At 40.3% G+C, this 72,089-nt stretch overlaps 2 pseudogenes across 2 annotated transcripts; both read right to left on the reverse strand.

The window, feature by feature from the left end:
* Window positions 1-193: 193 nt before the first annotated feature.
* On the reverse strand, window positions 194-1,303 carry LOC308431440 (peptidyl-prolyl cis-trans isomerase D-like; annotated as a pseudogene). The gene has a single exon. The product of its transcript is annotated as a peptidyl-prolyl cis-trans isomerase D-like (transcript).
* A 26,877-nt stretch (window positions 1,304-28,180) lies between these two features.
* Window positions 28,181-29,485, reverse strand: LOC308431974 (alpha-enolase-like; annotated as a pseudogene). Its single transcript has one exon. The product of its transcript is annotated as an alpha-enolase-like (transcript).
* Window positions 29,486-72,089: the final 42,604 nt, after the last annotated feature.

Consider the following 72,089-nt stretch of genomic DNA (forward strand, 5'->3'; position numbering starts at 1 on the left):
TATTTCTTTTCATTAAATAATAACAGATTTTTTTTTTCATTTCGTAACACTTTATTTAAGGAGGAACCTATGTCTGCACTGCTATGGAAACAATGACAAGACCAAGGGAAATACGTCAGGGATCATGTAGACAGTGATATACATTGTCCAACATATAATCAATGTATAACAGTCAAGGAAAGTCTTGTCCTTATTAAGTCAACATTTTTGCATACATCGCCTTCACTTTATCTTTCTGTGCCTTTATCATTTGTTTGACTTTAAGCAATTCTGCCTGGATAGCCTTATCTCCTGGGGCTATCTCCTGCGCCTTCGTAAGATCAGTCAATGCTTGATCATATTCTTTTCATCCTTGCCATCCTTGTGCTTTTCGGTATAGTGCTTTCATATTTTAAGGGTCCATTTCAAGAGCCTCCAAGCAACTGACAATTGCCCCCTGCCAATTTGACATCTTCGATTTACAAGCACCAATATTTAGCACACAACTTAAGGCTATAGGTTGCAGCCTGGATATATCTGCTTTTCTCAATAATGACCTTTGAACTATCCACGTACCTTAAAACCTTCGCATATTTTTTAATAGCCATCTCCCAGTTCTGAGACTTGAAAAAAGTATTTCCAATGTTTTGTAAGTCTTCAGATATTAATAAAATTTTATCTACATCTTTTAGATCTCTATCTGCATCCTCGGGGAAATCTGGATGACTGTCACCAGAGCCATCTTTGGGGAATATGCCCCAGTCACCCCTTCTTTCAGTTCTCCACATCCTGCAATAACACAGTTCTGCAGGTTTTCCACATTCACTTCTATGTTCTCAAGCATCCTTGCCACACCTAGTCCTCTTATTACTTGACCAAATACCACATGTTTCCCATCCAAATGAGGAGTTGGCACTGTTGTGATAAAGAACTGAGAGCCATTTGTATTGGGGCCTGCATCTGCCATGCTCAGCAAACGCTCCCGGTCATGCTTATAATGAAAACTCTCATCTTCAATTTTTTCATCATAATTACTTTCTCCTCCTGTCCCATTCTGATTTGAGAAGTCTCCACCCTGAATCATAAATTTCTTAATAATTCGGTGAAAAGGACATCCTTTAAAATGGAGAGCTATCCCAGTTGTGGATCTAGTGCCTTTTTCTCCTGTATACAATGCACAAAAATATTCTGCAGTTTTGGGAATGATATCTGTAAACAATTCTAAAACAATTTGTTCAACTCGCTCCCTGCCGATGTCCACATCAAAGAAGACTCATGGGTTCTTGGAATTGGAGGGCTTGGTTGCTGGGGATGGGTGGGACATCTTCACTGCCAGCACTGGAAAGCGTGACACTGAGTGAGAAAGACCGGAACTCTACCGCACCTCTATGTTATAAGCTGGTGACCAAATAACAGATATTTTAATGACCAACTATATAAATTTAAATCCTTTGTATTTATATGGCTAGCAAAGGTGCATTTAGTTAATATGCTTTAGCATGTAAATCAAACATACACACACATCTATATTCATTTGTGTATTTTCAGATATAGAGTAAATACACTTTTAAACAGTTAGTGTCATATAACTTACTTGAACAACTCAGAAATTGAATACTATAGTAAACATGACCATGGCTTTACAGTTTCATACTTTGTTTTGTTCATCTTATCATACCATATGGCTGATGTGTCTGTCCAAATGCAGGGTATACATTTGGTTTAGTAAATGTGACATTTAGTGATGTCTCTTCAGGCTCTCCCAGGTCTCCAGTGACTTCAGTTCTGCAGGAAAAAAGGACCATGTCATGAGTCTCATTTTATTCAGTAACAGATGACAGAGAAATGAAAAGAAAACCATGTATCTAAGATGGAAACTGGAGGACCACAACTTTGCAATTATATAACTGGAATTTCTGAGAATCCTGGAACTGAAGGGTCTCCTAGTGTACGGAAGACCGTAGAAGACATGCTTGCTACCTTGGTGTTCAGATAATAACTGTAGCCTCATCTTTTCACACTCATGCTCTCTCAACTTCTTCTCTAAACACAAAGGAAGTCCACACTGGACTCACCATACCCACAGCTTCATGGGTAGGACTGACTGAAGCCTTCCCCAAGCCCTGCCTGCTTCCTCCTCTCATTCCCAAATCAGAGAATGAAGATCTTCATGTTCTAGGGATGCCACCTTTGTTATAAGTAGTTCACAGTTTGGTCTAACTAGATACAGTCCTCTGCTGTTTATTAGTGGGTGGTTTTCAATCGACTATCTTCCAGTATCTGTACATTGTGTATTATTACCACTATTGTTGTCATTATTAATAGTTGATGGCATCTCAATGTTCTGATGGGCCTCTTGTGATCATTCTTATCTAAGCCATAATATAAAAATCTTACAATATATTTCCTCTGTTTTTTTTTCTTTCTGGATTAGCACAAAATAGTCATAGCAAAGTTTTGAGTTTTGGACTTTGGTTTTCTGTAAAATCAAGGCAACCTGCTGAACTGTTTGTAAAGGCATTTTAAGTACACTCAAACGTCCAAGAGAATATCTACTCTTGGCTTCTCAGAAGATATTTTTTTACTCAGATGTAGGAGAAACACATTAAAATAGGCGGTGCCACTTTTTACAAAGAGAGAAATACAAATGGGACTGAGAACTGTTCCAGTCTTTAAACTTCTGACTGAGTGTTGAACACTGGTTGAAAGGCTGTTCCATTCAGAGAAGCATGGCAGAAACTAATACAATATTTAAAAAGTATAGTGCCTTCCTCTTTCAGAGTGTACAGTGGGGTACAGGGGGGAAAGAAAAGCTGGAACTACATGTCTGATTACTTGCCTACTGACATGTAAAATCACTTTGAACATATGTTATGATTACTCATAAAACAAAAGCCTAATTTACCTGGCAGTTGTTGAGCAAAGGTTAAAAAAATTCGAATATTTTTTTCTTTTAAGCAACTTTTGGCAGTATTTTCTTTTTAAAAAACAGATGAATTTTTAAAGCAATGATTGCATTTAGAATCTCCAGGAAGTCTTATTAGCCCTGAGTTTGATGAGTTGGATCTTGAGATCCAGACTGTGAGCTCACCTGGTGCACACACTGCAGAACCTACCCAGGGTTCCCCAGAGGGACAACACAGACAGCACAACATGTAGACAGACAGACAGACAGACAGACAGACAGACAGACATACAGGGCTTACAAGATCCAAGTAGTGAACCCCAGTTCATATCCACGGTGCCTGAAAGCCTAGCCTAGTTCTTCTGGACAGGTGAGCAATGACTTGGGTAGTAAACATAGTCCTTAGTTTTAATGGCCTTTTCACAGAACCTGTTTCCTGAGTGAGCAGGAACACCAATTCAAATATTTGCTATTCATTTCCTGTCACCGGCCAGTCTTTGTTTCCTTTCCCTCAGTTGTGTTCATCTGTCCCTGTAGCCTGTCTCCTGAGAGCTCTTGATGAGATTTTTTTTTCTCTTTATCAAGAAATTGATTTTCTTTCGTTTTTTTTTTTTTTTTTTTTTTTTTTTTTTTTTTTTTTTTTTTTTTTTTCTGAAATTACTAAATTGAGTCTCATAGTAGAACGACTCAATTCTTGGGGAAAAATTTTATCTAAGTTCAGAGTGTGGTAGTCATATGATCAAAATAAGTGCTGAAGGTTGGGAGCAGAGCCGAGTAGATGCCTTGTAGGCCACTTGGGTTTTTATCCTGCTGCTGAAGCCATGCTTCTCCAGGTATCATTTGTTGACACTGGACTTGATTGTCACACATTTCAACTCTAGGAGGCATCACATGCCCATGTAACTTTTTGCTGTAATTTCTTGGTCCTACATCTTCACTGGGTAGGACTTGCTTGCTCATGTTCTGTAAGCATTCCAGCAACTTCTTCCTAAACTGTCTATCCTTACGAGCATGCACCTTGGTATTTAAAATCAGATTGGTTGAGTTTCTACTCTTTACTGGTGATGGGTAGGTAGCATTGGCCTTAACTTGAGTTTAACAGCAACTGGGTTCTTGGGTTTGAGGCCGATGCTGCTGGGCATCCTTCTTTATCTTTTCATAGAAGATGCTCCAAGCAGTCTCATGGTATGATACAGTGCTTCTATGGGACCTTCACAAGGAATCATGCACACATTTACTGTCTACCTTGACATCTGATTAATGCTCACCAGCTATGCTGATGATAGCAATGGGTAATAGGAAACTCATCCTTGTCTTTGGTCTAGTCTGTCTACAACTGGTTCAGTGCAGCAATATGTGGAATTACTATACATGATTATGGAAGGAACACCCAATTTTCTGTAATTAAACTGTCTAATATTTTCAATTCACTGGATTTTGCCGGGTGAGCATTCCACCACTTCTGTGTTTGTGAAGAAACAGACTCCATTAAGTCTTTTCCAACATGCCTGTTGTTGGTCTTAAAAGTCTCCCCTTCCCCCTCTTTCCCCCCCCCTCTCCCTCTGTGTGTGTGTATGTGTGTGTGGGTCTGTCTGTCTGTCTTTTTATTGGTCCTTCTTTCTTTTTGCAAATTGCTTTTGGTGTTACTAGTATTTATTCCGAGACGTCAGTAGAGCTGTCTGTCAGACCAGATGCATGCAGAGGCTGGCCTGGGGTGGAAGACACTGTGTTGTTCAAATTCCAACAGTCTTAAGAAATGCCTAAAAAGAAATGTCAGAACTGTACTCTGAAAGTACTTTTCAGAGCTATGTCCTCAAGAAGTTAATGGCTACAGCCTTCTGAAGAGAGTGTGAAAGACTGTGGGAATCCCCACCCCCACCCCAACCCCCACACTGTGAGACTGCTAGTTACTTCTTAAAAAAACAAAATCCTCTCAAAACCAAGACATAAAATTTCAGATTATAAAAAGAGTGTGTCTGTATTCCTCTCTCTGGCTTTCTCCTGGGGTAGAAAAGAGAAAAGGACAGCTATTATAAATAATGAAATGATTCTTGCATTAAAAAAAGAAGAAGAAAAGAAAGCCCCGGGCACCCTTGGCAGAATGCCCCCGGGTCTTTTCCTGCAGGACTCCCCCTCTGCACTTTGAGAAACCTTCCTTCTCTCAGCCTCTAGCTGAAAGGCTGCACAGAAGGTCGAATGTGGATGCAGAACTCATTTTTATTCCTTTCTTCCCGGTTACTCTGAACAACTGAGCGAGACAGAGATGGGAGGTAGTAGGCTCAGTATCTCTGTGTTAGAGAATGATCAGCTCTTACTCTCTGGGCAGTGTGGACTGAAACCCAACCCTTTAATTCTCTTGTGCAATATTTCATTCATCTTTGTCGCCTTTGAAAGCGGCCATTAAGACTCTTTCAGCCTTAGCTTAGCTCTAGGCTGCTAGGAAAGCCAGGAGAGTGGAAAGGGCAAGGGATTGACAAGAACAGCCCTGGCTACCAGATCCCAGCCACTCACTTGCAGAAAGGCCTGTTCTAAGAAGTCTGTCAGTTGTAATGAGGGTAAAGATAAGTACGGATTTCTTTTAGAGTCAAGGTGTTTTGTTCTTTAAGTCTTTAAAATTTTTACATGCTGAATAGATGAAGTGATGGTAGGTATTTCTTTAGGGGTCATGGGACTGTTTAGATGGATTTTCTGATCCTGATTTAACTTTGGTACTTGGTATCAGTCTAGACAATTATCCATTTCATTCAGATTTTCCAGTTTTGTTGAGTATAGCCTCTTGGAGTAGGATCTGATGATTTTTTTGAATTTTCTCAGTTTCTGTTATTATGTCTCCTTTTTCATTTCTGATTTTGTTAATTTGAATACTGTCTCTGCGCCTTCTGGTTTAGTCTGGCTAAATTACCTATCTTGTTGATTTTCTCCAAGAATCAGCTCCTGGTTTTGTTGAATCTTTGTATAGTTCTTTTTATTTCTTCTTTGTTCTTTGTTGATTTTAACCCTGAATTTGATTATTTTCTGCCATCTACTCCTCTTGCATGCATTTGCTTCTTTTTGTTATAAAGCTTTTATGTGTTCTATCAGGCTTATAGTGTATGCTCTCTCCAGAATCTTTTTACAGGAACTCAGAGCTGTGAGTTTTCGTCTTAGCACTGCTTTCATTGTATCCCATAATTTTGGGCGTATTGTGCCTTCTTTTTCATTAAATTCTAAAGAGTCTATAATGTCTTTCTTTATATCTTCCTTGGCCAAGTTATCACTGAGTAGAGCATTGTTCAGCTTCCATGAGTATGTGGGCTTTCTCTTGTTTTTGTTGCTATTGAAGACCAGCCTTAGTCCATGGTAATCTGATAGGATGCATGAAATTATTTCAATCTTCTTGTATCTGTTGAGGTCTGTTTTGTGACCAATTATATGGTCAAGTTTGGAGAAGGTACCATGAGGTGCTGAGAAGAGGGTATATTCTTTTGTTTTAGGATGAAATGTTCTATAGATGTCTGTTAAATCCATATGGTTCATAACTTCTGTTAGTTTCACTGTGTCTCTGTTCAGTTTCTGCTTCCATGATCTGTCGGTTGGTAAGTGGGGTGTTGAAGTCTCACATTATTATTGCATGAGGTGCAATGTGTGCTTTGGGCTTTAGTAAGGTTTCTTTTATGAATGTAGGTGCCCTTGCATTTAGATTATAGATTTTTTTAGAATTGAGAGTTCATCTTGGTGGTTTTTTTTTTTTTCTTTGAAAAGTACAAAGTGTCCTTCCTTATCTTTCTTGATAACTTTTGGTTGAAAGTCGTCAGGTGCAAATCCATCAGAGGTAAAACTCAATTTTATGTCTCTTGAGTCCTGTCCTAAATTTACTGCCATTTAGGTCTAAATCAAATCCTAAAGGCTTTTTTTTTCCCCTCCCTTTACACCCTCCCACCTTTCCTCCCATTTGGAATCACCCACTTTTGGACTCTCATTAGGAAACAACAGATTTCTGTGGAATAATAATTAAATGAAATATTATATAATAAGATAAAAAATACATCAGGATAGGGAGAAAGAAACAAACAAACAAACAAACAAAAGAGCTCAAGAGAAGGCTCAAGAAACAGACCCACTAATTCACATCTTCCGGAAAGCCTAATATATACCCAAAGGACCTACAGAGTAGAAGAAAGAAGAAAAATGTGTATGGAAAATAAAATAAGACATTTTTTAAAGAAAGACAGAAAGCGGGGAATGCTGTAACCCACATACTGTGAAAGGAAGCTCTAAAGAAGCAGTTGAGTTCGTCTTCTGCTGGCCATCCATTGCAGGACATGCAGCTTACCCTTAAAAGAGTAGTCTGTTTCCCCAGGAATGCTCCCTTGGAGCAGACTAAATTTTCATTTACAAATGATTATCAGTTGCAGATTGCTTCTGGGCTTGGAAGGGGGCATGTGTCCCCTTCTTTCACACATAGGATTCCATCTGGTACAGTTATGGACAAGCTCGGTGCATGCGGCCTCAGGCTCTCAGGAGTTCATGTGTGCATCAGACCTGTTGGTTTAGAGGACCTTGTTATCCTGGAGTCCCTTCTGTACCCTGGCTCTTCTACTCCTTCTGTCTCCTCTTCTGCAGGTTCACTGGAACCCTGAGAAGAGAGATTTGATGAGCACATCCCATTTAGGGCTGAGTGTCCCACGGTCTTTAGACCTCTGCATAGTGTCTAGTGTTGAGTCGCGGTATTTGTTCCTTCCTGCTGCAGGAGAAAGCTTTTCTGATGGTGACTGAGCAAGGCACTGATCTATGAGAATAACAGACTGTCATTAGGAATCATTTTTGTTGCTACTTTCTTTTTTTTAAAAAAGCACCATTTGGTTTTGCCCTAGGTTTCTGGGCTATCTGGTTACATATTCTTTACTATCTCAGCACTGTGGGGTATGAGTTCTAGATTGTGAAGTGAGCCTTAGGTCAGTTCAGGTATTGACTGTTTGCTCCCAGACACTCTGTGGCACCATTCCACTAGCATAACTTGTAGGCAGGGCGTCGTTTTAGGTAAAATGTTTTGTGTCTGGGTTGGTGTTTGTGTTTTGCCTTTGGCAGTGTACAGAGTATTTTTCTGTACCAAAGAAAATAGAACATAAGGAACATAAGGGGGAAGGCTCTAAGAAGGCACCAGTCAACGTTTCCAAGTTCAATGACTTGTGTATGTGTTTTTCTAAGCAACAGGGCCTTGCAGTCAGTTTGTGGAGAGTGAGCTGTAGTTTGGCAACAGCCTGGGTGTTTTGAAGGTTCCCTGTGAGACCCCTTTGGCCAACAACTCAATTATGTATACCCTAATTCCACTACTGGAAGCTTCATTTTGTTTCAGGGGATGGCCAACTTGGTCTCCATCTTCAAGTTATTTGGTGATTTTATTTAGATCACCTTCATATATGTCTATATTTTAGGAAGCTTCTACTGTGCTCCGTTTTCAATCTACCCCACAATTAACCCTTAGTTTTAGCTGTCTCTTTCCTCATTTCACCCCTACTTCTCTCTCTTCTCCCTTTCTACTTCATCCTCCTGTTCCAGTCTCCACCCCTCCCATCCACTCTTATCTATTCTATTTCTCTTCCTCCTTGGGTTATCTATTTGTCCCCCCTTTTCCACCTTGCAGTCTCTTTATGCCTAACCTTTATGGTTTTACAGGCTGTACCTTGGTTGACTTAACAGCTTAAAATCCACCTTTATGTGAATAGATACCATGTTTGTCTTTCTGTGTATGAGATAACTCACCCTGGATAATTTTTTTTTTCCTTACGTCTATTTACCTAGGCATTTCTTGATTTCATTTTGTAAAATCACTGAGTAATACTCCATTGTGTAAATGGACCTTATTTCCTTTGTCCTTTCATTTGTTGAGGACATCAAAGTTGTTTCCAATTTCTGGCTACTCTGAAAAGACCAGTGATGACCAAAGTGTCTCTGTTGTAGGAGGAAGCATCTTTTGGATAAATGCCAAAGATGGGTGTAGTGGGATCTTGGGCTAGACTGAGTCCCATTTTCCTGAGGAGCCACCCCACTGATGTCCATAAATCTGTAGGAATTTGCACTTCCACAAGCAATGGAGGAGTGTTCCTCTTCACATTCTCGCCACCATGGGCTGTCACTTGTTTTATTGATCTTAGTCATTCTGACAGGTGTAAGATGGAATCTCAATGTAGTTTTGATTTGCATTTCCCTGATGGCTAAGGATGTTGAACATTTCTTTAAGTGTTTCTCGGCCATTTAGGTTCCCTCTCGAGGATTCTCTTTAGGCTTGTACCCTGTTTTTGAACTTGTATTATTTGTTTGCTTGGTATTTGGTTCTTTATATGATCTTTATCAGATGTTAGGTTGATAGAGTTCATTGTCTTCAGTGGGCTGCCTCTTTGTTCTTGCCATGCAGAAGCTTCCCCATTTCACGAGACACACTCATTAATTGTTGATCTTAGTGCCTGTAATAACAGCACTCTTTTGAAATCTTTCTGTGCCAATGAGTTCAAGGCTATCTCCCCTTCCCTTCTGTCTGTTTTAGTGTACCTGGTTTCACGATTGAGGTCTTTGATCCATTTGAAATTGAGTTTTGTGCAGGTGTTAAGGATCTATTTGGATTCCTTTAAGTTTGAACAGCATCATTTGTTGAAGGTGCTATAATTTTTTTTTCATCAAAGAACTTATATCTATCATTTGTGTGGATTTATGTCTGGGTCTTTAATTCCATTCAATTGATTAATGTGCCTGTTATGGCAACACCATGTTGGTTTTCTTACTATAGCCTTGTAGCACAACCTGAAGTCAGGGATGGTAATCCAGAAGTTTTGAAATTTTCTTTACTTTTATGTTTTAATGTGCATTTTAACTTATGTATGCAGGTATTTAATCTATATGTCATATGTGTGCCTGCTATATGAGGCTTCCAAAACCCATGTGGGTATGGGAATTGAACCAGGGTCACTGGTAAGAACAGCAATGACCCAACCCCTGAGCTATCTCTCCAGCCCAATCAGCAGGTTTATTATTCTTCAGCTATTTCAGTTTATTGTTGTTCTACCTAGCGTGTATGTATGTGTGTGTATGTGTGTGTATGTGTGTGTGTGTATGTGTGTGTATGTGTGTGTGTGTATGTGTGTATATGTGTGTATGTGTATATATGTATGTGTGTGTCTGTGTATGTGTGTTTATGTGTGTGTATGTGTGTGTATGTATGTGTATGCACATGCACCCTGTATGTATGTATGTATGTATCTATGTATCTATGTATGTATGTTTTTTGTTTGTTTAATTCTGTCTCCTGAATGTAGCAAAGGCATTTCTCTCAGGATTTTTGGCACTCATATCTGTTTCATTGTTAGCTGAAAGATTCACCAATCAAAGTCCTCTTTGCACAGGAAAGCCAGTGCTCTCCTACTGGTTCAAATGAGTCAGAATTTAGTCATGCTTTCTCTAGGGCAAATCTGTTGAATCATCCAGATGTCAATTTTCTGATTTAATCAACCGTTTTTGCTAATCTGTTAGAGGTGAAAGTCACACATCTGCTTTTCAGTTTAATTAAAAACTCAGGCTTCTGATCCAACCTCCCCCCTGCATCTGTCCACCTACCCATCCTTCCTTCCTGGATTGTTTCTCGGAAGTGTGGTGAAGGACACCACAGCAGCTACGGGCACTGCAGAGCTGCACATGTGCTCGTGCGGCAGGGACCATGACTTCAGTAAGGCATGGCAACGGTTAGAAATAACATGACTGTGCTATTACCCGCTTTGAATCCATGTTTGCTTTATTCCGGCCTAGCACATGGAAAATGAAAGCCAAAAACCCATGGCTATGAATGCAACAGATCCCGTCCAGAGGACCGCCCTGCCTTTTGCATTTTAGTGTTCATTGGCACCTGTGTGGGCGAGTCAGAAATATGAAACAAAAGGGATACCACCTGGAAAACAATTTCTGTGCAGGAACATATTTTAGACTGGTGTGAAGGTGAAAACAAAAAGCAAGTCTATTGTTTTAACAGGGATTTCTTCGGAGATGTACACTGTAACCCAGGGAATGTGCTCAGGTATGAGCTGTGCGGTGGAAAAACACACTTTCCTCTGAGGACGTGCTTGCTCTGCCATAAATACCCACACAATTCAGGAGTGTTTTCCATATGAATATGTTTTAACACCTGCATCCCTTTAAGGCTCCTGTTCAGACAGCAGAATTGGCAGGCACATGGCCGGGTGGGAAAGGAGAGAGGCAAGTGGATTTCGGAAAGTCATCTTTACATTTTTTGTCTATGAAAAGAAAATGGCTGCAATTATAATGCGGCCCTTCCATCCTTCCCCCAAAATGAGCCCATTTTGAGAGTTCCTTTCCATTTTTAAAGTGAATCACCAGAGAGGAGGTATTTTGTACTTTGGTTTTTGCTTTCTGCTGGTTTTCAAGGGCACACACAAATCAGCGACTTCCTGTTGCCAGCCAGTTTGCTGAATAGATCACCACTGGTGACAGACAGGAGAATGCCAAGTCAGCTGCTCTCAAAAGAACAAATAATATATTTAAAATTATATGTTTATGTTGGAAATATTTAGACTCTAAAGGTACAAGATGTACCTGTCACTTCCCGATTGTTTTACAGAGCAGACACTTCCATTCCAGCCACCTCTTTTTCTTCACTTTTATTTCCTGCATATGAATCTGGAAGCTTTCTTTTATTCCACTGTCCTCTGGTGAATAAGACAGATCTAATCAATTATTGCCATTTTTCATATGATATATTACTTTGCCCCCTCTCAGTGTGGCCTGTGACATCCAATTTATGTCTACCAAACATATTTCTAAAGGGATCAAAGTATAGTTATAAAATGTCACCCTGTTTTGGATAAAATGGTAACGTCTCAAAGATTTCATCTATTTTAGTCATGAAACACTGAATCCACCTCTACTTTATTTGAGACATTGCCCTGGGTGCCGAGGGCTCAATGGTGATTTGTTGGTCACCTCCTCTCAGGCAGCGGTGGGCAGTTTTGAACAAGTGGAGGTATGTGAGCATCCATTGTGAAGAGTGTTTGGCAGGTGAGACATTGGTGAGACAGGGCGCTAAGGCTGTGAGCAAAGTCTCCTTTCCGTGGAAATAAGTTTGCAATAAATGCAAGAATTTTGGTGGATGAGATGAAGACAGTTCCATGTTAAGAGGGAACCTGGCAGGGATTGGAAGTATAAGAGGCTTCCAGCTTCTAGAAAAGGAGGTGTCTTAAGGGGCTGCAGCCCAAGTTAGTGAATGCATCTAGGATGAGTTTACTGAGTTTCAAGGTGCTAAGCATTGTCAAGGTGTGTTGGCGGGTGTGATGAGACCTTTGTCTTTTCCGTTGAAATTTAGTGTTCTGTATGGGTGAAGCAACGTGATCTGATTTATAGTCTAACGGAATCGCTTTTAAAGTGGAGCTGTTAACAAGAACAGCAGTGTTGGGAGCCATGAGAAGTGGGAAATGAGCCAAGCCTTCCAGGGGGTGGGAACACGGGGAGGAGCCTTCAGATCCCAGCCAGCTTCTAGCCTCCTGAGTCCTCTTGTGTGTCTTCCTGAAAGCTATTTATGACTTTTAAAGCTTAGTTTAATGTATAAGGAGGGGAAAGGTTTTGGGTTTTTTTTTGGGTTTTTTTTTTTTTTTAATTTTTCCTTCTCACTGGGAATGTATACTGTTATCTAAATATCAACAAAGGGGAAGAAGTTAAAAATACCAGAAGCATTTAGGACAGCTTGCAGCGTGAGCCTACCTGCCGGAAAGAACTGTTTGATACAAAGTTAGAAGAGGTTCTGAAGTTCCCACTGGTGCCACTATAGAACTGAAGTGAAGCCACCGGGGCGTAACATCCATCCTGAACCCCTCCCAGGGGCTGCATTGCTCCGGGCACAGAGGCTGGCGATGGTGGAGGGTGGCTCTATCTGCTTTGCCTGCTTTCAGCAGGCTGAAGCTCTGGTAAGAGTTCAGGGATGGTTGCAGTGTTCAGTCTGGGCTTTTACCCCCAGCGCAGGGTTTTCTTCCTGCTCTCATCCCTGGCCGATGGTCTGGGCTCTACTCTGCACCTTTCTGTCTTTCCTTCTCTTCCTCCTTGTGAAGAGAATGATGGGGGCAACATGAACATCAGCTCATGTTGATTTCTGTGTTGCAGACACTGTGCTGTGTTCCTGTAAAATCTCGGTTGAACCTCGGAATGGCAGCAGCGGTGTCCAGAGTTATCATTTCTAGCTTTAGCTTCAAATTGGCCAGTCAGCCCATGGCAGGCTCAAAGCTGTGTTGGGTCAGCAGAAAAGGTTACAGAGACAAAGAAGGACCAAAAGTAATGGGGAAGATGGTAGAGATGGAGGCTGGGGTGCCAGGTGAGCTCGGGAATCAGGCTTGCTGCCATGACACTTAGCAAAGTGTCTCTGGTTCTTATAGAACATGCAGGCTGGACACATGGTGGTTCTACCCAATTATTCCATGTGTCCCGCTTCCCCATGTGGGGTGACTTCAAATAACCAGATTGCAATATAGCTCCTCATGCAGCTTGGAAGAACTTCAATTATTTGCCAGCTTCTAGCCTACTTAATAAGCCAAATCTCCCTCCCAGCACATAACATTTGAAGATTGTTTTTACTCAAACTAAAGCACCAGTGTTTTCACTCAGCATATTTTTGGATCCCTTTGGGGTATTTACCTTTGGCAAGAGGGAGTAAGTCTATCTGCTCTGGCCAGTAAACAGTAGTTGGTCCAATCAGGACTCTAGGGAGGCTTTCAGCTGCACAAAAAAAAAAAAAAAAAAAAAAAAAAAGGAAAAATAAAATAAATAAATGTAGCACACATGGAATTCCTCCAAATTTGGATCTGATGAGGAAATAATTAATGAGCTTAACATAAATCAAAATATTTGTATTGTTGCAGATGACAAACTACCCAGGATGTGATATGTTAAATACATTTGAATAAACTGCATCCGTCACAGCTGTCCCTTGTGCAGTGACTGTCCACTAGAAGACAGCTAAGGATATTAAACCTGTAGATGCTGGATAGACAATTCCAGGCACATACGTGTACGGGCTACAAACAACTCGGACTGAGTATGGGGCTTCAGCGGTGCCACGTCCATCCCTTCTCGGTGAAGAAGCCCTTAGCAGGCCTGCAGAGGAGCCACCTTCCTCAACTCATGGCTGCAGATGTAACATGAGCAGATTAGCAAGTGTTTGTCCTTGATGTAGCTATTAAATGGGCGTTAGGGAGCCTTGGGAGACTTGGAAATTCTGATTAATCTGAGAAAACTTGGAGATTAATTGGATCAGCAGATCATGCAGCTCGGCTCTCTCTCGATCCAAACCCCAGCCGCTTGGTGGCTCATAGGCAGTGCTAGCCTGCTGCTAGCTCAGAGGTCGCCCCCTCAGCAAGCCATTCTGATGCCTGCTTTTCCAGTCTTTAGGGCATTTCATTCTGGCTGATTACTCTCTCGTAAAGTCTGTACTGCTAAGTGAACCGGGTGCACTTGAAAAATAAGGAGAAAGGGAAGCTGAGAGATTTCATTTTATTTTACTTGAGTACAGATAAGTATATTCAAGTTAAAACATTCATAGAGGGCTGGCACTGTGAGGCACAGGGCTGATTCCCAGGGCGGTGCAGGAGCGGGTGGTGACGTCTAGAAACGACAACAAAAACAGGAACAGCACCAGATCACCGAGGCCAGTTTCATGTACATGGATTCATATCCTACAGCTATTCCTCCTTCCCTTCCACAGCAAGGCGGTACTTTCGAAGCACAGGTAGGTTCTCCGTGGTGAATCTTTCCCTTTCCAGCTCCCATTCTGATACCTGTACATTTGGTTTGGGGTGAGAGACATTTTTCATCTTTTTTTTTTTTTTTTTTTTTTTTGGGAAAGGTCCTCAAAGTCTAGGATTAGATTAACATAGCTTCGTAGAGAATGTAGGTGCAAGCTCAGTCCATGGACGTGGAGAAACCAAGGCTCAGAGTGAATAATTAATTTGTTCCAATTTACACATTATTAAAACACACTAAGGAGGTGGTGGTTGACCTCTTTATAATTTGTGTTGCTTTTATTATCCCGTAATCCTGTGTTGCAATTTTAGGGTAATGCTGATTCAGAAAATAGCTTCTGTTACAGTATCTCCCCTATGTATAGAGCCTTTGTGTTCTTTGCTGGTTTTACATGACTAAAGCAGGCTTTGCTTTTAGATCATATTCTAAAAAAATGGAAAACTGGGAAAGAGAAGGCCATGTCCATTGTAGTAATGGCCCCTACCTACCTCTACTACATCCACATCTTAAACTATAGAAACTGTAAGCAAATTGTCTTCGTGTGAAAAGTGACAAGGCAACTGTGATTAAATTGGGATTTAGGAGATTAGGGGCTATGTGTATTCAGAAAGGCCCTTAAAAGACAAAAATGAAGAGAAAGAAGATGATCAAGAGCTGGCAAAGATGTGACTATGGGTCAATGTGGGGGTGCTACAGTGAGAAAGACTCAGCCTCTGCTAGCTGTGGAGATGGAAGGCAAGGACCATTAATGAAGGAATGGTGTCTGACCTCCAGACAGGGGAATAGTCAAAGGCATTGTGCCCAGAGCACATAGGAAGGAAAGTAGCCATTCTGATAGAGTAAGGAGTTAGAATGGAGACTTCCTAGACTTCCGACCTACTTCAAGTATTTGAGACACTTGTGCTATTTAGAACCACCAAATGCCTGGTAACTTGTCACCCACCTATAGAATGCTACAGCATAATGCGTTCCTGTTTACTAGAAGTGTTCTTGGTAAGGATGCATACAGCACCCACTCCAAAAATGAAGCTGGTCCTAGGTCTGAGCTATTTTATAACTGTACACCCCAGACTGTCTGTAAGCTTATTTACTCAGGGACACAGCTATCTATTTGATGCCATTATTGGAAAGCTATAGTTCTTCTTCAGAGAGAGGTTTACTCATTGTTTTAACCATAGTCCAAGGTGTAGCATTCTGTGAGCATACATTTCTGTTAAAATCGGATGGTTGTTTGTATTTATCTTTTACTTAAATATGGCATATCTAGATTATTCTACTCAGTCTAAAGGGACATATTTCTTCATAAAATTAACACACACACACACACACACACACACACACACACACACACACACACAAGCATAAAGCTCATTAGAATGCTGATTTAGGCAAAAGTGCCCAAGGTTTGTATGGACTATTCACTCTCTTACTACATTTTAAAATTCCTGTTCAACTATTTCTACATAATTCAATATTTCCTACTCACCCATTATGTAAGAATCTTACACTATTGTGTATTCTCTTGATCTGAGGATGAATATTTGTTTCCTTTCCTTAGTTGTATTTAGTTGACAATGTGAACTGTACCCTTAGCTGAGCAAACACCCCACACTCATCACCCCTGGGAACATCTGCACTATTTAGAGTGTCATTGGCTCAGGTTGGCCTGATAATGAAAATGTGGCAGAAAAAATATCTATAAGTCCTGCCAAGTTAGCAATCACTCAAATATATTTAACATCAATATTCAGTCTGGATGAATTATCAATGAGTCAGGGTGAAAAGACCCTGGCAGTGTCTATTCACACTTAGATGATAATTTCTAGCAAAATGAAAATATACTGAGTCTATTTACTATAGCATTGTTTTTTTTTTTATTTATGTCTGTGACCAAGACTAAAATGAATCACCTGGAATTTTTATTATACATATGAATCCAAAAGCCTCTCTTTCTAGACCAGTGATTCCTAGCCTGTGGATCATGGCCCCTTTGGGAATTGGATATTGATATCCTGCATATCAGATATTTACATTCCAGTTTAACCAGCAAAAATTTACAGCTATGAAGTAGCAACAGAAGAATTTTGTGGTTCAGAATCACCACAACATGAGGAACTGTATTAAAGGAAGGTTCAGGGCCATTGCTTTAGACAAACAGAACCTAATTCTCTCACAGTGGAGCCTAGAGACTTTCTAGTACTGTAAAACGTGGCCAAATGGTTGAGCATGTAGGTTAAGCCTCTCTTTGTACTCAGCCTTGTTGAGTTGGTAACCAGCCAGTAAATGGATTTTTGTGGCATTGCTAAGTACCTGCCATTTGTATGGCCCATCACACAACCTGGTGATCGCAAAACTGTATATCTTACTTTTCTATCACTGTGACAAAACACCACGACGAAGGCAGTTTATAAAAGGAAAGTGTTTATTGTGGCTTACTGTTTCAGAGGGATAGAATCCATGATAGCAGAGAAAATGGCATGGCATTGTGAGCCGCTGAGGGCTGACAATTCATAATCAGGAGGCAAAGAAGACATTAGGAATGGAATTAATCTTTTGAAACTTCCAACCCTCTCCCCAGTGGCTTATCTCCTGCCACTTCCCTCAATCTTTCCCAGACTAATCTGACTGGGGTCCAAGGACTCAAACATAAACTGGAGGGCCCTGTTCTCATTCACACTGCCACAGCACAGAAACATCTGTGGAGCAATGTGACCTCAGCTGCCGAGCTGTCCTTAGAGTGCTTCTGTGCTCCCTGCAGAGGAGCCCTGATATTGCTGTGTGGTTATTGCCCAAGAGTATGACATCTGATAGAAGAGAGAAAGAAGACAATTTGTCTCTTGACTCTCAGATTCTGCTAAGAGTGGAACATCTTTGCTTTGGAGAATAGTATCATTCTCAAAGCAAGTACAAATCTACTTGCTTTGCCTTTCTGAGCTGTTTTCTCCCATTTTTACTTAAATTAAAAAATATCTTTTATTAATATTTTGAGAATGCCATTCATTATATTTAATTATATTTGCATCCTTTCCCCATAAAATCAAAGGTAAGCTACATACTTGCAGACAACACAATGGCAGAGATTATGTATTACCCTTTATCCCTAAGTGGAAGAATTGGGACATAGAAAGGAAACACTAAACAAGCAAAAGACACCAGCAGTTTGTCATATATAGGAGAGATTCTGTTGATTAAATAATTTGAAGTGAGAGCACTCACCCTAATCCTCTTCTTCCTTCTTCCACATTCTTTTAAGTGGGCTCATACTATAAGGTATGGCCCATAATTAAGATGGGTCTTCCCATTATTTAATCAACCAGATCTCTTATCGGTATGCCCAACTGTTGGGGCTTTAGTTGATTACAGATGTAGTCAAGTTGACATAAAGAGTATCCATCACAATAACCAAGAACAATGGCAGTGGCCTGCAATATTTGGGTCTATTGGACCTCCTGGACAACTCCAAAAGAATTAACTAACCCACCTCTGAAACTGGTGTTTTTTATTTATTAGGCATCTGTGTTGCTAGCATGTGGTATCCAGTAGGAGAATTGTTTCCCTGCTATAGGATAACTCTATTTAAACTCCTTTTATACATGCATATGCTTATTGTTTAAAAACCATCTGAGTTCCTATTTTTTAATCTCATACTATAGTCAGCTAAATAGAATTCAATTAAGGCCTTTAACATCTCTACGAAGAGCATGCTAGTGAAGAATGTTTCACGCTTTCTAATTCTGCTGTCATCAGCATCCCTTCTGCTCTGAGGAAACACTCCAGGTTCTCTGGATTTCCCGGACACACAGCAGCTCTAGACTATGGACCAGCAGGAGGCTGTCATGAAGGCAGTGAGAACAGTGTCTCAGAAGTAAAATTGTCCCCATACAGACCCCAGATTCTGCCCAGGACATTCATTTGTGTCTAATGTCCACTGTGTGAGCATTTGCTATCAGTTTCCTCTCTTGCAAGTGTTACATGTCATAATAAATTAACTGCCCGCAGATGGAAGAATGCAAGGTGCTTCAGTCTACAAGGAGCTATGCAAATGAAATAGGTGTATGCTATTTCATTTAGAAGAGAGTCCAGGTTTCACAGGAACTCATCTCCTAGCTGGCTCTGCTATTAGAGGGCTCCGCTAGTAATTCTTTTATATTTCCCTGCTTTAATTATACAAGTGGCATATTCATTGTGAAGAAACAGAAACATAGCTAATATAGCATATGTGATATAAACACATAGAAATAGAAATTAATTATAATCCCACCGTGAAGAGGCATCACTGACATTTCCTTTTCTAACATATTAACTTCAGTAACTCTCCAACTAAATATAAGGACACAGAGCATCTCTTTCATCAGCCATTGTATTTTTGATAAAATGATTTATACATAAGCAAAGTCCACTTTATGGGTGGCAGTGTATTATTGTCTTTATGAATGTAGGTACTTGCACTTAACTGCTTGGATGAGCTTTTATTCTGCATATGAACATGCATCCATGTGCTTCTATTCCTTCTACTCTATAAAGGAGCATACCCCGTATATGCCCTATTGATCCACTGTGACAAATCATAAGATGACTTTATGTTAAATATGAGGTAGTGGTAAACAGATAGAGAAAAGCCAAAAATGCTATCTTGTTATGACTCTTTTTGCACAGTAGAGATTAAATGAACATAACTACAAATATATGATATATTTTTTCACAGAAGTTAGTCTATTTATTCCTATGAGCTAATGCCTATTATGTAAAAATATAAATGATTTGAAAAGAAAGGGGTGGGCCTTGGTGGAACTATCAATTTTTTTTGAGACTTTTTCTGGAAAGTTCTCCGTAAACCAAGGACTAAGAAAATTGCTATAAAATTCTTCAGTCCAATCATGAGAAGACATTTTCTTAGGCTATGTAGAAAATTGACAGGTATAAAGAACTAAGAAAAGAAAGAAAATGGTGATAATTTAGAGTATAATACATGAATTTAGTGACCATGACCACTGTTCACTTGAGGCCATCTGTGCCCCTTACAATGAGTAGATGCAAAGAGAATGTGTAAAAAGCAGAGAAGTATGCTAATTGTTTGTGTCAGAACCTTGCTTTTATCTCCAAAATATCTTTTTGTTCTCTTCTGAGGAAGATTACTATAACTTCTGTTCCTTGCAAAATAGTGGTTGTAGAAATTACATATCACCATTCAAAACTGAATTCTTCAAATTGTTTACAATGTTGCATGAGGCTTTCTGCTTCTGTGGATGTACTGGTGTAATGAAAGCTCATTTTGTTTAGCAAATTAGTCAAGAACCTTGTGGTGTGGAGAAAGGTTCCTTAGTCTTTTGGGATATTTACTCTCTACAAAATCATGTCCAAGTCTGATCTGGTGATTTTTTAAAAGAACATGAAATTTAGACCTTATCACAATACATACATTTCAGGGAACCTTTGAGATAACCTAAGAATCTAGAGGATCCATCTTCTAATCTTTATGAACTGGTCTTTCTCCACCCTTTTCTCCCTGCCCTATGCTTACTATAAAGGTCTTCTGCTCAAAGCCCAACTCTGCTGCATGGTTCCAATAGGCTATTGAATAAATTACCATTCTGTCTAGGCCCCAGCTACCTCACATATCAAATTGGATTGTGCCATTTTAGGTGGAATAGGAAAAGTGCTTACACAGTTGGCATAATTTCTGATGTGTGGTAGATAAGCCCCATTAAGATACTGTTCTTCCTCCTTGCAGAAGGAGTATTAAATTAATATCATTTTCCTATAATTTTCAAAATAAGCAAAGATTTCAAGAAACCCATTTCATAAGCAATTCTAAACAAAGCTTTAGAATAAAGGAAAGTAAAAGTCAATAAACACACCCGAGTCACCTATGTCCTGAGGTTCCTTGCTATGAGTTTCTCAATCATTTTTAGAGTAGTTTCAGGATAGATGACTCAGGACTCTAACAGAGTAGAAGATGGGCCATGGCCTGGAAACATGTTGGTTTGGGCTTTTTATGAATTGCTCCAAAAACGGCAGTGTTTACCTACTGAAAGTGAATTCTGCTTGTCTTTACACCCTGGGGGAAGAATACTCATAGAGAAGTCCTCTTTCACAAAACTATGCAGGATTGGAACTGAAATCATGTAGTTAAAAGTTTCTCATCACTTAAAAGTTTCCCAATAAACATGTCAAAATACTCTTGTGTTCTTTGCTGTCATTTGTAGGCTTGGCATGGTATGGAGTAGCTGTAGATAAAATACCATCCAGTATCTTCAAGCATATGACATAGGTTGTCCCCAGCATGACTTCACCATAGATTTGCTTTTAGAGATACAATTTAAAAAATGACAAAGTTCCATAATAAATCCAGGTACTGTTAATGGACTTAGTGATAGAAGGGTTGCAAGATTGACTTACATATCAAGTTGCACATCGTGTTGATTACAAACTATGTAGATAGGAGAGATGATGTTCATTGCAATGAGAACTGGAGAAGGACAAAGCTGTGATGAGATGTGGGGAGAAATGGAGATGTATAGAGAAATAGAACTATAATGAGGTATGGGGGTGTGCTGTAGTATTAGGAATGAGCAGTGATAGGTTTTCTGGAGGAACAGTGTGAGCCTGTGTCCTGGACGCCTCACACAGATATCTCTGCTCTGGCTAGGTGCAAGGGTTTAGGCAAAGGGGAGAGGATTTGAGCAGGGAGGGAAAACCACTGTTGCCACCTCTGCCAGGCCAAACCAGGAGACTGGCTAGGTGGCAAGGAGTGCAGGAGAACTTCCAGCAGTGATTTTGGGAGAGCAGATCTCTTCCCAAGCAGCAGTGTTACAGCTCTTATGACAGAAGCTCTCAGATGATGGAGTGATTCTTGCACACCTTCAATTTCAGACAGGTCTCATATAATACAGTTTTGGAATGGTTCAGAATCTGACAACAGGTTCTTCCTATTGGCTTGGCCTGAGCACTTGAGAATACCTTATCTACATAATTGGGGGTTCTTCAGTCTTGAGCCTTTTAGATGTGTGGTCACATCCTCACCTGGAAGAAGGACTTGGGATGTGACCTACACAACACAAACCTTTCTACAGGGGAGTGTGGGGGGCTGTAGCTATGTAGCCTGATTTCCTGGAGACTAGGAAGGTGTCTGCCAGTTTTTAGGGTACACAGGGCTTCAACTTATCACAACCAGGAGTTTGGGTACCCTTCACCACCATGGCTACATAGGACAGGGTTATGAGGAGGTGTGAGGTGGGATGGGTCTATAATGGGGAGTATGAAGGTATGAAGGTATGTGGACTGATAGGGCAGTAATGTGGCATGGAAATGTGTGTTATGATAGGACTGGAAAAGGGGTTAGACTATGGATGCTTATGTGAGAAAGATGTCAAATTTCTGATGTAGAGTGTTATTAGGTCTGTGCTCATCTGAGCAGATTTGACTGGTTTTACTATAATCATTATTTATTTCAAATGGTTCAATAGTTCCTTCAAACTTGTCTCCATGTTCAATCATAGATTATTTCTCAGGAGTTTCCAAGAAGGAAGTTTTAAAGGAATTCCATTGGAGGAAAACATAATCTTTTGAACTCATGTAAATGTTGGTAGTGATCTGTAACATAAAGTATGTACTCTCTAGACAGTGAGTGTGCACATGTGTGTGTACTTGAGAGCTGGAAGAGACCACCACTTGTCATCAAGCCCTTAGCATCTAGCCATCTTAACTTTTGAGATCGGTCTTCCCCTAACCCTGGCTCTGATTTAGTTAGACTAGCTGGGTAGCAAACCCCAGAGATCCTCTTATCTCTGTATACCCCATGCTGAGGCTTCCTTACATAAAGCCCACCTGGCTTTTGCATCACTGGTGCTAGGGCTTGAACTGCGGTCCTCACACTTGTGTAAGGTTGATAGCAATGAGCCTACTCCCCATCCCCAATCATGAGAGTGATTCTTATGAAGATCTACTGTCTACCAAAATGCTTTTTCTCGCTTATCATAACTTCACTCTAGTCTTTTGGGGAATAAAACTATCTGAATAATATAAGGAATCAAAAGCCCACACATACCATAATAAATCACATCACTTGTCTTTAGAGTTCAAAATAAGGATGTAGGTATCTAGTTGGATTTCATTTGCAGAACTTAAAAGCAAACTAGTAACTGCTAGTTCCTCTGTTGACACTTTTTCTATCAGAATATCACAGAAGTATCTCTTCCGGTGACCATGGGTACAGTTGAACACATGACTTGTTACTCGATCAGTGTTGGTTGTCTCACTCGCTCCTCAGTTCCTTGGCTAACACTCTGAGAAGAGTAGCAACAGTTCAGTTCAAACTTGCAAATCTTCAAAGTGGCCCAGTGCCTTGATTGGAGTTTCAGGGTGTTAGCCAAATCATTAGGAACCCCCCTCTTCTGCTTCAGCCTATTCCAGGTTCCTACCAGCAGAGTAGAGAAGTGACCCCCTAGAACTTGACTTTTAGTGAATCTTCTAAATTGTTTCCTGGTCATGCTGTAATCTGCCCTCTTGTTTTGGAAGTGGCAAGAATGTGCATTGTGTTCTATTCTGAGAGTTTATGGAGGAAGTAAGAATTAGTTGCACCTGCACTCTGACAGCCTGTGTGAGGGCAAACATGTTTTGAAGAATTTGGGAGAAATTAATTGATGACTGCCCAAGACACAGAGCATCCATTTGAATACCCTTATCCTGTCAGTGTTCACCCCTGGATTCTCCAGTACCACTTGGGACCAATGGGGCATCATGGGACAACATTGAATGCAAATCTAACAGGAGGGACTCATGAAATGTTTTGATTCATTCAGCTCCAGAATCACGTCATTTTGCAGATCCGCATGGGGATATTTACCCTGAAGTGAAAAGAAAAATAAATTTCCATTGCTTTACAAATAAACACTATTTAAATCTTTATACTTTGACTTTGGGTCTCATTAAATTTACAGAAAGAGGAGTGAAAAAAAATCTATATATAGCCTTTTCTTTCACACAGCAGTTAACAAAAGCCATGAAGTACCCCAGGCTGTTCACACTTATCCCTTGCCTATAGGAGATCTCTTCCATAAGTTCTATCCTCAGCATGAAGCAAACCAAATGCCTCTAGCTGCCAAAGCCACAGGAGGTGGCTCCTGGCAATGGCCCTTAATTATGGGACTACTGTCAATGATTCTGCCACTTTCTAGGGCTCTCTTTGAGGAGATAGTTCACTTTGTCAAAGTACAGCAGGCTTTTATCCAAAAAGGCACCTTACTGGGAGCTGCTAATCAGGAGGCCTGGGACTATCTCCCATCATCTGTACTCTCAGAGCTCTAAATATGATGCTATCCTAACCATCTTGTGTTGGGCTGAAGGTATAGCTTTAAATGCAGCCGGCAAAATTCACTGTTGCTGAGGATTCTCTGCTAGGTTTCCATTCCCAACATTATTATCCTCAGACAAAATTATATCATTTCACAGGTGAACAACAGATTTGTTCCCTGTGACTTTTTGTCTTTAGCTGTAGGTATATGTGTGAAGCTGAACATGTATGTATGGTGTGGAGGTCAGAGATCTACTTTGGATGTTGTTGCTCTGCTACTGATTTCTTGTTTTAGAGAGGGAATCTCTCTCTTGACCTGAACCTTGCCAGCTAGTATCTGCTGCTCTAAATACCTGTGTTGGGCAGAGCATGTAGAAGTGTTGCCTCTAGACCAGATGACCTGACTTGTCCCCAGGTCTTACACAGTAGAAGGAGAGAACTGATTCCCAAATGGTATCTTCTGAATTCTCCATCCCATATCATGATACACACACACACACACACACACACACACAAATATGTAAACTCTGTATTTTTTTATCTGGTTGTCTTGTTCCTGATTCCCAACACTCAGAAAAACAATGAGATGGTTTTTGGTTTTTGTTTGTTTTGTCTGTCTCCAGAAGTTTGCTTTTGCCACAATGTTACACAGCTGGAGTTATGCAATAGGAGGCTGTTCACTAAATGCACAGATAAAGTCTATAAGAAATCATATTTTGACTACCTGTAATTATAAATTCTCTTTCTTCAGTGATGTTCATCAGAGTTTTATAGACTATCTAATAAACATCTTACTAATATTTTCTTAGACTTTTACCTTAATTCAATACTAGGGTTATTGGGAAATAAAGGATATTTTTCTCATTGTTAATATGCAGGAGAGTTTGATTTTATTACCCATGAATTCTATAACCTAACTACAATCATTTATTTGGCTCAAGTGGTTTTGTTTGCTCAGTTCTTTTAGAATTTTTACATAGTGAAACCTGTCATCTGTAAATCATGGGGACATTACTCTCTGCTTACAAAGCACTATACCACTGGTTTCCTTTTTCCTTATTGTATGTATTTGTACAAGATACAGGTAAGTGGTGAGAATATACTCTGGTCTTATTTCTGGTGTTAACAGAGAAACCTATAGTTTCCTACCATAAATCATATTTTTATAAGGGTTTGGGAGGTAAATTTAAGCTGCAGGAGGTCTCTTCTCTTCCCAATTTACTTAGAACTTCTTTATTTATAGATGGTTATTAGACTTTTGTCAGGTATTTTTTTCTGCATTTACTGATATGGTCACATACTTTTTTCCTTTTTAGACTGTTCATATATGGGATTAGTTGACAAATTTTCAAATGTTGAAGCAGCCTTGCATACTTTGAATACATCCTCCTTTGCTTGTTTACAACTCTTTTTGTAACAATGCTAGACTTGACTTGCTAATTTACCACTGAGAACCTTTTATATTTATGTCTGTGCATGATACCCGTCTCTGTTTCCCTCATGACCTCTCTATTTGGTATGGTGTTCAATATGCAGGTATCACAGTGTGGTAGGAAGGTAGGAAGAGCTTTCCATGTTTGTTCACTGACACAGAAAGAGAAGTATATTTTCTTTCCTTAACTACTTGGTGTAATTACTCATTAGCAAATCATTTGGATCTGGTGCTTTCCATAGTTTATTATTTGTTGATCTGATTTTTTAAAATAGCTCCCAGGCTCCTAAAATGATCTGCTTCTTCCTAGAAGTTTTGGCAGGTTCTATCTGGAAGGATTTGTTCCATTTCATTTTGGTTGCCAAACCCATGAGTGAGGAACATTCACTTCCTGCATTTGGTATGTTCCTGGATTTTGAAGCTTGTTCCTTTCCCAGTTTTATTTTTTGTTTAAATAGTAGTAGCAGGTCACTTTTTTTCTTCTTAATTCACCTGGCTAGAATTTTATCAATATTATTGATCTTTTCAGAGATCTAGCTTCTGCTTTTATTTTCAGATCTGTTAGATCAATTAAGAACAAGAAGAATGAAAGATTATATTTCACCTTTAGTTATTTCTTCTCTGATGCCTTCCCTTCTTTCAGTGAATCCTGGTATGGGCCTATATAATTTTATTTCTCCAAAGAACTTACGATAAGGCATGACCCTTTTTAACAAAGTCAATATCTGTGTGGAAAAGTTTTAACTTAGAATAATTCATGCCAATGAATTTTAACCTGGCCAAGAGCTTACTTTTTGGTGAAGGTTTTAAATGCATTCATTATTCCATCCTTGCTTTCATTGATTTCTGAGGCAAGGCTGATGTAATGGTTTATCCTCTGGGGAAGATCCCCTGGCTTCTTTCAGAATTTGTCCTTTACATTTGATTTATTACAGTTCAAATTGATATACATGTGTGTTGGTTTTTTATTTATTTTTTATTTTTGTTAACTCAACACAAGATAAAGTTATTTGGGAATAGGCACTCTCAATCATAAAATACCTTTATAACTTGGACTACAGGCAAGTCTATGTGCATTTTTATGATTAATAATTGACAAATCCTAGCCTACTATAAGTGGTTCCCTCTCGGAGCAAGTATCTGAATAGTAGAAGAATGTTGTCTAAGCAAGCCACAAGGCACAAATCAATAAGAAGTGACCCTTTGTGGCTTCTGATTCAGTTCCTGCCTCTACATTCTTACCAAGTTTTTGAGATTCTACACTGACTTCCGTTGGCTGGACTGCTACCTGGAAGGATAAGCTGAAATGAGCCTCCTCTCCCTATATTCCTCCTCTGTTTTGACAATTGACTCTTACACACTGGAAATACGCTAAAGGCATTACTTCTGGGTTCTAGTTTAGGCTTATCATGTATTGCCCATAAGTTCTTCCTGAATCTAAATTATATTTTTCATATTTTTAAATTGCTAGCCCAGTAATTCCAGCAGTTTGGCTAAGTCTGGCTTGATGATCTCCGTCTCTTTGTGTGATAATAATAATACTTTGTTCATAAGAGAGTAACGAGGGGTGGGGAAAGGCTTGTCCATTCATATTGTGTGTTGGTTCTGATGCATAGGTCTTTGCACTTTACAACATCACGGATGGCTTACTGGTTCAAGACCTAGGGGCTGGGTGTGCATTTCATTTCTCTTACATAGGATGCTCAGCTGAGTGAACATGAGGTATAGGTAGGGACATAGATGTTTGTAGACGATTTTCTAGATGACTAGTTTCTTAAGAAAAACAGAAAATTTTTATGCTTCCAAAATGGTTCCTTCCCTGCTCTTTTCTCCAGAAGCATGGAATATTTTTCAATAGTCCTTAATGAGGCACCTAATTGAAATTTTGGAAATATCTATATTTATATACACTAGGTCTTCAATAGTTCATCCAACATAGCTCAGGTTTCCAACATGGTTCCTGCTTCCATGGCTATGCCCCTTTCTGCTCCTGTACACCATGACTCCCTGCTTTTCCCCCATCTTTTTCCTCTTGGCAGTAGCAGTTTGCCCCATCACTTCTCTATAACACCTGATCTTTTTTCTTCTTTTGTTATTAGAGCAATGTGGCATCTTCATACTCTGTGTGTGGGAACAAAGAACCCTGAGTTCTTATAGCTCTGTGTGCTATCCCTCTGCCTTTCTTTGGAAACCTTTCTGAAATTTTGTTCCTTCAGTTTTCTCAGCCTGTCACAGCCTGGAGGTCTTGGTGAGCTTCCCTTCAGCATTCATCACTGAGCCTCACCTGCTCCATGCCCATTCTTGAAATCCTTCTGCATCAACTCCAAGAAACTGTTAATAATTATTGTAAGGGTCTGGTTTCCTTCCCCTATTGTCCATTGCATAGATTAATTTTATATCAGTAAATAGTCTGTCACCTAATTTCCCCAAATATGAAATGATTAATTATTAATAATAATTAAGTTAGCCAGTTAAACAATTTTTTTTGGCAGAGGAGGCTTCTTTGGCTTTTATTTTTGAATGTAAACCACTGGATAAACCACTGGGGGAAGTCTTGACGGTGGGTACCCTAGAGATTACACTGGAGATCTGAGGGCTCTAGACATTAGCTGGGAAGTCAGGTGACAGACAATGATTCAGACTGATCACATGATTATAAAGCTGGGTTCCAGCAGGGCTCCAGGTGCCTAGGTGTGGACATCTAAAGGAGCAGTGAAATGGGAGGGGCCAGCACTGGACTGGCCTTAAGCCGCCTGGATTACATCAGGGACAGAGCTGGTGGCTGCAGGGATCTCCAGTCCATGCTTTACTTAGCCAGTACGTTCCTGAAGGATCTGCCAGCAAACTTGGTTTTGCTGCCCAGCTCTTCCTCAATTCTAAGAATTGTACTTGCCCAGGCACTCAGATAAGCAAGAAGTACCAGTCTTGATCTGTCCAGTACAGAGCCCCACCACCAAGTCAGCCATAAAACTGTCCTTAGTCCCCCCCCCCAGATCGATGGGATACCATGACACCCCAACCATTGGACTGTTCCAGCTTACATGCCTGCAGACACTCAGTCAAGAGCTGATCTGGTTCACTTTGAGCAGGAGGAATTGCAGGACTTCTTGCCTGCAGCCTTGGCAATCCACTTAGGGTTGTCACTGTGAGGTTATCACCTACTGCCTGGATGCCCCCACTAGCTGTGAACTTCTTGCCAACCATCCCAGTCATCCTGGTCAAAGGGGTCCTTAATAGACACCACTGGGTAGTTCTGGATAAAGTACTTGTACACGTCAGCCAGCTGGTAGGGTGTGTGATGTACAAGTTGGGGTTACCCAGATGCTTGAAGTCCAGGTCATACCTGCCAGCCCTGTAGAACTCAGAGGCAGCCACATTTATGCCAGTGACAACCTGGTCGGTGTAGCCAGCCTTTGCAATTGAAGATGTGAGCAGCTCCAGTGCTTCTTTGTTCTCCAGGATCTTAGGTTCAAATCTACCCTTATCATCCACATTGGTGGTGTCTTTTCCATACTTCTCCTTAGTGACATTCTTCAGGTTGTGGTAAACTTCTGCTCCAATGCACATGACTTCCAGGAAACTGGATGCCCATAGGCAGGATCATGAACTCTTGCATGGCCAGCTTGTTGCCAGCATGAGAACCACTGTTGATCATACCAAAAGCTGAGACTGGCAGAATAACTTCAGGGTTGCCAGCTAAGTCAACAATGTGATGGTAAAGGGGGACCCCCCCCCCTTTTCCACAGCACCAGATTTGCAGACAGCCAGGGACACTGCCAGGATGGCATTTGCACAAAATTTAGATTTATTCTCGGTGCCATCCGCCTCGATCATCAGCTGGTCAATCTTTTCTTGCTCCACAACATTCAGTTTCTTGCTAACCAGAGTAGGTACAATAGTGTTATTGGTGTGCTAACAGCCTTCGAGACACCCTTCCCCATGAAGCGGGTCTTATCACTGTCTCGGAGTTCTAGGGTTTCGTAGATGCCAGTGGACACACCGCTGGACACTGCAACTTGGAAGAGACCTTCGCAGTGTAGAGATCCACCTCAACAATGGGATTCCCACAGGAATCAAAGGTCTGTCTGGCATGGATCCTGACCATAGACATGGTGAATTTCTGCAGTCGGATCGCTGCAAAGGAAGGAAAGAGGGTTCGGCAGACACTGATGAGAGTTCACTTAAACAATCTTAAACACTAACCCCATCCCTCACATAATAAAATCCCTCATGATCTGGTCCCACATGCCAGTATTGTCAAGGCTTCTTCTTACTTTCTGCCCTGTTGAGCTACAGAGTTAGTAACTTCTCAGTTCTCAGTGCTTTCACAGTTTCCTAACCACACATCTACCACTCATGCCTACTTTACCCACCCAATGCCCCTTGACCCACTGAGCTCTTCTGAAAGTCCCCCGTCATCCATTGAGTCTTGGCTCCTCTCCCCTCTTCCCTGTTGCATAGGAGAATATGGCTTCCGTCTGTTACAAAGAGCTCACTACTGGGTTGCTCTTTGGTTTTGGTTTCTATTGGTTGTTCTAACTCCTTCCACCTGTGAGTGTCTAGTGAACAGAGAAAACGTGACTATTGTTTTCTTCTGTATGTTGAATCATAAGTGACTTGGCGTAAGGGTTCTTGCTCTTAAGAATCACACAGATGTAGCTGATAAATTACTCTGAAATATTTATGTACCAATCAAGTCTCATCTGCAAGGCCTAACCCCTAAAGCCACTTCTGCTAGTGAAGAGCCTACAGTGTGAGGGTTTCCCATCTGTGTATACTCTGTCTTTCACTGTATCAAATAGGGTAGAAGTAACTATTTTCCAACCTACAGATTCTGGACTTGTCACAGAAATGGATCTACAGACTAATTCCAGGAACTAGATGTAGGGATAGAATATATTATTTCAACAGTAATCATTTAAAAGTATTTTGCAAGCACATACTGTGGGGAAAATACAGCTAATAAGCATGGCCTCTGAATAAAAATTAAAGGTATGTGTGTATTTGGAGTGTTTTACTGTGGATAAAAATTGCTCGGTGCCATTTTCCTACCATTATATTGATCTTGTACGAATAAGAATATTCTGCACAGCAAATGCTCTATTGTATAATAAAAACACACTTGGAGAAATGTAAATTCTTTATGGAGAAAGCATTTTACCCATGAGTATAAGGAACTAACAGCAGAGAGTTGTTTCATGTTCTTTAAACACCAGCCTACTCACCTGTATGTCAAACATGTGATTAAGTAACGGCCATTTTGATCATCCTTGAGGTTACAGAGGGTGAGTAGACCTTCTTACCCAATTCTGCTGCTCTCTAAGGATCAGGAAAGCCCATTCTGGCTGAAGGCATTTGTAAAACAGCAGGATGTACTAGTTTATCAATATAACTTACTGATTAAGAAGTCCTGTGGAAGTACAGCAGAAACTACTTGGAGAAACTTCAGATTACCTCTAACATCTACAGAACAAGATCAAAAGCAAAAGGTAAGCAGAGGACAATTTTCTGCTAATTAGAAAAGAAAAAAAAAACCACCACTTTATTTTTAAATAATTCTATAATTACCGAAAAGTTACAAAAATACCAGAGCAGCTCCTAATTATTCCCTTCATACATCTTCCCTAGTCTAGAAAAATAGTAAAACAATAGTATTTGAAAATACCCTATTACCAATAGGGCAAATTCCAGGTCACATTAAAATTCACCAGTGTTTGCCTTTTCCACTATGTAATTTTATTTTTTTTCTGTTCTAGTATTCCATCCAAGCCCCTCAGATTGTGTTCAGTTTTCATGTCCTGTTAGCTTTTTCCAGATTGAGGCATTCCCTAATCCCCCCCTTTATGATTTGGGCAATTTTTAATGGGTCTTGTACATTTTTTCTACAAAATACCATTCAGTTTACATGTTTTAGATGTACCCTGGTAAGGGGACTGAGGTCATACATTTGTGAAGAATAGCAGAGAAATAATTCTGCTGTTCCCTGGGAATCATATGAAAGGTGCATAAGGGCCTCACTGCTGCGGAAATTAGCCTCCAACACTCCTTTAAGAGCATGGCTAAAGGGCCTATTCTCGCTTAATTGATGTATCTGGAGACATCTATTTGGAATTAATCTTATACTGCATTTCATATCTAACATTTGCACAGTGATTTTAGAGCACAGTGGTGGATGTCTCCTACATTGGCAGCATTTACCTAATGGTAGTTTTGTCTTGTCCTAAGGTGACAATTATTCTCTCCTCATGGAAAATACCATTTAACAAGCTGAGTAAAATTCTATTTAATATTATTTAACAACTTAGTCAAACGCAAGAAATTTCACTAGCATATGGCATATGCATATGTCTTTAGAGGTGTGTGTTTATATGTAAATTTTTAGACTGTATACAGATTATGATGTTAATACTTATGTCATATGTTAGTATACATCTATATAATAAATACAAACCATCTGGGCATATTGTTCATGGGTATAACATGCAGACATAGTGTGTATATGATATACCATTGTGGGATCTATGTTTACTTGTTTGTTTAGAAATACATTATAAGCATCCTTCCACACAAATAAATGTGCTTCTTCTCATCCTAAAGGATGCCACTGCCCCATTGTAATGAGTATCATTAATTTGTTTGACTCTCTTTATTGGCATTTTACTTTAGCTTCTGTATTAGTGATTGCAGACAGTCTTTATGCATCTTTATGTAGCTCTCCAGCTAAGGATACATCCATTTTTTATGCAGATTTCCTGTCCTACAAGGTTGGTACCAATTCATTCTCTTGCCAGCAGCATATGCGCATGCCAGATGCACTGTGCCTTCTTCTAAGAGTGGCTACCATTGCTCTTATAAATCCCTGTTTATTATCTCTTTTCTGGCATGTTAAAGTATTTCCCTCTTTCCCTGTCGTCTTTGTATATACAATGCTGACTTTTTTTGCTCTACTTAACATGATGGTTTTTTTTTTTATTCCTGAGAGCCATCTGTATCATAATATCTGTGACACTTAATACTGCAGGAGTCCTCAAATTGTTTTACTTAGAACTGGTGACACTGGATTATGTATCTTCCTTAACTCTTAGGTGTTATGGTCTTAGGGTGAAAGATATTAGATCAGGGTGGGTCAGGGTTGTCCCCTCTTACATATTCTAATTAACTGTGACAGTTGTCTACCTTTTAGAACCAGTTACCAAGCTGTGTCTTGATGCCAAAGGTGAAAACATCCTTGTGCCCTCTTTTCCGTTGACATCACCTTCTTGTTGCTCTCCCTGGTTCTGGAGCTTCTAACCCCTGGAATCTGTATTCCATTCTAGTTTATTTTCCCCATGTCTCCTTCATGCCTAGGGCTGCCAAGTCATTAGTGAAAGTGCTGATTTGCATATCAATGTTTCAACTGCATTTATGATTATTTCTTTGGGGTTTCTTCAAAATAAACCCCAAAATTTGCTCATAAAATGCCAATGAATTTGCTGCCTTAGTCAGTTGCTCAGATACCAGGAACAAAAGGAAGAATGAAAAATGGAAACGAAAAAAAGGAAAGAAAAATACTCACTGTCAGTTATTAGAGACTCCACAGGTAATTGGATTTGGTTTGTAGGGAATTCAGAAGGCTGCCCAGAAAAGTGGCTGTGATTAAATTACCCTGAACACTAGGGGTCCAAACCAAAGCGTCTGTCCACTCTTGCTGGTGAAAATCTGCCCAGCCATGCTGAACTGGAGAATAACCACATGAAGACCATTATGGAATCAGACTCTAATGTAGTTTCCTCTAATTCCTTTGCTGCTGGGCATGAAATAACAGGAAGTGAGTTCTTTCCCAATCATGCCTAAAATCTCAAATCAGAGCAATTGTAAGGGACTCACAAATGTGATAATAAACGTGACTTCATTTGACTTATAGCAGGAGTGGCTGAGCTTTTAACCAGTGCAGCACTCATAGAAATCTCTATCAGGAAGAAAGGGGGCCCTTTCACTGCACCTGGCCTGCCCTGCTAAAAGCATTTGCTATGCACACTCTCCTTCAGAGTTGTTGCTTTTCTAATGTATTCGCTCACTGTGTGAAGGGCAGAATTGCAGGCAGGTCAGATAGGAAGACTATCTTTCTCTGCCCTGCTTCTCAGAACTAGCTTCCTAGCTTCGATCAAGCTCCAACCTGGTTTGCATTTTGGTTCCTAAGGGCTGAGTTGTTTACATTCACTATTATTATATAAACCTTGAAACCAAATCTGACAGTGCATTTTGAAAGTGCCAAGCTGAAAGTCGGGTGTGGTACAGTTGAGGTTAATCATAGGAGGCAGAGGCTGTGGGCCTATTCTGTGCATGTCTTGGTTTCCACTGGACCAGCATCATGGCTTCCCACTTACTGGGCAAGTGGCCTCATATATGGTGTTATTCTCTTTGAAGTTTCCTTATTGGTAAAATACTAATAACTGTGTATAAGGAAAGAGTGTATGGTTAAATCAGACACTACATATAAACCTCTCTACATGTTTTCCAACGTCAGATATATGATAATATACAACAAATTGTTACTTTTATTTTATTAATTCCATTTTTGCTAATATTTATAAATGAGGAATCCACTAGACATACTTAATTGTGAATAAATGCAAATTGTTTGAAATGATGACTGCGGTAAAATAGTTTATATTTTTATATTTAAAATTTTTTAAAAAAGATTTATTACTAAAATTTTCTCTTTGTATTTACATATATGCCTTTAAAACACTACTGTTATTTCTCTGCTTTTATTGTAGAAGTATAAAATATTTTCCAAGTAAATATTAGATAGTACATAAACAACAAAATGCTCCTCTTACTTATTTGGGAACATTTTCTTCTCTGGAGGGGAAGAGGCCATGAGGTGACCCTGCTGCATGGGAAAGGGTAAGAAACCAAGCTCTTTGCTATGAATCTAATGGGAGAATGCAAACAATATTTATTAAATATGTACTAAATACCCATCATAAGATGCCTTTCAACTTGAATTATTTAATTGTCTCTGCGACATATCTGCACTACTTGAGGCCATTAATCTCTGTTTTACAGATTCAGAAAATGAGCTCATTCATTTATTCATGTGAATAAATATCACTACTAACATTTGAATCCAGTTATGTTAGCTTTTGAGCCTATGAACATTTGATAGTCAAAGTCTTGGCTCATGGATATATAGAAAAACTACAGAATATTCAGGCAAAAAACAAAAACTAATTTTGATTCTTGATCCAAATACTCTTAGTGGAATTTGGGGCTCTTTCTAATCACCAGATGAAGTTGGAATTCCTTCTTGGGATTCATAGTCTTATTCTTAGTCTTCCTCGTGTTGTGGTAATCTATGTTCATACAATTATTTTGCTTCTCTTCCATAATGGCAATTTGCTACTGTTATGACTTGCAGTACAAATATTTAATATGTAGGATTGTCTGATATGTGGCTCAAAGGGGGTCAAGACCCACAGGTTGAGAGCCATTGACCTAACTGTGAGTCAAGATGGAGAATGTGATAGAATTTGTAGCAAATGCTATGGATACAGGCAACATATGTCCATCCTTACTCTGTCTTCTTAGTGATCACACTATACAATGTCCTACACACTGGAACATGGCCTTTGACTCAGCTCAGCTCTGCTATAAGAGGGCCAGTATTGGCTCTGTTGGCTAGCCTCTGCCCCTGTGATCTTGTACCCTGGTGTCCTCTGACACCTGGAAAACTTTTGACATGATGGACAGCACACTGCTGGGAAAGTAGTTCAAAAGAAGATAACAGTGAATTCTAGAGTCAGAAAAGCAGTGTTATATATGTTATAATGTCTCCATCTTTTTCAACTTATCATTGAATTGTTCTCTCTTCAGTAGGGTCGTTGAAGCGGGTGGAATCAGTAAAGCTGAAACTCTTCTTGTAAGAAACAAGAAAGCTCATTTTTCCTTCCTTCTTTCTCTCTTCATAGACCTGAGACAGTAGTGACAAACAGTGGGAACTTACCTTACACTGGGAAACAGGAAGGAAAACTATGAGCACTTCATGGGCATGACACAATGAGGGGTGGGTGAGTAAGCTCTGTGCAAGATGTGTTGAAAATTGGTCGCAATCCCATTTTCCCTCAGATTCCTGACTTCTTCACAAATCTGCCATTCATCTCATACCCCGAATTTAAGAGGAAGGCACCATCATCTTGTGGTGGCCATCGTCCAGACTGTAATTCGTCAATAGATGAAGATGTAGCACTTGTGCAAATTGAGAGATTTGTCTGTTTCTGGGCTCATTATCTCAAACCAACAAAGTAATATTAATGACTTTAGCTAAATAAGAAAATCACGGTGATTTACTCTAATATTTGATGTTTGCCAAATGTATTTTATTTGGGAAACTTTATATAATTGAATTCACTTTCCTCTTCCCTGCCTTGGTGTCTTTTTTCACTTCCTTTGAAATTGGTGTTTCTTAGAATACAGACACCCCCGAGAATCTAGTTGTGTAAGTGTTTGTGTGTGTGTGTGTGTGTGTGTGTGTGTGTGTGTGTGTTAAAAATGTATAATCTTGGCCTCTAACACACACTTAACAAAGACAACATATATTTAGGATTTGGGTAGTGTGCATTTTGGTGATAAACCAAGGCACATCTCCTAGTCCCTATAGTTTGGGCAGCAATGCTTGGTACTCATGCCTTTCTCCCACATTATCAACATTCCCATCCTTACCTGAAATAGCTGGTAGGGATGCTGGTTACCCACACACTGCATTTGTGATTGGATTCCTGACTCCCCCCACCCCCACACACAACTTGTAAGGAAACATTAGCATAGCACCAAGATGCTCCTTCATGATACCTTTCTTTACACTCATCATCTGGTGGCCTCACCACTGATCTTACATGGATTCCCCTCTCAGTCACCCTGGAATCATTTCTTACACCCAGGACATGATCATTTGTTTTGTTCTTGTCATCTTAGTGTTTTTCCCTTTCTCAATTTTATTCTTGCCTAAGATTCCATGTGTACGTTTAAATGAGAATGCAGAATTCAGTGACACCTCTATATGTGTGGTGTGTCAGTGTGTGTGTGTGTGTGTGTGTGTACAGAATAGATGAATCATAGGAAAACAGAGTACTTCTCTTTTTTACCTAGAATAAAGCATTCTTGGGAGATATTTTCTAATAAAGGAGAAGCAGGTCATAACTTCTATGAGGTTGGCCAGACTTTCTGATGGATGAGTGGGCTGTTATAAACCAAAAGTCAGGAAGTAAGCTGACAATCTCAGTTCAAAAATGATGAAGTATCCTGCCGTGGTATATGGGCAAGTGAGCCAAACTCTTGATATCAGTCCCAGTGACTACTGATGTAGCCAACATTTATTGATTCCCTGTGAACATAGAGGTTCCTACCTAAGGATACAATCTTCATTCTCCAGATGTACTTTTCACAGGCAATGTGGACACACTGATGAAAACTATTTCTCATATCAAAAGCATTTGGATTTGGGAGGGAATATTAGGAAATAACTTCCATGCTTAGTTTTAGCAGACATATTATAAACCCCCTGGCAGATAACAGAGACAGAAAGATTCAAATGATCAGACTTGAGATGTGGGCATGATTCAGAGGCAGAGCACACCTTAAAGGTACCATCATCTACAGATGCATGAGCTGTATGCTATGCAGTCTGACCGCCTCATCTTGCACTATGCTGCCTTGAAACCCTGATGCAGTTCTCAGTTGGAGCAACAGTTTCAGCCACAGTGGTCCAAGCCATGGATTTAATTACTAATCTGATCCCAACTCCCTGAAAAATCTACTTTCCTTTATTCTACCACATGCCAGGCCACAGGGAGAGAGACTCGGTACAGGAAAATCTGGATAGATATTTCTGAGCGCAGTCCAACACTTAGGGATCCCAGTTTTTAAAACATAATTTTTCTTGACCTGATATATCTATAGATGTACAGAAAGATGTTCAGTGTGCCATTATTTATAAGTGTGAAAATTATATATATATATATAATTTTGGATATATATGTATATGTGTATGCATATACACATATACATATATATGCCAAACAATTTAGTAAAGTGAATACTATGTAATATGATAAAGCATATTCCAACAGTTAATGATGTTCTAATTCTCATTATATGAAAACATATAACATGTATACTTTGACAAAAAGGCTAAAAAACTAAATAGTCTTCACTATTTTTTGGAATGATATGAAATGACTGGCCATACTTATAAGCACGAGTTTAAAGAACAAAGGAACATAAGGAAGTGCCACAAAACAAAAAAAAAAAAAAAATGGCATTCCCATCTCTATTATTGCTATTATATGATCTCTATTTCTTTTACTATGTCAAAGATTATCTAATAGATATATTGTATAGAAATAAAATGAAGCCTGAGCAGGAAATGAAAACAGAAACCAAAAATAGATGTGTGGTAAATGTCCCTGTCCCCAGCCATTATGAGAGGAGACAGGGAAGGAAGACAACCAGACAGTAATAGCCCTTGCTTTCAGTCACTTAGTGCAATTACACAGTACTCCCACTGCACAACAGCAGCCTGGGGTGGTGAGGACCAAGTCAGCTACATGCTTCCAAATGAAGAATTCAGTACAACTTCGCTCAACTCTGGCAGAAAAGTCACTTCTCTTACCCCTTACTATTCTTCCAGCGGCTGGAGCTTTGAGTAAGTGAAGTCTGGCTCCTTAGCTTACTATTTGAAGAATGGCTGTGAATGGCATTAGTGCACATTAAAAACACATCCTTGAAATCACACCCCCACCCCTATTATTCCCCAGCAATAGTATGGGCTGTAATAAAACAGCAACAACAAACAAGGCCCCCTGGTTTGCATAATGTCGAATCTTTAATTGGTTTGTACATATTTATGGTACCAGGGATGGAAATTTTTTTAAAAAACAAGTGCTTGCAAGATTGAAGACTTGAGTATCCCCATCCTTGGATGTGCCAGCGAAACTTCTGCTGAAATAAACGTGTTGGAATAGAGAGTCCATGAAGGAAATTGGTCTTGTCCCTGACAGCTTATCTTTAAGCCCAAGGTTTTCCTCTAATTGTCTGCTGTTGATGCTGCTGTTGTGGTTAAATATGACCCAAAGGAACTTGGGAACATGCCCTTGGGTGGCCTGGCAAGAGGATAATGGCAGCTTTCTGCTTACCATCCAGGCTGTTCGCTTCTCCCTGGAAAGCAGCGATAAATGATTTTCTAAGTCCACTTAAGCTTTAAATCAAGAACTACACTCTCCCTCTAGAGCCTGGCTGAGCCTGTGAGGTCCTTCATTCTTAAGGAATGATAGAGGTGAGAGCGATGCCTGGTCACAATTTTAAAAGTGCTGGTCTGCCAAGTTAGGCTACAGTGGAGTCAACCAAAAGCATATGGATAAAGTACTGTGGAAATAGATTAGGAGAATGGTCCCCAAGCCACAAAAGTGATCTGCTCACGTGAGCAGCATCCAATACCATGCATGGAGCATATAAGTACTACTCAGCCTTATGGACTCTGTATACATTGGTACAGCTCCAGCACTCAGTGTCCACTTAGCTGTGTCTCCAGGACAGCCAGAATCAGAGCTCCACACAGCCAATCAAATACTAACTGTAAACTAAGATACCTAGAAGGTGCCCTGTTGTAGCTACTGACTTTTTTGTGTGTGTTGTGTGTGTGTTGTAGGGGGAGCTCTGGGTTTGGTAACATTTCATTACTCCCGTGTTTCTAAGAAGTCTTTCTGCATAAGTGCTATTCAAGCCTAAGAATAGATCATAATCAATTAAATAGGATTCAAGGAGTACATATTTATGGAATGCAGATTATAATGGAAAGTAATATAATCAATTAAGCCTACAGACAGACTGACAAGAAAAATGTGTTTGTGGGGGGGGGGGAGCCACAAGAGGACGTCAAGCATCCTGCTTTATCATACCTTACCCTGTTGCCTTGGGAGAAGATTTCTAGCTGAGGAAGGTTTGCGGCAAGCAAGCCTCGTATACCTTCTATGCTCCACAGTGATCCACAGTGCTGGGGTGTCAGATGACGTGCAGCGATCGTTCCCCACGCTCTTACTTACATGCTCAGAGCTGAACTCAGGTCTTTTGGCTTGTATGGCAAGCATTATTACCCACAGAAGCATCTCTCCAGACTTCCAGTGAAAACATTTAAGAAAAAAATATATATATATAGGCTGGACCGGGAAGCAGAGGCCTGTTATCCCAGCTCCCATGGAGGCTAGAGGTAGGAAAGTCAAAGCAACTTCATGAAAGCTTGTATTAAAATGAGAAATTACAAAACGTGCAGGAACACTTGGCTGGCATGGATGGGGCTTTCGATGGAATTGAAAAGTCAAAGTAATATCCATGAGGCCAGGCACAGCTGGGAGACTGTTGTGTTGTACTGATTCCTCTTAAGGAGGATGTCACATTTGTGTGTGTGTGTGTGTGTGTGTGTGTGTGTGTGTGTCTGTGTGTGTGTGTGTAAGATAATTTTTTTTCTAGAAAAATACCCCTTTTCAGGGGTCATTTGTGGGAACTCCTGTGTTGTTTGTACCTGATAGGGGAATGGATACCTGAATCCATTGGTAGGACCACAGGCCTAGGCAAAAATGACTGAGGTGAGCAAATGAGAAGTGGAACAATTGGAAAACCAATGGTTCGATTAGGGCTGGAAACAGTGTTCTGGCCTCTCATAGGCTCCTGATGTCTGCTGATAGAATCACCAGCATCCTGTCATGCTAATGGAATGGAAGGAACTGTTGGTATCAGCTCATCTGTACACACTCTGGCCTGTAGGAGACTCTGACACTATCCATGCTCACAGCATAGTTAACTATGTTTGTAACCTTACCTGTAGATCAAACAATGGAAGAATGAGGGTTTGGGGTGGGTGAAGGCTCAGAAGTTCAAAGCACATGTTGCTCGTGCAGAAGACCCAGTTTTAGTTCCCATCACCTACATGGTGGCTTACAACCCTCTATAGCTCCAGTGCCAGGAGATCTGATGCTTTCTTCTGACATCCACATGCAACAGGAACACACAAGGTACACATATGCAGGCAAACTATATATGCATAAAATAAATGTAAACCTATTTTTATAGTAGAAGAATAAGATATAGCTTCTTTCTAGTGCAGATAGGTTTTGTTCTAAGTTTTACTGATTGACAAATGATGTGGGGCAAAATATAATCTTCCCAAACCATTTATAATATAGCTATGGCTTTCTTTAATTTTTAGTATGAAAATCACTTGACTATAATGAACTCACAGATAAAAACATCAAGAAACTACGTTAAGATTGGTTAATCAAATGCTCACCTACTTTCTAAGTACTAAAGTTGAGTTAAGATGCAATCAAGTGCTTTAATACCTGTGAAAGTTATAAACAAATAACTTGCATAATTAAGCAGCTCTGCAGGACTGGAAATCTCTCTCTAGAGACAGTCGTAGACACAGCCGACAGTGGCATTTCTTATTTCAGGAAATGTGACACAAATTCAGTGTCTGGCAGTAGGTCTCAACCTGCTTAGCCTATAGGCTCATGCTATTGTCTGTGGATTGTCGGAGCTCAGGATGCAGTATGTGAAGCCTCCATTTGCTTTTCTTCTCCATTCCTTCTACACACAGACCGGAGAGATACCGTGCTTTGAACTACCCCGGCCAGGAGCCTTGAGGTGCAATGAGTTTGCTTTGCATCAACTCTAACATGTCACCTCTTTAAAAGCCTCAGCTTAGTTTTGTGGCCTTAGGTTCCTATGTAAAGTGTATTGAAGCCCAGCAGGAAAAGAATAGGAAACTAGAGACTTCACCAGTAAGAAACCACCATCTGAACCCAGACTTTTCCCACCGCTTCAAACAGGTACATTTTGTTGTTGTTGTTGTGCTTTATGTATACTGCCACACACTCTTCTGATTATAGAAACAACGAGGCTTAGAAGTCATTTGCTCAAATTCATTATTAAATACATTTTCAAACTTGTTCTTTTAACTCCCCTTAATCATCCCAAAGGTAATAAACAATACAACATACTTTTTTTTCTACACTTTCAGAAACCCTATTAAGTTGTTGACAGTGAATACATTCTGTGAATCTCTAAGTATTTTCTCCCTAAGCATGGCAGTTAAACAAATGTTTATTGTTCATAAAATGATGAATGATCATTCACTGTAGCATAGGGCTCTGAACACGATTTAACATCTTAAAAAATAACTAATATTCAAAACTAAGTGAAACTATGAAAAGCTCAGCCCAAATGGCCAAAACCCTCAAAGTAACACCAAAGAAAAATTCAAAAATTTGTGCTGAATCTGAGTTGGGTGAGTTGGTATAAGGAGGGTGGTACCCAATGGAGAGGAACTTAAAACCCAGTCCATATTGTATTCAGTGGGGTATTTTTGCAGATACTGCAGATATTGACAGACAGAAGCTAACATTTGTGTGGAAATACATGTGGCATAAAGCATCAAGGAGACTCTGAGGAAATGAACTTCTGGAACTAATCATACCAGGCTGGGAAACTTAACCGGCATGTAGTGAGGACGGTGTGGGGCTGCAGCAAAGATGTGTGAGAGCATCAGCACCATGGCATGGAAGGCTAGGAGGTGGAGCCCCGGAGTGAAGCCCCGGAGTGAGCAACTCCTGCCCTTTGATGTGCATACCCGTTCAAGGAAAGATGGAGCTTTGCAAGGGTGCTTTGACTCCTATCTTGTGTCCAACAAGAACATTGACTCAGAACTTTGCGTCCATAAAAGATAAGACTAGAAAACGAGGTCAAGACATAGATGAAGTTCTGTCAACAGCATATATCCAGGACTGGGGAAATAGCTAATGAAACCACAGATCATTTAAACAGACAATTCATCAGACAAATATGTACGGTGACAAATACGGACACAAAAATGCTTGATAGCATTAATCACCAGAGGGACATTAATGAAAATTACAAGATGCCAATTACAAGATGCCTGGGCAGATATCTAAAGTTCAAAGAATGACCGTGTGAAATAAAGACAAGCTTTGGTGAAATCTCCATACTCTCTTGGAGTGGGAGCTGTGGGGTGGGGGGATAGGAGACACCATAATCACATGGGAAACAATTTATCAATTTAAGAAAAATTAATTGAATAGCCATTACATTAATAGATATTCACACAAAATAAAAATAGCGCATGTTGCTATGAAATAATTCCCCTGAGAGCTATCTTCATTGTAATTTCAGATAGAAATGACTCAATGCTCATCTACAAACAAGTGTCTAAGCAAGTTGTTACGGGTCTGCACAATGGGAACTTCAAAACGAGCCGTTGGCCTGTGATTATGGTGCTTCTCTGTACCTCTACTCACAGGAGACTAAGGTGGAAGGACTGTGGGTTCGAGGCCAGCTTGACCTACACAGACTCCTAAAATAAGGTTTTAAATTAACTTAAAAGCAGCAACTTCACAAAAACTGTCATAAAGCTGAATGAAATAGGTCAAGCTGAACACATACCATGTTGCATGATATGCATTTGTTAAAAATTCCAAGGGACTTTATAGTCCTTGTCTGTGGTAGGTAGAAAGCAAACCGGTCATGCCTGTTAGTGGATGGGCTGAAGGCCCACAGGATGTATAAGGACAACATGGGATCGAAATCTGAGAGTGTTCATATCCAGAACAAGGTCCTTTTAAAGTTATACGTACACAGGACTAGACTCATTAGAATGCATATTTTAACTGTGACATAATAATGTCAGTGATATCACAGGACAATGAATAAGTACTCATAAACAGGTATTAAAACTACTATTTAACTATCATCTGGTATAATGTCATAAGAAAGCACTGCTGCTAGTAGTTGCAGAATACAAGTTTCCTAGAGGATAAGTCAAAGGCTTGACTTAATCAATCCCATTCCGCCATGCATATGATGTCACTGTATTTGGGTTGCAGGCCTACCTGTCTTGCCCATGAAGTTTAAGAATTCTCCGGTACTGGATTTTTCATTTTGTTCAAGGATCTTCCCTTAAAATGGGAGAATTTTAAAGTAGGAAACAGAATCATGAGACAAAGGCTTTTACCTTAACTGGACATGGTTTTTTGTCATTTCTTCTGTGTCTGAAAGTCACTTAGCATTGTCTCTAGGCAAAGTGAAAAGCAAGGAGTTTGACTTCATTGCTAAAGTTCTTCCTGACGCCTTGTTCAGGTGGGAGAGTTATCTGAGTGGATGTGACTAGGGATCAGCCAGCAGACATTAACACAGGAAGTGGGAGAAGAACCGCATAGGTTTAAATAAAAGTCAAGTAAAGCCCATTCAAATTTAGAAACAGAATAATTACAGTGACATTCTATAGTGACACAGGGAGAGCTGAATCCAAGATTTGCGGAGCTTGTCTTCAATTTTAGACTATGTGGTTGGAAAAAGCACAGCCACAGCCCCAGCCTCTCATCTAGGTATAGGACCAGGTTTCTGCTTTGAGTGAATTTTCAGTTTTTACCCCCTTAAAACACTTTTTAAAAGTCAATGCTTTCAGGTGCTCCTCCCCCCATGTCTGGCAGAAGTGACGCACGTGGAACTGTTGACAACCTGCAATTGCTGCACAGCCTTTGTAATTCCACTGAAATCTATTTCTTAGCACAGAGCCAATTTGCCTTACAATGTCAAGAACAGCTTCAGAGCAACGGGTAAAAATTAAAGTTTAAATTAAAGCCCAAACCCAACATATCTGATAACGTTTCTCCTAGTAAAGGAGACCTGTGGGAAAATTAAATGAGGTTGTAATACAGTGCTGTCTTAGTCCTTCAAGGAAGGGTTAAACGTATTGATACATCTTTCTGGTCTTTCAAACTATGTCATTTATCCCCATGAGCAGCTGGGCATCTGTAATCTCTGAGCCTGCTTCTGTTAGCTTTAACTGGCTTGGCCATCGTCACAAGTCATGGAATGAACAGTGTCCCATTAACGATGCTTTCCTTTATGCTTCCCCACTCCGGAAATCTAGTGAGACTCTCTCTGTTCTTTCTCATGGAAGACTGATTACAAGCCAACTCTTAAGAGCCTCATAGGAGATAAGGACTCTCTCCTGCCCTGCCACACCCTTCACAGTACTCTGCCCATTACTAAATTCATCCTTGGACTAGGAAGCAAAAGGGGTCCGTCCTATCTAGTACCTTAATACCATTGGTGTGGACAAACGCAGTGTGTTATTTATGGACATCAGCTCTGCTTCTTTGCTGGGACAATTGTGATCTTATCATTTCTCAAAACAACTATAAAATATCAAAAAGAGACCAGAATGTTGGACTTTGAAATTGATGGTAATGGTTACCCAAAGCATGGCCTTTTGGACCCAAACACACACACACACACACACACACACACACACACACACACACACACACACACACACACATGAAGATACAGGGCATTTCCAAGGAGAAGATGCCCAGCCTCTGTCTTAAAGGAAGAGGGAAAAGGAGACGGAGTTGTTGGAAGAAACAAGATTTCCTAGAGCAAGTACTGGATGCCAGCCTTGCTTTTGGGTAGTGAGGTACAGCAACAAGTTCCCTTCTAGAACTTGCCCTTGAGGGAGAGCTATAAAAAAGGGCCAGGCTTTCTAACACTGAGCATCTTTTGCCCGATATTTGCCAGAGCAAAGGCCCGTGAAGCATGTGTCTGTTGTTCTTCAAGGTTTCAGCACAGAGAGGCTCATCCACAGCCTGCTGTCTGAGCCTGCTTCTCCCACACAGATGGGAGCCGTGTTCATTAGGAACAGAATGGCTAGGCATACTGAGAGCAATGTTCTCCTAAATGCAGGAGGCACTTCTGTGGGTTTGATTTGATTTCATCGACAGTGTTGTTTGTGCTTCTGCAGGTGTGGGCTCATGTCTCTGGGAGGCAAAGTGCTTTGGTTTGGTTTGCTCACCCTTCACGACTCTACAGGGCCCATTGCTGCATCTGGTGAAGCCCAGAGAAGAGCCACTCTCTGAATCAGACCTACCACCATGTCAGTGTGCCAAGATATTCTGAATATGAAGATAGGAAAATATTGTCTAGGGGTTCCACTCTTTGAAAGAGCTTTGTCTGTGTGTTTTTAAATGTGAATGCTATTTTTATAGACAATATTATGTGATTATATAGTATAAAAAAGTGCTACAATGAATTCAAGCTGCATTTAAGCTAGCATCGATGCTACCGAAAGATGAAGGAGAGAAAGTGGAATTGAAATCATTATGAAAAAATACGCATCTGGAGATAAGGCCTAATATACAAACAGATTTTGGTAACTGCCTGGAGGAGTAAATTGAATTTTGGTCTTGCTGATAATGTTGCTGACTTTATTGAAGGAAAAAAAAATACTGTCTTAATCTTAGTTATTGCTACATGTTATCTCTTCATCCATGAAAGTTGAAATAGCCTTTGAAGTGTCACAGAGTTCCTGAATAGTAGCCAGCAGTAGCAGAAATGGCACAACAAATTAAAATGCTCCACTGATGGATAAGACTCAGAGACATTCATCACTTCAATATACTACAAGCCTATTTCTCAACATCCTAAGGAAAATTACTCTGTGTGCATGTCTATGTATTCATATGCATGCACATATATGTGCTCCCATTATAACTCAGTCATATTCCTGAAATACAGGCATATGTGTGTGACTTCATTGTAACACAAATGTGTCTCTTAAATCTAAGTCATTTTGCTAATTGAAAAAAATCATACAGTCTTATTGGTCAGGTGCCGAAGACAATATCTGGAGACTAGTAGACTCTTAATTTAAAAATTCTTTCCTATAAAATCCATGGTTTGCCTGAATTGCAGGGGCACTGGGCACCTGAGCATATAACATGGCCTTGCTCCATCTCCTCATCCCTACTGATCCATGACTCCACATGTGTAGCAGCACTGGGCTGTACATTTTTGTCTGTTGTGTGTTACTAGTGTTCTGTACTCTTCCCATGCCTGACCAACAAACAGACTTATCAGCCTCATATGCCCATCAAATTTGATGACATTTTGTTCCCTTCTCTTCACGTGCACCCATTCCTTTTGATGAAAGCACTTTTTCTACCCACTAACAGGGGCTTATATTTCATTTGTCATTAAAAGTACAATCTGAACATCCCATTTCTTTGGTGAACTCCCTGCTCCCTCAGTATGGCATTATATTTTGCCATTTCTTTTATAGACAGGTGCTACTATGTCTAGAAAGTACATCCACTGTGCTCTAAAGACTGTTGGATCATAGGCCGCACTTCAGAGCAGAAACCCATTTTTGATGCTTTGTCATTTTTTATTTTGATTCTTTTCTTCTCTGACATAGTTATGTCACTGTTCTATGAAATGTTCATAATGTGTATGATCCCATTTAATCTTGTAAACAGCCCATAAGTCAGGTGACATGCTTCTTTCTAACTCACCTATGAAGATATTCTTTCAGAGGGCATGATACTCATCCAAGTCAAGCTGCTAGTTTCAGACTTTCCCTTAGTCAGTAAAACAGAGAATCTCTCAGAACCACAGCTGCCTTTCTGTGCCTTACCACTTTGTACTTTGTTGTGGAATTACCAATGAATAAATTATTGTACTTGGTGCTTCTTGAAGCTAAATTTTATGCTCATTTCCTCTTGGTATTCTAGCTCAACATCTCTTCCAAGTAAAGGTTTCAATCTTGCACAATAAAGATCCAAAACAATTACATTCTTTTACACATTTCTTCTTTAAAGTTTTTCATTTAATTATTTTTATATATTTTAATCATCTTTCCTTCCCTGAACTCCTTCAAGACCTCTCTTCTCTCAGCCATCATACTATCAAGAAAAACAGCAACAAAAATGAAAACAAACTTAAGAAAAAGAGAGGAAGAAAGAAAAAGAGAGAGGGAGAGGGAGAGGAGGGAGAGAAGAAGAAGAGAAAGAAGAAAGAAAGAAAAGAAAACATACTTATATACACAAAAAGTTTGGACATAGAAAACATGGAGTCTACTTTATGTTGCCCAACTGCTCCTTAGCGTGAGGCCTTCCCTGGAGGGTGATTGATACACTCACTGACATTCCATTGGAGAAAACAACTGTCCCTTTCCCAGTAGTCATCAATTACAGACTGCTTCTTGGTTAGAGCTGGAACTTTGTGTGTTTTCCCCCTTCTCAGTGCTGGACTTTTGTCTGGTTGGACTTGTGCAAGTCTTGTGAGTGCTGCCACAGTTCCTAAGAGTTCATAGGGTCATAAGTTCTGTTGTGCTGGTGGATGTGGTCTCCTTGTTGCTATCTGTCACCTCTGACTCTTAGAGTATTTCTGCCTCTTCATTCTCATAGATCTCTGAAACTTGAGGGTAGAGATTTGATAAAGACACTCCATTTGTAGCCCTGACTACAGACTATGTTTGACTGTTATCCAGGTAAAAATGGAAAATACATCATTGGTCAAATGAAGTGATACACTTGAAGAGTAAAATTAAAACAGCATCTTAGAAGCTATTATTCTGTGCACCTGAAAATAAGTGTTCACTGTCTACTGACTGAAAGAGCAAAAGCCTTTGAACTTCCATGGTGTTCGTGTAGTCTATAGAAAGTTGGAATCAGGAAGTCCATTTCCTAATGAAATAGATTGTCCCTGACTTAAAATAGTATGGGTGATGCAGTGGTCTGTGCTAACAGTATTTTAATAATTTACACAAAGGAAATAACTGCGCTTTCTTCTCATTTATACTCCCTTTGTTTATATCTATAAAACACCAGGCAGGTTCATAACTGACTGATTTCCATCCACATGCTAATATTTGGATTAAGGAGCCTTGCTATTGAAGAGAAGGTGCTGAAGATAAGAAGTCTCATCAGGAGACTAATAAACACGTTTATCTTTAACAAGCTGCCTTCTCTTTACCACTCTGCCTTAGAAACCACGAGAGTGACAGCGCTGAAATCACACTACACTTTACACACTTTGTATTGAGCTAGAGCTGAGAAGGATAATATATTGTGGTTCATATATGAAGGAGGTAGGCCAGGGAGAAGCTCACTATAAAGTGGGGGGAATCTACAGTCCTGGATAATTTATCTCACTTACCATACTTCCATCACTACATGTATCTTGGATGCTGAAAAGAGTTAAGAATTTGTCAACGTGGAATACAAAAGATGGGAAGAAAAATTTAGTTGACTAACAGATTTTTATTATATTCTCTCAATCCCATTTGAATATTTTTCTTATGAAAGCCTCCTGGTCACTAAGTAAAATTTCCAGTATCTCAAAGACTGCCCAAAGCTCTGTCACTCAGGAAGGTTCATTAGGCCTATTTTAAACACACATGTAATTAGTGTCAAATAAATACAACCAGCCTCAAAGAATTCCATACTGTCTATTGGTTATGTTTTAATTGGTGATCTACTATATATTTACTTAATTCAATATAAATGCCACAATAAGTACTGTTACAATCTTCATTTGATGCTTCAATGCTTGAATGTCTGATGTGTGTGTGTGTATGTGTGTGTGTGTGTGTGTGTGTGTGTGTGTGTGTGTGTGTGTGTGTATGTAAACTGTGTTTGCTCCAACAAATTACCTCTGTAAAGGAACTTAAAGGTTAGAAGGTTTATGATGAATGCTACTTCACAAGTCCAAGTCTTGGATAATTCCATGTTCTTGGGTCTGTTGTGTGTGGTTCAAGAGCACAGTGAGAGGCATGTGTTCAAGAGGCTTCATCAGAAGGTGTCCAGGAGCCAGAGAGGGAAGACAACAGATAGACACAGCCCCCCTGGGACGTTTAGTTATACACCCTTGATAACTAAGTACTCCTGAAAAGGATTCTATCTAGTAACAGCTCATTGATTATGGTCACCTTGGCGAATTAACCTACTAATAAAATTTGCCCCTTCATAATTCAGCCATCAGTGATTAGATGCACCAACTGGGGAACAAAGCTTCACACATGAGCTTTTGGGGGGTATGCCATATTTAAACCATAACAGTACCATTTCCATTCAAGTTATGCTCATAATGAGATCTTCATGATTAACCTTTATCAGCTACCCCTAGGGCCCCACAAAAGACACCAAGTTTTATACTGGTGAATTACTCTGACATTTCCTAAGAGCTATGTGTCCTACCTTGTAACGGGTGCCTTAGATTTCTACAGAGCTATGCCTCATTTAAGAGTCTCCTAACTCTAATTAAAGAGTTCAAGTGTTTCCTAGAGCCAACAAAATGAACATTGAATTCCTTTTCTCTTTATTAATAGTAGAGCCTTACTTTCTTTCCACTTCTCCCAGCATTAAGAAGGTACATTTCAGATCATTCCACATTCAAACCTTCATACAACTGTTCTCACTGGTAATTTGTCATAACCAGAGTCATGATTTACCTTCTCTATGATAGTCCCCTGACATGGTCTGTCAGAATTGACCTCTATGTGCTCCAAATACAAATACTATGCTGTCTCTCTCTCTTAAAGTCTTTATCAAACGATTTTTAATTTTGCTAAACATCAGATCTTTCCTGATTTAGGATAAATAAGTTAAAGCTAAGACCATATCCTATCTTTGAGTTTAGTACGGCTCATAGGGAAAACTCAGACTATGGATAAGAATAAACAGTTGTTGAATTGTCCATTCCTCAAATTCAGCAAAGCTGTGTGTACCATTTGGTTTGCATAAACACTGGGTACGATTATCTGGCTTACAGAATTTTTCCTATATTTTGTTGAGGGAATTAAGTTAGAGATGGGAGACACAGCCAATGATGAATCATATGTGCTAAGGTAAATGGCTGAAAGAACTTAAAAAAAATTACTTCAAAATATATTTTTACCAAAATTCAGAATTCAAGATGTTAAGTTCCGGCTCTATAGATTAACATGCTGTCTGTCCCACTCCCCTGTACTCAATCTCTAATGTGACGCTGGCTGGCACAGTTGGTATGCTAGCACTTTCTCAGCATCTACTTGAAGACTGCTCCTTTTGGTGAATTCAGATTGGAAGACGATCTAAACAAGTCCGCCTTCCCATTGAATGCCAAGGTAGCTTTCAGTAAGTAGGCAGCAGGATCACAATGTCAGTGATCACAATTCTCATTTTCCCCATAGGTTATAGGACCACATACTTTTCCTGTAAATTTAACTATACCAGCTTATCAATGTTTCTACTCCTGTAGTGATGACATCTAGTGAAATCTTTTCTAAATGATCAGATACGGGTATGAGTGGGGAATATCGGGAGGTGCTACAAAAATGCCAGGAATGGGTTAAGAGTTTAGGAAATGGGGTAGAAAAATAATTGAGATTTTTACTGTGGTGTCAGGGTACTTGGCAGTATCCAATGTCATGCTTTCTTAGAGTTGGGTAGAAAAATACCACCATGCTTCACTGACTCTTTGACTTACATCCTTTAAAAGCCTGGAATGCCCTGAATTTTTATTATAGGTCTCTATCTAACTTTGAATAACACAGAATACACCAACACTGAAACCGTTTCTTCCCTCATATTTCTCACATATCCTTGTACAGATTCAGTGGTACCACATTCAGGAAATGGTGGGAGAAGGGACGAGAAGGGGAAAGGGAGAACATTTTCAGGTATTGGGGGCGGGGGAATTAGGAGTGAAGCCCTGAGGGCCAGCAGAGAGAATGGAAACAAGCAACCTCAGGAGGTAGGAGGTGGGGTGACCCTCTAGAATGTACCAAAATCTGAGAGACGAGTCTCTCAGGACTTAGAGGGGGTACCTTAGATAAAATGACCAATTGTGGAGAGAGGGAACTTGTAGAGCCCACCTCCAGTAGAAAGACAGGGCATCAAGTGGAGGGATGGGGTTGCCATCTCACAGTCAAAAACTCTGACCCAGAATTATTCCTGTCTAAAAAAACTGCAGGGACAAAAATGGAAAAGAAACCAAGAGAAAGAAGGTCTAGTGACCAGCCCAAATTGGAATCCAACTCAAGGGCAAGCTCATTACTGTTAATATGGTGTGATTTCAAACAGGAGCATAGCATGGTGACCCTCCGAGAGGCCCAACAAGCAGCTGAAAGAGTCAGATACAGTTATTTCCACACAACCAGTGGACAGAAGCTGGGGACACCTGTGGTTGAACTAGGGAAAGGCTACAAGAAGCTGAGGAGGAGGGTGATTCCATAGGAAGACCAGCAGTCTCAACTAACCTTGACCCCCTGAGATCGCTCAGATACAGAGCTGCGAACTAGGCAGCATACACTAGCTGATATGAGATCCTCAACATTTATATAGCAGAGGACTTCCTAGTTTGGCCTCAGTGAGAGAAGACACACCTTAACCCTTGAGAGATTCAAGGCATGAGGAAGGCGAAAGGCTTGGTGGGATGGGAGGATAGAGACATCCTCTAAGAAATGAGGGAGAAGAATTGGGTCGAGGAACTATTGGAAGGTGGGCCAGAAAGCGGATAACGACTCGACTATAAAAGAAGATTAAATAATTGATGATAATAATAATAAAAAATAATAAATCCTTCATATGTGGTTAGAAGTGGCATTTTTCACTACAAGGCATGTTGCTGTTCTATGGCATTTTATGATGGAATTAAAATTTGAAAAAATGTATATCAAAGTACTATATCTGAATTGTCTCTATAGCATACCTTACTATCTCATCCATTCATGAACAACTATCAGAAAAACATAAAGATGTAATACGGCATGACAATGAGAGATACTACTGCAGATAAACTTACCCATACCTCTGTTGAAACAGGCCAACTGATTTTCTTAATATTATACATCACTAGATTGCAAAGCAGGATCCCGGATTTCTAAGCCGGTTGTTCCTCTGGTTATGTTTAGGTCTGTATAACGAGGAAGCTTCAATAATGAGTTCCCTGGCTCTCGTTCAGTGCGCGCTGAGTAAGCATACAGGTCTTAACTCTGTCCTACCCTCCACGGGAACTTTCCTTACTGTGAAATTTTGACTGCTGCAAGTTGCTCTCTAATATTCCTAATATTCCCAAGATGTAGGAAGTTCTGCTTCTGATTGGGGCTGTGTGTATCATCTCTGTTTCTTTTTTCCCCACTGTGGTGTCATAGGTAATCTAAGGCAACTTGATTTCTATGTGTACATGCATCAAAGTAGTTTCTCCTCTTCCTCCTCTTCCTGCGGCTGTGGCTGCTGCTCCTCCTCCTCTTCCCTTTTTCTACTTTCTTGTACTTTATCTCTTCTCTTTGTTCTCCCTTTTCCCCTGAATAAGCATTTTTCATCTCTTTGGTTCTTTCTGTGATTGTGAATAAGTGGACAAAATGGAATGCCATTAACTTGTTTCAGCTTTTGTCGTTGTTGTTGTCGTTGTTGTTGGTGTTGGTGGTGGTGGTAAATTTAATAACTCTTGACTAGTGATTTCCGTATGTGAAGTACATCTCCACCTCTTTATTCCCTCTCTGATTATTTTGAGGCTGAACTAGAAGAGTAAAGGACTTGTCTGCTGTTTTAGAGAGGGAAAGCTGCATGGGGTTTGGCACTGAAGTACAATTCACCCTCCCCTTGGGCATTTCCATCAGCCCCTTCCCCTTCAGTGAGTGGGGACAGCACACACGGAAGCCTGCTCCACTGACACAAACACGCAGTGGTTCTGGTTAAAAGTGGCTGCCTGCCATTCTGCACAAAGCAGACTTGCAAAAGGCCTCGTGGTCAGTATTCTGTCTTGGTTGTCCTAGCGTTAAGTACAAGAATGTGACACAGCGTTAACCTCCCTAAAAGTAAGTCTTTATCCTTAAGGGACAAACCATCCCAAGGGCTTGTGAGCTGTACTAGTGGATGAAATATTGTGCAGATTGTTTAAAGGGAGCTCCAGAAGAGATTAGAGAGTCAGGAAAGAGGATTGATTTCCTTGTGCAGTTCATGTTGGCAAAACTTTGGTATTTAAATCTGGACCACCAGGCTTCATATTGTGTACTGAACTTTCATGTTCTTGGACTTTATTCTCTTCAGGGGTCAAGGTACAAGAAGGGAGAGGGAAAGCTGGGGGAGGGGACTAGAAAGAAGGGGGGAGCAAAACAAATAAAACAAACAATTCCCCCAGAAGATGCCTGCCTCCCAGTGAAGCAGAGAACTAAGATCTGATTCTGGACCAAAAGATAGAGGAACAAAGCAGAGGTTGATGCCTTTCCCTCCTCCTCTCACATCTCTGAAAATGGCTACCATCTTCCCTTGGTCTATACAGATAAAGAACAAAACCAGGAAAGGGGATAACATTTGTAATGTAAAGAAAATAGCCAAAAAGAAAAAAGAAAAAAGAAAAGAAAAAGAAAGAACAAGCTTCACCTTATTTGCAAATGATGTTGCCCAAGAAAGCTTTTCAGGAACCAGAATGGGAAGGTGGAAAAAATGAGTCAGAGGCGCTAACTGGCAGGATTAAGAATGTGAACATGTGCTCAGCAGCTTTTGGAAAGGTGTTTGCCATCACAGGTTCTGCAGAGACTGCCGTCTGCTCCAATGCTACACTCCCTCTTCATCCTATGAGCCTCCTCTCCATTTGCTGTCCCTCTTGGATGCACCTGCATCAACAGCCTTTAAGCCACCTCTGAGGAAGAGAGAAAGAACCGAGATGCACTCGACTGCCATTAAAATCTGACTTCTCTGACTATCTAGGATACTTTTCTGTGATTTACATCACAGATTGGAGTGATCAGACCTTCACACTAGGAGAGCATGTAAATTAGAAGGCCATGTTTTCTCCATGCAGAGGCTATAATTACAAAAACAGTTTCAGAGGCATTTTGCTGTTTAAAATTGCTCTTCCAAGCCTGTTTACAGTGATTCTGAGTATTGCTTTTGACACCCAGCTACGTGGAAAACTAAGCAACATAAAATGCAAGCTCTCCAAAGCAGGCTGATCTGGTGGAGATTCCAAGGAGCATGGGCCCAAGTTTCCCATCTCCTCATACTTAGTCTTGTCCACACTCTAGTCTTTCTGTCTCACTGTACGTTTTTCTTTTCTCCTCTCCGGCAGTCTTTATAAAAAGTTGTGCATTTAGGAAAGGTGAACAGATAACAAGAATGGGGAAGATGAGAGACAGACCGTCTGAAAATTAGAGGGTATTTCAAAGAGTCACTAAGCACCTACTCAGCCTCCACCTCAACTCAAAATAAATCTACAAGGAACTGACCGGTGTTGAGGACCATGTGAATTTTACTATGACCATCTGAAAGTTCGATCAGTGCCTCACGGATTTACAGGTGCACAAAGGAAAAAATTAGAAGGGCTCTAAGCCTGAATCTGAAGGTCCTATTCACCAGGATGTATGCTGTGGATAGGAGGAAGAGGAAGAAGAAGAAAACAGAACTCAGGTCATTTCACTTCAAACCAGAACTTCCTATCAAAATTAAGGCAGAAGTCTGGTATGGTGGCACAGACCTATAAACCCAGTAGCCAGAAGACAAAGGCAGGGAGATCTTGCATTCAAGGGCAGGTTAGACTGAGATTTTAATAATAATAAACTCAATTACAGCTGTTTTGCTTAGGGATTCGTTTACTCTGGACATTCTTCTATCTGGTATATCTGTCTGTCACCAGTAGGTTGTAGAGTCTGGTGAGTGTCCACCAGAAATTTCAGGCTCTTGTGTTGGAACAAAACACTGGACTGACTCACATGTAATAGCAGAAACAGAGGCAGTTTGTAACGAAGCAGACTTCCAGAGGAGGAAGCAGCCAGATCTGGGAAGATGTTCAGGAGTTCAGTTGTACCTCTCCTCAGCAACCCTGAGAGGTCCTTTGTGTGGAGGGAGCTGTCAGTGCGAATGTTCCATCTGTTCCGTGCACCTCTGATGCAGAAAGATTTTTAGCCATTTTCCTTGCTACTCCTTTGGTTTTCCTTTTTTTTTTTTTTTTCCTTTTGGCCTTACTATCTATCACCTTGCTGCCCTCCCTCATCTCCCACGTCTGTACTCCACCCACTCACTGTGCATTGACTCTCTTATCCAATGCTCTAACTGCTCTCAGGGTACGTTAACAGGGAACATTCTCAGTCCAAGGTTCATTTATAAATCACCCCAAGACAATACATTGCTGTGCATTAATGAGAATAAGTTCAGAATTTTTAATTGTTTGTGGTCTTAAGGGAAGTAAAAATATTACCTATCACAAATGAGCATATTACCTTTCCATCGGTTCATGAATAGTCACTAATAAAGAGTCATTGCCTAAAATGGGAATGTGCGTATTTTGGTAGAATAATCCCAAATAAACCAAAACACATCCCAGGAGATCTGTCCTGTGTTTTTCTATAGAAGACTAAGACATGCTTAACTTGAATATGAACATGACCACCTAGTGTTTTCTACAGAACTAACAACAACTAAGTATTTCTGCCCAGAGGGATGTTATGAGCATATTCACTAGCAGTCAAGATGGTTTTGGTGGGGACACCACTTTATGGCCTTAAAACAAAGGTGTTACATATCAAAAGTTATTATCACATTACAAATTATTGAATATATTCAAAACCATGTTAGGAAAATTTATATATGTCCACTGACCAGAAAGTCCAGAAAGCATTTTCCCAGGACCACAGAGTTAGTTCCAGGTAAGGGCTCTGTGTTTTTCTTGATGTAGTGGATGATATTCTTTAACGCTTCTATAGTCATCTCAGAGAGTATGTGGCTACTACCTATAAATGAAGGATAGCAAGGAGCCTGGATGGAATGTTGCTGGGGCCAAGATGATTAAGTGGTCACCATCCTGTTGTCAACTGAGCTACATAACCCATAGAAGATCAGCCATGACACCTCCACAGCCACAAATAAAGAAAGTGCTTGAACTTTTGTATTTACAAGTTGCCTTCTTCACAGTTATTTCAGTAGCTGCCCCCCCATGGGGTTTATTTACAGAGAGTATACATTAAGTTTCTGTAATAGCTGTTCCCTTCTAGTAAGGATCTATCCTAAGCATGGGAGCTTCTCATGAACTGCAGGAGACATGGTAAGGAGGGGTATGGGGAACAAATTCAGACCCCTTCCCCTTTATTCCTCAAAACTGCTTGGGTCATCTGGTAAGGGGATCATCTCTGTGTGTTCTGTTTGTATTTCCCTGGCTTCTGGGCAGAGAAACCACCTGCCTATGATTCGCTTTATGGGCTGACCGGCAGTGTGCTGCTGGAGTTCCTTCAGCACCCACACAGGGGAGTCTGGATCTCATCACTCCCAGAGGGAAGCTCTCTCCTCACTCAGTGAAGCAAATCTCTGAATTAGGCATTGCAGCCACAGCATAGAGCATTCAGATATTTTTATTTACTAAACACAAGTTTCAGGTATTCATATCTATGGACCGAGTTTGTAACTTTTGGTGTCCGCCATTAATCAGCTGAGCACCGTCAGGGAGTCCAAGTTCAGGGAGGAAGAGAAAGTATTTCTCCTGGGTTTTCACTGCCCGGGAACTGTGTAGGTTCTTTCCTAGCTTCTACCATGCTACCACTTGTCCGGTAGGTCCAGATGTAGGTCTGCTTCCCTTCCTGGGATGAGACTATCTTGAATTACACTCACATGCCACCAGCATATGATGGGGCCTCCCTGAGTAACCCAGTTCCTCTGTCTGTTTCTTAATCTGTGATGCTTCATAACTGGAAAGTTAAGTGTTTTGGATGCAGAAATCTCTTAGAGGAGCACCTGTTACATGGTAGGAACCTGGGCACCTAAGTCTGAAGGCTTGAAAAGTCAGTAAAGAAAAGCCCATTTCTTGTGCTCTCAGGAGTCAGGCATATATTATATTTAAGGCACCAACAGATACATAAAAATATCAACTTCATATCAACTGGAATAATCTCATCAGGGACTAGTGTCTATTCATCTTATTGATATTTTTTTTCAAGAAAGAGAGAAATGGTATTCACATTTCCACTGTGCTCTGTTCTCTCTTCCAATGGAGATTCCATGAGGGTTGCTAGTCTTAGGGCAGAGTTGCCCAATAGTCTATGAAGCAACATGGTTTTGAGGGGTTAAATAGTGCTAGGAGGAAGATTGAAATGTGCCTTAATGATAGTCACCAGAGCAATGCTGAGAAGCATAGCATTGCAACTGGCAGCTTGCTGTGTGTGTCGTCACAGTGACTCCAGTGAACCCTCTTTCTGATATGATCCTTCATGTTGAGAGGCTTATTTTTCCTCTTTTCCTAGACATCTAAACAAGGACATAAGTTTTGCAGAGTGTTGTTCATCCTGCCTGTGAAATAATGTGGCACAGACATACCAGACAAACGCATACTGCTTCTCAGTAAAGAGATTCTAACACTTAATGAGTCCTTCGGTCTACTAATGATGTCTGGATGCTACTAGTACTATTAGTGTGGATTGTTCCAATATTTGTGTCTTTATATCATATTGCTGGCCATGTAGAAAATGTTTAGCAGATATGTAGAGGCTACTCTGAGACACTTTGGGGGACAGGTCCTTTCAGACCTGAGGTCCCTAATAATCTAGTTATTCACCAGTGTGAGAATTTTAACTGAAGTTTTAAAAAATTATTTTTTGGTCAGTTTAGTCACAGTTCAAATGTTTTGATGCCATGAGTAGACACTCAGTTGGATGGCACAGGTTAAAAACCACATATGTGTGTGTGTGTGTGTGTGTGTGTGTGTGTGTGTGTGTGTGTGTGTATGTGTGTGTGTGTTTGTATGTGTGTGTGTACGTATGTATGTATGTATGTATGTATGTATGTATATATTCATTCTAAACACATATATATGTATATATATATTCATTTATATATGTTTATACTTATATAAACATTTGTATATATCTTTATTATTGAAGACTGAATAGATGAATATATATATATATGCACACAAATGCACATCCACATACACACACACATACATACATATGAGAAATATTAGAGTGACTTGTAGACTGTGGTCTAGTTCATACAACAAGGACAGTTTACCGAGAGCAAGCCCAAGAATCTAGTAGACATTCAGTCCATGAAGCTAGATGTATGCACTGCAATTTCAAAGAAGTATGGTCTGATGCCACTGAAGGAGTGAACTTGCCAGAGAGAGAGAGAGCAAGCAGTCAAAAAGCAAAAGCTTCTTTCCTCTATATCCTTATATAGGCTTCCAGCAGAAGGTGTGGCCCATACTAAAGATGTATCTTCCCACCTGAAAACAGCTAGATTAATGGTGGGTGGATGTTCTCACTTCAAATGATTTAATTAAAAAAATTCTTACAGGTGTACCTATCTGCTACAGTTTTAGTTAATTTCAGATACAGTAGATTTAACAACCAAGAATAGACCACAGCACTACATTAGAAAGACAGTGGTATGTCCATATGATTGAGGTGAAAAAAAAAATGGCCCATCAGAATGTTTGAAAATCCCAACCTGGAAAGACACAGGCCTACAGAATGGAAAATTTAGGAGAGCTTTCTTCTCGTTATATGACAACCCAAAAGATTTCTATTTACCTTCTTCCTGTATTTTCTTTTTAATTTTTAAAGCATTTATGGAAACAATAATATTTAAGCAGCAATTAAAACAAAATATAAAACAAACTGCATGGTTAAAATAAAGTATAAAGTCATGGAAAACCGTACTACTTGGGATTTTTTAGTAGCAGCCCAGTGGCTACTTGAAATGCTTACTTTCTTTCTGTCTGTCTGTCTGTCTATCTATCTATCTATCTATCTATCTATCTATCTATCTATCTATCTATCTATCTATCATCTATCTATCTATCATCTATCTACTATTTATCTATCTACCTACCTATCTATCTACTATCTATATATCTACCTACCTATCTACTATCTATCTATCTATCTATCTATCTATCTATCTATCTATCTATCATCTATCATCTGTCTTTTATCTATCATGTTTCTGTCTATCTATATCTGTCTATCAATCATCTATCATTTGTCTACTTATCTATCATATATCTGTCTACCTATCTATCTACCTATATATCTATCTAGTTTCTAGAAACCTATGTATCCACCCATCTGTCTAACATACTCAAACTGGACTTGGAACAACTTTTATTGTCTATTGTCTAACAGTAGCTCCTTAAACAAAACTAACTAAAATACCCCATGACAGGATTGCTGTGCGGACCCAGTGTGAAAATTTAAGGACAAATTAGCAACCCTGCCAGCCTGTTAGGTCTAAAAATGGCCTGAGGCGCTATCACTATATTATCTCCCAGTGCCCCAGCTCAGTGTTAGACATTTCGCCAATGTCCAGGGTGTAGTGAAGACCAGCCCCTTGCCTGTGCTTGGATGCAGGTCCTGTGCCTCCGCTGCTGCTTCTGCTTTGTGCCCCACTGTGCACCTCGATGTTTGTTATATCAGTGTTCTGGCTCCCTTTTCTTTAGAGTCTGGGCAGCTCTATGGCTTGTTCTATCATTCAGGATTTCTCTGTGAAGCTGAGACTGGAAAACAAACTGCACCATGTAATTATCTTTGCAACACTTTCCTCTAAGACTTCCAATTTAATAGAATTGCCAAGATGTAAAAACATTACAACAAAAATGAGCTTGTTAGAGTAGATTAGGCTTCATAAATGTGTTCCCATCTTATTATAAACCATTGATTTCTGTGGTCACCTCCTCTAAATTATTGAAAGCTGGATAGACTGCCTTAATCAGCAAGAAGAAATGTCACCAGTAAACAGCGATAGAAGTTGGTGTGGAAGGCCATATGGAGAGCAAGGGTGGGTAGACCCCAGCTGAGTAGTCAGTGGAGAACATCAGAGAAAACACGTGTTCCTGCCATGGTGCCGCTCTGACAATAGCCAGCCCTGTCTGGGATAGGAGGGGAAGTCTCCTGTGTTACATGTTACAAATAAACACTGAACTCCAAGGTTACACAGCTTGCATAGTAATTCTTATTTCTAGACAAGGAGATATATAGTACCTTCACTCTCTAGTCTCTTAGGATCCCTAGCAGATAGTAAAGCATGCATGCATGCTGCCCACTCTTCTAGACTCTTACATAGATTAACTGCCCCAAATGAATCTGCACTAGATTCTGGGTTCCTTAGAAATCACAGTAGTCAGTGTAGAGTAAGAAGAGTGCTCTTGGAGCCCCTTAACCATGCCCATGAGTTTTGAGAGTTGATCTGTGGCTGCAGCCAGCCACAGCTTTGTCTACAGCTCTTTGTCAGAAGGAGACAAGATAGTAGGCAGCTGTACATCTTAGCCAATCCTTGGTCATATTCTTGTTCCTAGAGCACTAGGTGACTGCAAGATTAAGTTTCTTGAGGCAGGGCCAGAGAGCCAATAAGCTTCTAAAAGCAACATCTTCATACTCTTCATTTGCTCAAACCAAAAAAAAAAAATGAAGTTCATCCAACTTCAAACCAAATCCTGACACCTACTGAAGCCACCCGACTCCTTTAACACACCTCCTCAACTTATGACTTCTTTAGCATATTTTCTGATTGCTATGGCTCTCTTCTGCCCAAATTATGTCCATTAGAAAATAACCTCCCAGTGATAACAAAAACTACAGCAGCGGCTAGCCACAAAAAAAAAAAAAAAAAAAAAAAAAAAAAAAAAAAAAAAAAAAAACTACAGTTGAGGAATTGCCTCCATCAGACTGGCTTATCCTTGGTGAATTGATGGGAGAGGGTCCAGTCTCCCGAGGGGAGATTTTCCCTGGGCAGGTGGCCTTGAGTTGTATATCAAAGCAGGTTGAGCAAGGTATAGAAAGCAAGTCAGTGAGGACTGTTCCTGGTGGTTTCTGCTTGAAGCTGTTGCCTTGAATTCCTGTATTAACTTTTCAAGTAGACTCTAACCGTTAAGCTAAAACAAACTGTTTTCTCCCCAAGTCTGTTTTGTCATTGTTTGATAACAGCAAGAAAAAGTAGATTAGGATATTACTGTAGTTAATCTCCTACAGTTGAGTACTCACTAGGATCCTAAAAGCCTAGCAAACAGTAGCCTTTGAGGGGGAGATGTTGGAGGAATGTCCTAGTTTCATTCTGTTGCTGTTTCCAATTTTCATGAGGAAAGTGATGATTAGTGAGGCCAAGGTTTAGTCTAACAGTTGTAGATCACAGTGCATTGGTGAGGGAAATCTAGGCAGGAATTTAAAGGCAGGCCTGCTACACACATCACTACATTTGGTCAAAGAACTCACTTCTAAGCAAATAAACATTATAGGAAACATCAAAGATGATACATACGAGCTAGATCATGGCTATATTTCTTGTTTTATTGGTTATTTTGTTTATTTACATTTCAAATGTGTATCTCCCTACCAAGTTTTCCCTCCACAAGCTCCCTATCACCTACGCCCATTCCCTGCCTCTATGCTTGGCCTTTCTAAGACTTTTACCATGAAGGGGTATTGAATTTTGTCAAATACTTTCTCAGCATCTAATTAGATGGTCATTTGATTTTTATCTTTGAGTTTGTGTATATAGTGGATTATGTTGATGGATTTTTGTATATTGAACCATCCCTGCATCCCTGGGATGAAGCCTACTTCATCATGATGGATGATCTTTTTGATGGGTTCGTGAATTCAGTTTGTGAGAATTTTATTATTTTTCTATTGCTATTCATAAGGAAAATTGATCTGAAATTCTCCTTTTTTGTTGGGTCTTTCTGTGGTTTATGTATAAGTGTAATTGGTGTTTCATAGAATAAATTGGGCAGTTCTTCTGTTTCTATTTTGTGGAGTAGTTTGGAGAGTATTGGTATTAAATGTTCTATGAAGGTCTTTTAGAATTCTGTACTAAACCCATATGGTCTTGGCTTTTTTTTTTTTTTTTTTTTTTTTTGGAGGTGGGGTTGGAGACTTTTAATGACTGCTTCTTTTTCTTTAGGGGCTATAAGACTGTTTTGATGGTTTATTTAATCCTGATTTAACCTTGGTACCTGGTATCTGTCTAGAAAATTATTTTCTACACAGATTTTCTAATTTTGTTGAGGACTGACTTTTATAGTAAGATCTGATAATTTTTTTTCAATTTCCTCAGTTTCTGTTGTTATATTTCCCTTTTTATTTCTGATTTTGTTAATTTGGATACTGTCTCTGTGCCCTCTGTTTAGTCTGACTAAGGGTTTATCTATCTTATTGATTTTCTTAAAGAACCAGCTCCTGGTTTTGTTGATTTGTTGAATAGTTCTTTTTGTTTGTTTGTTTCTACTTGGCTGATTTCAGCACTGAGTTTGAATATTTCCTGCTGACTATTCCTCTTGACTACATTTGCTTCTTTTTGTTCTAGAGCTTTCAAGTATTCTGCTAGTATATGTTCTCTCCAGTTTTATTTTGGAGGCTCTCAGAGCTATGCATTTTCCTCTTAGCACTACTTTTATTGTGTCCCATAAGTTTGGGTATGTTGCCCCTTCATTTTCAATAAATTCTAAATGCTCTTTAATTTCTTTATTTCTTCCCTGACCAAGTTATTAGGGAGAAGAGTATTTTTTAGCCTCCATGTGTATGTGGGCTTTCTGGTTTTTTTGTTGTTATTGAAGACCAGCCTTAGTTTGTGGTGGCCTGTTTTAGAACTGATTATATGGTCAGTTTTGTTGAAGGTATCATGAGTTATTGAGAAAAAACTATTTTTGTTTGTTTGTTTGTTTGTTCTAGAATAAAATGTTCTATAGATATCTGTCAAATCTATTTGCTTCATAACTTCTGTTAATTTCACTGTGTTTCTGTTTAGTTTCTGTTTCCATGATCTTTCCATTGATGAGAGTGAGGTTGAAGTCTCCCACTATTATTTTGTGTGGTGCAATGTGTGCTTTGAGCTTTAGTAAAGTTTCTTTTACTTATGTGGGTGCTCTTGCATTTAGAGCATACATATTCAGAATTTAGGGTTCATCTAGGTAGATTTTTCTGTTTAAGAGTATGAAGTGTCTTTCCTTATCTTTTTTTATAAATTTTGGTTAAAAATCTATTTTCTTTGATATTAGAATGGCTCTTCCATTTGTTTTTTGGGGATCATTTTCTTGGAAAAAAATATTCCAGTCTTTACGCTGATGTTTTTGTCACTGAGATGAGTTTCCTGTATGCAGCAAAATTCTGGGTGCTGTTCATGTATCCAGTCTGTTAGTCTGTGTCTTTTTACTGGGGAATTGAGTTCACTGATGTTGAAAGATTATTAGGGACCAATGATTGTTGTTTCCTGTTATTTTTGTTGTTAGAGGCCTAATTATTTTGGCATGGCTATCTTCTTTTGGGGTAGTTGAAAGATTTCTTTCTTGCTTTTTCTAGGGTGTAGTGTCTCTATTTGTGTTGAAGTTTTCCATCTATCACTCTTTTTAAAAATGGATTTGTGGAAAGATATTGTATACATTTAGTTTGTCATCTTGGTTTCTTCACTATGGTAATTGAGAATTTTGCTGGATATAGTAGTCTGGGCTGGCATTTGTGTTCTCTTTGGGTCTGTGTGACATCTACCCAGGATCTTCTAGCTTTCATAATCTCTTTTGAGAAGTCTGGTGTATTTCTGATAGGTCTGCTTTTATATGTCACTTGGCCTTTTTTTCTTACTGCTTTTAATGTTCTTTGTTTTGTGCATTTGGTGTTTTGACTATTATGTGATGAGAGGAATTTCTTTTCTGGTCCAATCTATTTGGAGTTCTGTATGCTTTTTGTATGTTCATGGACATCTCTTTCTTTAGTTTAGGGAAGTTTTCTTCTATAATTTTGTTGAAGATATTAGCTGGCCCTTTAAATTGGGAATCTTCGCTCTCTTCTACACCTATTATTTTTAGGTTTGGTCTTTCCATTGTGTTCTGAATTTGCTGGATGTTTTTGGTTAGGAGCTTTTGGGATTTGCATTTTTTCCACTGCTGTGTCAATGTTTTCTGTGGTATCTTCTGCCCCTGAGATTCTCTTTTCTATTTTTTACATTCTGTTGGTGATGCTTGTGTCTATGACTCCTGATCTCTCTTCTAGGTTTTAGTCTCGAGAAATTTCTCCCTTTGTGATTTCTTTATGGTTTCTATTTTCATTTTTAGATCCTTGATGGTTTTGTTTGTTTCCTTCACCAGTTTGGTTGTATTTTCTTGTAATTTTCTGTAATTAAGGGAATTTTGTGTTTCCTCTTTAAGGGCTTCTACCTGTTTACCTGTGTTTTCTGATATCGTTTTAAAGGAGTTATTTATATTTTTCTTAAAGTCCTCTAACATCATCATAAGATGTGATTTATAAATCAGAATCTTGCTTTTCTGGCTTGTTAGGGTATCCAGGGCTTGCTGTGGTGAAAGAATTGGTTCAGATGATGCCAAGTAGCCTTAGTTTCTGTTTGCTTGGATTCTTGCACCTGCCTCTAGCCATCTGATTATCTCTGGTGTTAGCTAGCCTTGCTGTCTCTGACCATGGCTTGACCCTCCTCTAAGCCTGTGTGTTAGCATACCTGGGATACCAGCTCTCCCCTGGTGACATTTGGGTACAGAGCGCTGGCATATGGTCAGTTCAGGGCACAGACAGAAACGTGAAGGATCCTGTCCCAGACTGCTCCTTGGTTCCTGTGTCCTGATGGCTCCAGGCGGATTCCTCCTGGGCCCGGTACTTGAGTAGAAGTGGTGGTCTCACCTGTGCCCTCAGATGTGTCAGCACTCCTGGATACCAGCTCTTTCCTGGCAGGACCTGCGTATGGAGAGTGTGGCAGAGGTTGGCTGTGGGTGCAGATGGAACCTCCTGTTTTTCTTTAAGTGAGTCATTTATGTCCTTCTTAAATTTTTCTATCATATTTATGAGATGGGATTTTAGGTCTGAATCTTGCTTTTCATGTGTGTTATGGTATTCAGTAGGAGAACTGGGTTTTGATGTTATCAAGTAGCGTCAGTTTCTGTTCCTTATGTTCCTGCACGTGCCTCTTGCCATCTGGTTATCTCTAGTATTGACTTCTTTGCTGTCTCTGACTTGAGCCTGCCCCTCCTGTGATCCTGGTTGTGAACTCCTCAGAGTCCAGATGTCTCTGTGATCCTGTGATCCTGAGATCCTGGATGTGTCAGAGCTCCTAGGAGTCAAGCTTTCTCTGGGTGTTGCAGGAATGGATGGGGAGCCAGAACCCTGGGTCTGCACCAGAAATGGGTGCAAGCCAGAAAGAACCTGTGCCTCTGGCTGGGCAGGTGTTACTGTTTCCCTGGTTCCTGTGGGTGTTCCGGTTATGACAGGTGTTGAGAAAGGTGTTGTGGCCTCAACTATGATCTTGAGTATGTCAGGGCTCCAGTGACCCTGAGTGTGTGTGATCTCCTCCTGGGAGTCAAGCTTCCTCTGTGATCCTGGGATCCTATGATCCTGGGTGTGTTAGAGCACCTCTGATCCAAGGTGTTTCAGGGCACCTGGGAGTCAGACTCCCTCTGGGTATTGTAGGAGTGGGTGCAGAGCCAATGTCCCAGGTGCAGTTCAAACCAGAAGGGACCCATGCCACTAGATGGGAGAGGGGGTTCCTGTGTCCCTGGATCCTGGGGGGTCCCAGTTACTTCTGGTGGTTGGGCAGATGTTGTGGCCTCACGTGTGATCCCGAGTATATTAGAGTACCTGGTGGTTGAGCTTCCTCTGGGTGTTGTAGGACTGGGTACAGAGCCAGCACCCCAAGTCTGCTCTAGGCACAGGTTTAAACTGGAAGTGGCTATAATTCTTATATAGTAGAAGACCACCTGCCTAGGGATGGTGCTGCTCATGGTGGGCTGTATCTTCTAAGATCTGTTAACAGTCAAGAAAATCTCCCACAGACATGTTCACAGGCCAGTTTCTTCTAAGTAGTTTTTCAACTAAGTCTCCCTTCTCAGATGACACTGGACTCTCTCAAGTCAAAGTTAAAGCTAACTAGGCCAAGGAATCTATGAATGTAAGCTTCCTTTTCCTGTTACCCATACTGAGGACTACTTAAATAATTACATGTTGGATACTTTTTTATTTTTAGTTTTTTTTTTTTTTTTTTTTTTTTTTTAATTACAAAGATGGTGCTCTCCAGATAGTGATGTTAAACCACAGGGCAGGAAACAAGCTATGATCCCGTTGAGCACTGGAATAAAGCCCACAAATGAAGCCATGTTCTTACTTCTGAGAAATCAGAACAAAGCCTGGCATCCACAGTAGTAGCAGAACACTTATAAAAAGGAAGTTCCACTCAGATAGAAGTGAAGTGTATACCCACCACAGAAAGAAAGCTGACAAAACTAAGACTTTTAGGTCTGGGCCAGATCCAGCTGTGTGAGCTTCTTGAAGTCGTGTCTTAAGACTGTGCTTTATTCTACATGACCCTTGATTACACTTGGTCTGACCACGAAATTTCCTAAAGAATCTTGGTCACTAGGCATGGAACTGTTTTCACAGGGTTGAAGCTTTAGCTCTGAACCAGCTATGGCCAATTTTGTGAGTAGTATAAGCCTCACTTGCACTGTGTGGTCACAGTTTCAAAATGAACACAGCGTAGGGAACTGCTTGACTCATCCAACACAAGAGAGATGGCTGAGAGTGGAGAAGGAAGGGCTGATGTGCTTGCTCCTGGGGCTGTTCACAATTGACACTTAGGATGCCACAGATGGAGCAATGCTGTCTCTATTCTTTACCGTGGTGCCCTGAAAGTGTGAGACCTTTTTTTATAGTATCTGTATTTGCTTTCCTTGTGACCAACACAACACGTGTGCCAAACAGGGCAGGCAGACAGTCATCTCCCCTTGCCAAGACCTGACTCCATGAATCTCCCACACCCAAATATGCTTTTTACGCCTTAAGCTTCGCACCCACTTCCTGGATCCACCCCATCCCAGGGCCTCCGCTACCCTCATCGGTCTAGGGTAAAAAAGATCACAGGCATCTCAGAGCAGTATGGCTGAGGTCTGTGTGCTCTGGGCTGCATCTCAATAGCATCCAGGCACATCTTTCTGCACAGTAGGAGGACCGCACTCCAAAGTGCAAAAATAAAACTACAAAAGATCAAAAGAAAAGCATCGTAGGCAAGAAATTACCCTTATCTTGATCTCCACAGAGTCCATCAGGCACAAGCATCTGAGCGATGGCAGGCAGGGAGATAACAAAAGAAGAGGCCGGGAGAAAATTAAAAGCAACCTCCCATCATTTGCCCTTCAGCAGGCCAGGTATGGCGTGAAAGGCCCTAAGAGGGTATCCCACAGTCAGAGCCTTCACTGGGAATGGACCTGAGGAAAATAGATGACCCGCTGGTCATCAAGCCTTAGGATGACAGCCTTGCAGGCCAGGCTCAAACAGGGAAGCAGCCTCACTTCTACTTAGCAGGCAAGCTGGCTGTTTCTTCCCTTGCTTAGCATATGTACACTCCCCTGTTGCTGAGATTTCTAGTTCTGCCTGGCAAAGTGTGATATACTCTTCATCTCCTTGTCTTATAACTGTGCCCTCAGACTCCTGCAGGTGAGCAAGGCCTAGACCCTCAGGCTGACCTAAAAGCAATTGCTCTCTCTCTCTCTCTCTCTTAGTCTGACAGCAATTTGTTCTGAAATCAGCATCCAGTCACTTGACTGAGTGAAATATTTATTCCTATTTTTAATGGCATTACTTTGTCAATACCCGAGTAATATTAAATGTAGGATTAGAAAAAGAATCTGCCAACCTTTTTTAGAATGCATTTAGAAGATGATAGATTATGATCTGGGTCACTTAGGACCTGATGTCCCTACAGCATTAAAGTTTTGTTTGAATTGAGATATAAGAGATTACAAATAATAAGGAAGCTTTAGGTTAAAGGTCAAAACCATGTCATGGTGATACTTAAAATACCTTATAAATATTAAAATGCCTAGGTTCCTGAATCTTCTCAACTGTATGCTAGCTGGACTGTTTGGTATACTAGCACACCCTAAATTTCTAGGGATCTCTTTGGCATTAGCAACTCAGAGAACAGAAAGCAAACCAGGCCGAGCCCGAGAGCATCTGTCTTCCGAATCAATCACTTTTAAAGCATTCAATTTCCTAGAATAGTCAGCTCTGTGGCATATGAACTGATAACTGGTTACTATTTTATCATGACTTAATTTTTTTCTAAAATAACAAAAAGGGAGGACCAACTTTTTAAATGACAACTGTTGGAAAGGAAGCATGTTTTTGTCATTGTGACTATTTTCTATGCCTTTTTTTTTTTTTTTTTAAACACATGGAATCGGAGAGAGATGGAGAAAGGAAATGGGGGATATCAGCTTCTTCATTAAAAATACTGCAATCCCTGGCTTAGGCTGGCACAAGCATCTCAGCTCTTTAACGTTCTAATTAAATAATGTTGGAGCAGGCCTTTTGCCTTTCTGATGGCGAGCCTTGGCTCATTGCCAGAAGTCTGACAGGAAGAGGGCACTTCAAGACTCCAAGACCCCAGAGAGCAGCCCTTCCTTTTTATGCTCCAGACTGCATTTTGGATGTGACTTGAACATAATGTTTTTGGTTCATTATAGAGTAGAAGAAGAAGCAATTTAATAGCCTCTCTGATCTATTTCCAAAGATTCACTCTGCATTTTATCTTTTTTGCTTAGATGCTAGTGTTTATAACCCTAAAAGCCACAGCAGGAGTCACCTCTAGGAGATGTCAGTATCACGGTGCCAAGCTCCCACTTCAAGCCCCAAGCAGCTGCCCATGAGCAGCCCTTGTGCAGTGTTCCTGGTACACAGCCACAAAAAGGCAGGCAGCGCTGTCATCTGGTGACTCACATCCACAAAGACATGCTGTAAGCCTCACTCTCTAAAAGTGCAGATGACAACGGTAGACTTGCCTGATCCCCTTTATTGAACCACCACCTACCTATTCTTAGTTCCTGGACATTCATTTGGTATCTTCTATAGTTTAACAGAGGACAGAGAAGCCAGCAACAGCAAGAGCTGAAGACCGGATTCATCTAGTTGATTGAAAGTGTTTTTTCACATCTCTACATTTAACATTTTTTTTATATTACCCCAGGGAGAGATCCAAAGAGAAATCTTTGTAGATGCCTCTTTTGACCTCAAAGGTCACAGTAAACATCTCATTTAACCTGTGAGCATTTGGGTAGAAAACCTACTGTGGCTTTAATCTGTGAGAAACTTGGAGGACAACTGTCATAAACAGTATGGAATGAAAGAATCTCAGTGATTAACAATAATGGACAAAGAGACCCATGATGCTGACATAAAGCTACTCCATGATTCTTTGCAGAGAATAGAAACTGAAAGGGCACCTAAGGAGGTCCCGGGTGTTCCTCCTGATTTCCTGAAGCCAGAGGAGTGCCCCACTGGGGTGCCTGTGAGCTGTGCAAGTCTCTGAATCATACAATTAGAGGAAACTGAAAGTTGCAGCTTTTTGAATTACACTGACACCTTTACAATGCATTGAGATTACCAGGGAGAAAGGAAATGACAGGGGCTTTGTTTGTTTCATTTTGTGATTTTTGTCTTAAAACAACTTAGAAAATCCTCCAAGTCTCTTGCATGTTTGCTGATATTTCTTTACTAAGCTTGGTGCTAGCATTGAGTCCTAGTCTGAGATTCAGGATTTCAACCTTCCCAATTGAATTCTAAAGTAGTAACTCTCCTCTTGCCCCCAACTAAGACACTGACTATAGGAAATACAATTTGTTTGTTTGTTTGTTTGTTTGTTTGTTTTTAATTTATTGGTCAGTGCAATCATCGCTGGTGCATTTTACTGTATGCATGACAACCCGCATACTGAATTTTCATTGTGTTACTGGCCCCTTGTAATGTACATGGCATTGCCACAAGAATAGAGGAAGTTGTTATCCATGGTCTTCTGGTACTGAGGTCCACTGATTCTCACTTGGCTTCATAAAAGCATCAAGCTGTCATCTCTTTCGTTGAAGTGTTTGCTATAAAGTAAGTAGAAAAACACTCCCATCAAACTGAGCACTTTCTAGGGCAGGCACAGCGGTAAACAAGGTGTGTCGACTCCGCCCTATGTGCGATGCTCTTTCCCGGATTTACAGATGACGTTAAGACACATGTCTGCTATAAAAACAGCCTTGATCATGCAACCAGTAAGATGTTGGGTGGAGGTAGGATCCTGCTCAGCATGGCTCTGCCTTTTGGCAGGGGTGAGCTGTCCGGTACTTAAAAGTGTTTTCATACAGAACATCAGTGGGAAAATAAATGGAAAGTGAGATGGGAAGTGGGTGGTGGTGGGGAACCTTGGTGTAGTGTAGTCATTAGTATAGGTGATGGAACTGTATCTATTTGATGTAAAGGAAAGAATTGGGGCAGCAAATTTGGGCAATTAAAGGTGTGACAGGACTTGAGTTTGCTTTGCCAAGGACTTGGACATGGAAGCTGAATCTTTGTCATAGCTTGCTTCAAGACAAAGCCAACCACTGTGCAGGATTTGTTCAATAAGTCTGCTGCCCACAAAACCAACTCATATATCATGAGGGTCCAGACAGAGTTCCTTGAATCAATGTGAACTTTCATTTACTTCTCCTCTAGGGTCATAGGTCATGAAAAGCCTAAATCCAACTGTGTCGTTACAAAGAGTTGTGAGCATCAGGGATAAAATTCTGGAAACACTTCTCAGTCTACCCGATGCTCTTTCAATTACAGCTGTGTCCTAGAAGTCTAGCTTTCTGTGAGGTAGTGAAACACACCTAACTCCCACTCATGTCTTCATAAACTTATGTAGTAGACCAATTAAGCATATGAATCAAGCCAATGTACCTCCTAGACATCACTCTTACATGTGTAAACATACGCTCCCTGCTATTAGAATACCAGCCAAGAGACTCACATACCTTACTAATAACACTCCTCTACAGTGATACAAAATCAAGAATCTCCAGGATAGCATAAAGAACATGAGACCTGTGCAGGAGGCTGCAATGCCCTTCAGAACTACCCCCTGAGGTCCTGCCTCTCTCTCCCCGCTGTGTGCTAAAGAGCAACTCGCTGGCTCCCATGTTTCATTGCTTCTGCAATGAGCACATTACCATGTAACTTATGAAAATCCTGGGTATCTGGAATACATAGAAAGTAGTTTTTGGAGGACCTTGCATCAAGCTTGCTTTGATGGTCTCTGACCCTGTTGTGGATTTGACAATGAGCACACATCAGGTTTATCAAGCATCTGTTTGTCAGTTGCGGTGTGAGTGCCTCCCAAACTCTCGACAATGGAGATAGCAGGGCTGTGGCTTTATTAGTAGCTGCTTGTCCTTCACTTATAAACAGGGAACTGAAAGTTTGCTGAGGGTTCAGCAGTGTATTCAAGGACACAGCTTACTAAATGTCAAAAACCCACATTCACGACCACAATGCCCTGGTTCCCACCCTGGCTCTATGACCCCTGGTGTAGTGACTTTGTTTGTTTCGCTCCTGCCTTTGTTTCTTTCATCTCTAAGCACTTTACCCATCCCTTAGACCCGACTGAAGCTTCTGTGGGTTTTTCCCATAAAACCATTGCTCAGCTGGCACTCCGCCCCTGGTATCAATTGTGTTCATGGTTGTCTCGGGTAACCATACTGCCTGCTCAGAATCAAGCCTGGGACAAGTCCCAAGTCTCCCCAGATCCACCATCAAGAATAGCATCGAAGTTTACAGAGGTAGAGCTGGGCCTGATGAAATAAATGTAAAGCAGACGTTATCTCCATATTTATTTAGCCTCAAAATACACATGACCCGAGAGCTCCCTATTTTATTCAGCTCTCTGCTTCTGTAGGAAATGTTTGCTGATGTTACAGCTTACACAGCACAAATCCACAGGGACCCTTGCAGCCCCTTTGCTACACTCTTTTCCATGATTAGGTAAATGTCATTGGAAAATCATCATCTATTTAGCGTTTTAATAAAAACACAATATTGTTTGTTTAGGGGCCTCTGGTTTCAAAAGGCA

This window comes from Micromys minutus (genome assembly GCF_963924665.1).
Source record: "Micromys minutus genome assembly, chromosome: 17".
Taxonomy (NCBI): Eukaryota; Metazoa; Chordata; class Mammalia; order Rodentia; family Muridae; genus Micromys; species Micromys minutus.